This window comes from Syzygium oleosum, unplaced genomic scaffold (genome assembly GCF_021117445.2).
Source record: "Syzygium oleosum isolate NSW1041296 unplaced genomic scaffold, Sole_v2.1 Sole_v2.40, whole genome shotgun sequence".
NCBI lineage: Eukaryota > Viridiplantae > Streptophyta > Magnoliopsida > Myrtales > Myrtaceae > Syzygium > Syzygium oleosum.
In genome coordinates this window covers 1,860,815-1,932,124 of record NW_026607524.1, presented here as the reverse complement: position 1 = coordinate 1,932,124, position 71,310 = coordinate 1,860,815, and the positions used below count along the sequence as shown (strand labels likewise).

At 41.0% G+C, this 71,310-nt stretch overlaps 7 protein-coding genes and 1 pseudogene across 7 annotated transcripts; all 8 read right to left on the bottom strand.

Annotated features, from left to right (window-relative positions):
• Positions 1–36: 36 nt before the first annotated feature.
• Positions 37–1,830, bottom strand: LOC115692167 (berberine bridge enzyme-like 15). The gene has a single exon (XM_030618931.2). It carries the CDS (start codon positions 1,776–1,778, stop codon positions 171–173), a length of 1,608 nt encoding a protein of 535 aa, XP_030474791.1. The 5' UTR covers positions 1,779–1,830; the 3' UTR covers positions 37–170.
• Positions 1,831–16,996: 15,166 nt separating this feature from the next.
• On the bottom strand, positions 16,997–18,801 carry LOC115692142 (berberine bridge enzyme-like 13). Its single transcript, XM_030618905.2, has one exon. It carries the CDS (start codon positions 18,772–18,774, stop codon positions 17,158–17,160), a length of 1,617 nt encoding a protein of 538 aa, XP_030474765.1. The 5' UTR covers positions 18,775–18,801; the 3' UTR covers positions 16,997–17,157.
• Positions 18,802–25,096: 6,295 nt separating this feature from the next.
• On the bottom strand, positions 25,097–32,756 carry LOC115665152 (uncharacterized). The gene is made up of 5 exons (XM_056305891.1): positions 32,752–32,756; positions 32,657–32,678; positions 31,871–32,252; positions 25,617–25,678; positions 25,097–25,270 (listed from the first exon to the last, which is right to left on the bottom strand). The coding sequence occupies exons 1-5, from the start codon at positions 32,754–32,756 to the stop codon at positions 25,097–25,099; spliced, it is 645 nt and encodes a 214-aa protein (XP_056161866.1).
• A 3,712-nt stretch (positions 32,757–36,468) lies between these two features.
• Positions 36,469–38,941, bottom strand: LOC115669207 (berberine bridge enzyme-like 13; annotated as a pseudogene).
• Positions 38,942–43,623: 4,682 nt separating this feature from the next.
• On the bottom strand, positions 43,624–45,580 carry LOC115667577 (berberine bridge enzyme-like 13). The gene has a single exon (XM_056305873.1). It carries the CDS (start codon positions 45,538–45,540, stop codon positions 43,927–43,929), a length of 1,614 nt encoding a protein of 537 aa, XP_056161848.1. The 5' UTR covers positions 45,541–45,580; the 3' UTR covers positions 43,624–43,926.
• Positions 45,581–48,811: 3,231 nt separating this feature from the next.
• Positions 48,812–50,786, bottom strand: LOC115692156 (berberine bridge enzyme-like 15). Its single transcript, XM_056305971.1, has one exon. It carries the CDS (start codon positions 50,716–50,718, stop codon positions 49,093–49,095), a length of 1,626 nt encoding a protein of 541 aa, XP_056161946.1. The 5' UTR covers positions 50,719–50,786; the 3' UTR covers positions 48,812–49,092.
• A 9,700-nt stretch (positions 50,787–60,486) lies between these two features.
• LOC115692160 (zinc finger CCCH domain-containing protein 48-like) lies at positions 60,487–64,265 on the bottom strand. The gene is made up of 8 exons (XM_056305945.1): positions 64,112–64,265; positions 62,965–63,406; positions 62,584–62,769; positions 62,366–62,467; positions 61,937–62,083; positions 61,557–61,736; positions 61,022–61,119; positions 60,487–60,918 (listed from the first exon to the last, which is right to left on the bottom strand). Exons 2-8 carry the CDS (start codon positions 63,403–63,405, stop codon positions 60,747–60,749), a joined length of 1,326 nt encoding a protein of 441 aa, XP_056161920.1. The 5' UTR covers position 63,406; positions 64,112–64,265; the 3' UTR covers positions 60,487–60,746.
• Positions 64,266–65,893: 1,628 nt separating this feature from the next.
• LOC115692159 (laccase-17-like) lies at positions 65,894–68,786 on the bottom strand. The gene is made up of 6 exons (XM_030618924.2): positions 68,520–68,786; positions 68,220–68,371; positions 67,837–68,081; positions 67,611–67,739; positions 66,524–67,495; positions 65,894–66,296 (listed from the first exon to the last, which is right to left on the bottom strand). The coding sequence occupies exons 1-6, from the start codon at positions 68,784–68,786 to the stop codon at positions 66,166–66,168; spliced, it is 1,896 nt and encodes a 631-aa protein (XP_030474784.2). The 3' UTR covers positions 65,894–66,165.
• Between the last annotated feature and the right edge of the window lie 2,524 nt (positions 68,787–71,310).

Sequence of the window (71,310 nt, the reverse complement as noted above, 5' to 3'; positions counted from 1 at the left end):
CTATTTCGCCATCACATCCCTAAAGCATTTAGAAGCACCATGCATGCGATGATAAGTTCTTTATAGGGATTAAAATTTGTCTTTTACATCTTAAGTAGAAAGATATGAGATAAAACCCTGAAGAGGCCCAAGCAAATCTTGCATTATTCAATCGATGCTTTCTAATTCCCTCACTTCACAGGAAGAGGAGGAATGCTCTGCTCATGCCTAAAGAAGTTATCAGGGTCTACCCTGGTCTTGACCTGAACCAACCTGTTAAAATTGCTCTTGTAATACTTCAAACCCCAAGAACTTGCCTCCATCAAGCTGTTGATACCTTTCTTGTTCATGCCCAAATCGAGGTCCCTATAATTTACATAGGCCTCTCTAGGATTTTTGGACACATAGGGACCCATGTAGTCATACAGCTTCTCGATCCAGCTCATGTGCCTGGCCATGTTCTTGGCCCCATCCTGCCAAGACACTGAATACTGGATCTTGAACAGCGTGCCGCGCCGGTGCGGGAATGGTGTCGCCGACTCAGGGACCCGGGCCATCTCCCCGCCGTATGGGTTCCATATCATCACTGGGTTCTCCTCATCGAAGTACATTTTCCAAAGGCCCAAGAGGCCCTTCTTGGGGATCGGGGTCCTCACGAAGTCGGACTTGGACTTGAAGTAGCCCTGAAACTGGAGCTTCCCCTGGAGGAGGACCTCTGGGGCAGTCGTGTTCGGATACAGCGCCATGTACAGGACCGACCCGATCCAGCTCGTCTTGGTGCAGTCGGCCCGCGTTACGCCCAGCTCAGGAAAGCGCTTGCTCATGATTCCAAGGAGGGTGTCCAAGTCTCCTAGGAAAAGGGCGTTGTAGGAGGTAGTCACTGTCCGGTTCGCCGTCAGGTTGGCGCTCGAGGCCTGGATCATGACCTTGAGGAAGAGCCTGTCATCGAGCTTTGGTGCTATCTTTTGCCATTTGTACAGGAGCTTGGTTGCGCCTTGTTCGAGGGTCTTGGTGACTGTGAACACAGTCACAGTCTCAGGCACATCGACCAATTTCAGCTTCCAAGCCAGGATTATGCCGAAACTGCCTCCGCCGCCTCCCCTGAGTGCCCAGAAAAGATCCTCCCCCATCGCCTTCCGGTCAAGAATCTTCCCCTTGGCGTCGACCATCCGGACGTCGAGCACGTTGTCGGCCCCAAGCCCAAACTTCCTCATCATTGACCCGTAGGCCCCGCCGGTGATGTGACCCCCTATGCCCAGGCTAGTGCACAGGCCCATCGGGAACCCGTGGACCCTGCTCTTCTCGGCAATCCGGTAATAGACCTCCCCGACCGTGGCCCCTGCCTGGGCCCACGCCGTGCCCCGGGGGATGTCCACCTGGATGGCGCGGAGGTGGGCCAGGTCGAGCACGAGGAAGGGGGACTCCATCTGGGACACATAGGAGACAGCCTCGTAGTCGTGGCCCCCGCTCCGGACGCGGAGGGCGAGCCCGAACTGCCTAGAGCAGAGGACAGCGGCCTGGACATGGGCCTCACACAGCGGGGTGAAGATGATCACGGGCTTCGGCACGGTCGGGAGCAAGTACCGGAGGTTGTTCGCTGTGGAATTGAGGACGGACGTGAAGGAAGAGACGTTATTCGGGGTGTAATACGAGGAAAGAGGAACAGAATTCCTGGAATTTGTCGAAAGGCAACGAAAGAAGGTCTGTTGAATCGCGTAAGTCGCAGATGCCCATGAAGATGACAAGACCAAGAAAAAGAAGAGAATCTGTGAAAGCAGCAGAGAGCTACGAAACGCCATTTTTTCAGGTCGGTTTTTGCTGTGCTCTCATTCAATGAATTCAATTGAACAAGCGTTTGGTGGGTCGTGCATATATAGTGGATTTTCAAGGCCTGGACAACGTGGCGATGATCCAATGCAAACATCACTTTGGGTCATCAAGGTGTTCCATCAATTTAGTGTGGGGTCTCCAAATTTCTTTTGCGTATTATATTCTCCACTTGTTTCTCAATCCCCTATTGAAACACGTGACGGAAATTTCTCTCCCCAAGATCACGTCACGCCTAAAGGTTCATCGCATTCTGGGACAATATTTGCAACTACACTCGAGTCACTCAAACACTCTAAGTGTTTCTCAAGCTTCAATTACACCCAATAGCTCACGCAGCGTTTAGCCCTACAATTCCTTACGAAATAATCTCTCAATCTCGCAAAGAAATTATACACAAATCTTAATACAAGATTTAATCGCTACGGACACTTGAACCCTTGGCGTAATTTCATGAACAAAATCACAAAGCCACAACCAAGCACGCGCTTGCGGAGCGGCGCTCCAATTCTTTCTTCTGTAACTTCTCGGAGCAACCCACCACTTTATATATAATAGCTGCCGACTTTAACGTGAAAAGAGAAAGTTAATTTCATAGTGTTCTTATTTCCTCTTTTTCTATCCGACACAATTGGCAACGCGGTCAAAGATGGACTTTCCTTTTCTTTTTCTTTTTTTAATTATTTCCTTTTCTGACACAAAGTCAGACTTCTCCAGCGTGAACTCCGACGTAGAAAAAGGAAACCACTTGGCCGAGGAGTCTCACTAACAATTCGGTCAACAAGTCATGGGTCCGATTTCTTTCACGAGACATATTTTCAACATCGATGTCGATGCATATTTTCAACATCGACGTCGATGCTACTGTGGTGGAGGTGGACATGACAGCAGTAGCACGAGCTTAGTTGGAGTGGACGGTGCGAAGAAGAAGAGGTAAGAAACAAGAAAGAAAAGAAAAGGGAATAAACGCCAGAGATTGATCTCTGCCCTTCAAAGTTTTCAGGATTGATGTGTCAATTATCATCTCCAATCTGAAGATAAAGTATTATAGAGTCAAACGATTTTTTTTCCCTTTTTGAAATCTATATATGAATTGCTTCACTGAACAATTTGGAGGGGTGCGAACCTAACATGGCAAAATAATGCAACTGACATCCCTCCAACTACACATCTTTCCAATTTGTATATGAATTGCTTCACGAAACAGTTTGAAGGAGTGGGACCTAACATGCCATAACAATGCAACTGACGTAACTCTCCAACTACAGGGTACATATTTAAAACATGAAGTTGAAGTCAAGTTCGAAATAAGCTCCTTCAATGATATCGACCCTTGGAATCTTTAAAGAAACAGACAAATGAAATCGAAAAGATGAATTTGAGGACAGAAGGATATGCCCTTTCGTAATTGCCGATTAGTTAAAGAATGTCCGATGCAGCGTTTGCATCTCATACGATTCGAGCTGCAGTTGCAGGTTGACAAGTTATTTCATTGGATTAGCTCCAAGACTATTGTGCCTTGAAGTAGCGGAGCATCATTACGCTTTTACCTTTATCGGAACACGTGAACCATATAAGCAATGTATCAGGATAAGAACACCACAAGTGTCATAACTTTCGTATGTCGCTCATTTGAGTGTCACAACTTCTTTTTCGACCACTTGAATTATACAACTTCTAAAAAATGTTCACTCGAGTGCCAAAAAATTTTAAAAAGTTCACGCAAGTGTTGGAAATCTGACGTGACATAACATTTGTGATGAATGTTTTCAAATAGTTATGGCACTCAAGTGATCAGTAAAGAAGTTATGGCATTGAAGTGGGCGTTATACAAAAGTTATGTCACTCAAATGATCGAAAAAAGAGTTATGACACTCAAGTGAGTTCCGAAAAAAGTTATGGCACTTGTGGTGCCCTTTTTTTGCAATGTACTTGTCATGAGAATTTCAATAGTTATCTTTGTTCACATGAAAACGGATAAAAAAAAGATGCACAATCACTTATAAATGAAAAAGAAAAAAAAAAGGGCTTACAATCAACTATGCAATGCTAACTACCAAATTACTTACTAAAGTCCTTCATTAGGGATAAATGTAGTGGAAGTTCAAAAACTTGTCATGAAAGTGTAATGAAGTTCTAAATTTTTTAAAAAATGCAACAAATTCGTAAAACTTGTCACGAAAGTATAATGAAGTCCTAAAACTTTCAAAAAATGCAATCAAGTTCTAAAACTTGTCAAGAAAATGCAATTGAGTCATAAAACTTTTAAAAAGTGTAATCAACAGAAGGATTTGATTAGATCAATTTGACAAGATTTAAGAATTAATTGCACTTTTTGAAAATTTTAGGACTCAATTGCGCATTCGTGAATATTTAGGACTTAATTGCACTTTTTGAAAGTTTTAGGACTCAATTGCACTTTTGTAACAAGTTTTAGGACTTTCAATGCACTTATCCCAAATATTTATTTTAAAAATAAGAGTCGCGACCTACCTTTCGGGTGAATCACTTAGGATTTGGCTAATTAATTACTAAGTTTACACCTAGGTTGGGCTCTCCCAAGCCCATATCAATATGCAACTTAAATTCAATCTTTGAAACGTAAATCAATTTTATTTTGGAATCATTGCTAATCAGTTTTTCATGGGTCGACTAGAAACTCAAGTAAAGTGTAGGAGTGTACTCTACTTTTATGAACTAGAGATTAAATGGATTAGGAGACTTGATTATGCTAGATTATTCTTACGCCTTGTCAGTACCTTTTCTCTTTTATTTTCAAAAATAATTTTTTTGCAAGCAACTTGAATTGATTTTAAACTTTACAATTAACATGTGAGTGATGATCATGCGGGTGCACAATTAATAAAAATAACAACCAATAATCAAAGTATTAAATAAATTGCAAGAAAACAAGAATTAAACTTAGGTTTTAAATATACTAAATCTAGCATAACCATGATTTTCTAAAGAGCCATGCTATTCTAATTAACTATATTTTTGGGTTTTTCTTTTATTCAGGAAAACTAACCATATGAAATTTTAATCTAGGTTAAACATCAATGATGATATGTGACATGACCTAATTCTAATGACAGGCAAAATTAACATGAAACTATTCTAATATGACATATATTAGATTAAACAACCCCAAATATGCAATCACTAAGTGACATTGAATTGATGACATGGCATATGATGTGGCATACATGGCATTCATGGTGACATGGCAACTATTGATGACGTGGCATATGACATGGCATGTGACATGACAAGCATTAATGACGTGGTAAAGATGGCACGGCATGTGACATGGCATGAACGACATAGTAAAGATGACACGGAATTTATGCATCTAATCCTATATGACATGCACATGTTATTTTTGGATTTTTTTATTAAAATTCGTAATTAATATTTAATGAAAATAAATTATCTATAGTGACATATTATCCAATTCAAACTAGGGAATAAACTAGGTTAAGTTGTATTTTTAATTGGAAACCTATCTTAACTAGATAAGTATTATCCTAGCATGCAATCTATCTAAAAAAAGCTATCATGAAAATCTTATTTAAACTCTATACTAATATATGATATATATATATATATATATATCCTAATCTTATCTAATATTTTTTTTTATTTTTAGATTATGATACAAATCAAATAAAGATAACTATTCATAGTAAGAGATAATCCCCAAATCGCAAGAGATAAACATTAATTAGTCAAATATCATCTAATCGACTCAAATTTGGTGATAAATAAAACAGACACCCTTATCCTAAGGCTTAAGAATTAAGTTGCCGATTTTCGGTGCGGTCGATAATCCTATTTCATTACTGTAGATCGAATTACCGACCATGTGCACGTTGTCAAATTAGGAAATAATCCTGATTGGGTATGCCTATCACTCAAATAATTGACATTAGATCACAATCTATTCATTTTAAGCAATAGAATATCAAATCCAAATTTGGATAAGATTCTGCATCTAATCCTATATGACATGCACATGTTATTTTTGGATTTTTTTATTAAAATTCGTAATTAATATTTAATGAAAATAAATTATCTATAGTGACATATTATCCAATTCAAACTAGGGAATAAACTAGGTTAAGTCGTATTTTTAATTGGAAACCTATCTTAACTAGATAAGTATTATCCTAGCATGCAATCTATCTAAAAAAAGCTATCATGAAAATCTTATTTAAACTCTATACTGATATATGATATATATATCCTAATCTTATCTAATATATATTTTTTTAGAATATGATACAAATCAAATAAAGATAACTATTCATAGTAAGAGATAATCCCCAAATCGCAAGAGATAAACATTAAATATTCAAATATCATCTAATCGACTCAAATTTGGTGATAAATAAAACAGACATCCTTATCCTAAGGCTTAAGAATTAAGTTGCCGATTTTCGGTGCGGTCGATAATCCTATTTCATTACTGTAGATCGAATTACCGACCATGTGCACGTTGTCAAATTAGGAAATAATCCTGATTGGGCATGCCTATCACTCAAATAATTGACATTAGATCACAATCTATTCATTTTAAGCAATAGAATATCAAATCCAAATTTGGATAAGATTCTTACGTAATACGAAGATGTGAATCTAGTTCGAGAGAACCAATGGTGGATTCACGGTGATGGTGACCGGTGGTGGCAGCTCACGGTGGGGTGGCTCAGCTCGACGAATTCACGACGATGTGGCTGGCGATGCAAGGGATCCCGGCTCAAAAGTGCAAGCTTGTGGTGAGGACCAACACAGCAGAAGTTCGTCGTGGGTCGCTAGTGCACAAATCAGCCTACAAAACAGAGAAGATCGACTGTACAATCTAAATAGCGAGTGATTGAGGCTGAGGTTGAGGTTGACAGTGAGGATAGCTGCCGGTGGTCCGGCTCGATGCACAGGTCATGGCAAGGGTGCTGCAGTGTTGATCGTGATCACGGCCAGAGCTCGCCTGATCATCGCTGTCACGGATCGCGCATGGATGGTGAGGTAGGACTTCATCGGGATAGAGAGTAGCAGGGTCGGCAAGGGCTGAGCAACAGAGGAAGTCATTGCGGTCAAGCTTGTGGATGGCTGAACAAGGCTTGACTTCTCAGACTAGTGGTAGATCAGCCGGGACAGCAACAGCTCGTCCTAACGGGCAAGGGAGGAACTATAAAGAGTTGTGGTCGAGCTCTTCATATGGCTGAGCAAGCCTGGTTTTCTCGATGCTACAAGATGAACGACAATGCAGGAACCGCAGCACAGAGATAGTAACCACGGCAGCTCGCGGTAGGGGGCCGTAGGTTGGGACTCGGCTGTAGGGTTGGAGGCAAGGTCGTGGCCGTGAGCGGTCTCTATTGCGACTATTACCTCCCTCTCTTTTTTCTAGTATTTTCTCCATGTGTGCCTTAGACTAGAAATTTGCTAACCTTGAAATTAGACCTAGACATGTTTATAAAGCAAAAACATTAGGTCTAAACTTGATTTTACGGGTTTGATTTAAGCCTTATTCAAGCAATGGACTCTAATAACCTAAAACCTTTCTTTGATTAAACTCTAATGAGCTATATTTCATTCAAGTAAGCTCAATGAGCCCCCTACCCCTATCGGAATTTCGGCCAGTGCAAGTCTTGTGGTTTTGGCCGAATTTTCTTGTCCCATGTGAGCTTATTTAACAATAGGTTTAACTCTTTTAGAGCTCATTTTAATTAAATTTAAAGTTTTTTAATTCTAATAGCTAAACCTAGATCAATTAAAGCTCAAGAGCTTCTTTTGCCTTGCAATTTTCGGCCAGTGCTGCTTGCTCAGGGCTTGGCCAAATTTCACCTTCGTGGGCTCAATCCAAATAATTTTAAGGTAGACAAGACAGCTGATAATTTACTTCGATTAGAACTCTACATACTCAAACCTTGTCGGAATTTAATTGACAACAAAACTTGAAAGGGTTAATACCACGAAAAACCCCAAATTGATATATCTATGACAAATTTACCCCAAACTATTTTTTTGACCACAAAAAACCTCAAACTGGTATATCTGTGACAATTTTACTCCGAATTATTTTTTTAACCACTAAAATCACCACACTGGTACACCTGTGACAATTTTACCCTCGAATTAATTTTTTGACCACTAAAAATCCCAAATTGATATACCAGTGACAAATTTATCCTCCGTTAGTTTCCGTTAAATTTTACTGTCAAATTGCTAAGTTTAATGACACGTGATAATTGACAGGTGTACCGGTTTAGGGTTTTACCCCTCTATTTGTCACAAGTTTACCAATTTGTGATTTTTTGTGATATTAATCCAATTTAATGGACACTAACAGAGGGTAAGTTTGTCACAAATGTGCCAGTTTGGGATTTTTAGTGGTTAAAAAATTAGTTTGGGGGTAAAATTATCACAGGTGTACCAGTGTGGGGTCTTTGGTAGTCAAAAAAATAATTTGGGGTAAAATTATCACAGGTGTATCAATTTGGGTTTTTTGTGGTAAAAAAAAATAATTCAGGATAAAATTATCACATATGTACCAGTTTGGGGTTTTTCGTGATATTAACCAAACTTGAAAATACAAAAACTTCATTGAAACTGAATGAATGTACACAAATGGTGCTATTTTTGGAGGAGCGACAGGGGAGGGCCAGCCTCCTTCTCTCTCCTCCATCGTTTAATTTTTTATTTTATTTTGTGGATGCGGTGTGCCACATCAGTTTCGCATTGCAATTCTCCTCATATTAGTAGGGTCATTGTCACAATCCTCCCGAGGTTAACCCAAAGGGAGTTTAACGAATTGCTAAGCAGGCGCAAATGATCCCTCTTGCAACATGGTGCTTGCACTTAAAATGGACTCACCCAAATCCCACCAATTGTTGTCCAAAAAAAAAAGATCCTACCAATTGCAACTTGATTTTCTCACTTTATTATTTACTTGATATTAAACTTAGCAGTTGCCACTAACCTATTATGGGTCAATTACGGACCTAGCAAGGCACAGTAGCCTGCCTTACTTCTGCGAACTAGAGATTCACAGATACGGGGGCTTAGTTACACTAGATTTGTCTAGTGTAACTAAGCCAATACCTTTTTTCTCTATTGTAAAATGTTATTGATGCGATGTTCCCAATTTTATCCGTAACATGCATCAAACTATAAATGCTTAAATACTCAAGCAACAAATCACTCAATAATGATAAACATATAAATCAAAGCAAATGTAAAAATAACCTGAGTTATATCATGTTAAATTAATAAAAAGTCTTGTTATCACGGGGAGAGAATTTCTGTGAGCGGGGAATGGAAAGTCAATGCAAGTTTTCTAAAATATACTAATGTGTAAAGGGAAAGTAAGTATGCAAATATGATATGCTATGCAAAATAATGTACTAAATAAAGTATTTTCCTAAAATGAACCAATAAACATGGATATTGGATTTAACATAATACAATTTAAAATGCAATGAAATCCTAAGATATTAAATCCATTTATGTAATATGAACATGTGGAATTGAGGCCAAATTTCCTTAGACGCACCCCTAGATATATCTTTGTGATTTTTTAATGAAGATACAATCTAAAATTTCTAGCATGCAAGATGTGATTTTTCATCTTTTCCATTTCAGTCATATGACTTAGGCAAATAAACATGCAAATATGGAAATGGATTAATAATGCACCCTAAATGGCCTAGATGTGCATGGAAACACTTTCTAATATTGTCCTGATGCATAATGAATCAACAGAAGAGTAGCACAGGAGATAAATGGTCTGTCGGGTAAGAGGAGTTAGAAACAGAGAGGGCCTTCGCGCTAAATGCAGTGTGCTGGATTCGTGTAGACTAGGAGCAACACCGGCCAGCGGCCTCCGCGGAAGCAGTGAAACAGATAGTCAGCGACGAGTTCGTCCAAGGAAAACAGCAAGCGAGGATCAAACACAAGGACAACAAGATGGTGGTGTTTTTTGGACTGGCCTGGGCAGCGATTAAAGCTCAGTGATGTCAACTTGATTCAACTCGACTTTGCTACGGTGCAACTCCAGGCCAACGGTTGAGAAGTTTAGGCTGTGTTTGGTAACTGGTCAAATAGTAACTGATTCTATTCTTTTATTTCCAGAATCAGTTTTAGAATAGAAATCTGTTTGGTAAATTTTTTGTTCCCAGGCACAAATTTGCACAAATTTGTTCCCAGAATCAGTTTTAAAACAGAATCAAGAAGAAAAAAAAAAGATGCTTTTTGATTTTGGGAACAAGAATCAGAAATGAAAAATAAATTTTTTTTTTCTTCTTCATCATCTTCCTGGCTTGTGGCCGGTCGCCGGCCGATCGGCGACCGACCACAGGCCAGGGCCAGCGAGGGCGACCTTCACCATCGCCCTTGCCAGATCCGACGAGGGCGGCTCGCGGCTTGGGCGAGGGCCACCCTCGTCGGATCTAGCAAGGGTGACAGGGCAGTCCGCGACTTGGGCGAGGACGACCCTCGCTCGGCGGCCCTCGCCCAAGCCGCTAGTCGCCCTCCCCGGATTTGGTGAGGGCGGCGACGAGGATCGCGACACCCTCGTCGATTCTGGCCTGTGGCCGGTTGCCGTCGCCGGCGTCGGCGACCTGGCCATGGCCAAGGAAGGAGAAGAAGAAAATAAATAAATAAATAAAAGGAAAGAAATATTAAAAAAATTCAAAATATTATTAATACAAAGAAATTTTGTGCAGTTACCAAACGCATTTCTATTTTTTTTTATTCCAAGAATAGAAATTTTGGGTAGTTACCAAATGCCTTCAAATGCTTAAAAATTATTCCCGGACAGGGAATAAAAAAGAATGATTTTTTAACAAAAATTGTTTCCGGGAACAGAATGGTTACCAAATGTACCCTTAGCGACGGGTTTAATCTGGACAAGAAATATTAACCAACGGAAACATGAATACAGAAAATCAAATACAAAGTAAATTTGCGCATGATCAAACAGAAAAGGGCGATGCTTGACTTAGCCTATCATTGGAGTCCAAATCCTCTAAACATGATGAGCGCCAGACATCGATGCCATGGCAACGGCTAGTGGGTTTGAACCAAAATGAACTGCAGGATTCCACAGAAACAGGGTAGTGACTGTAGCGCGATCAGTGTGTTTCTTTGGCAGCGCGATAAGTTGGTATTGTGGTAGATGCACTGGGCAGCGAACGCCAGGAGGGATGAGTAACCGCACAGCATAGACAGCGGCGGTGACGACGATGGGACCTCAGTGTGGTGGTAGCTTTCCTGGCTGTAGGAGAATTGATGGAAATGCAGAGATGAGGATTGATGCTTGAAGTGATCGGATAGTGCAAGGGGGATGATGGATGAAGAAGATGACGATGCAGTCTGGGTTGGTGGAGGTTGAGGATGGCATGGACGTGGATGAAGAGGAGTTCAAGTGAAGAAACAGAGAAAAGTGATCAAGAATAGGATCCGCAATGCCACGAGACGGGCATAAAACTAGAACAGGAAGAATAATTTAAAAAGGAAAATCTGGACTCGCAATCAACTATGAAACTCTAAAACTCGATTGGAACAGAAACAACCTGATGGTGATGAGGTGAAGAGAAACGGCAAACTGAAGTGACAGATGCTGATCTAGAGACGGCACGGCTCCGAACTTGGCTCAGCAACGAGGGCAACAAGACAGGGGCACGATCCTATGTCGAGCAGCAACACTATCGAGCAATGAGGATCGAGGTCAGTGTCAAGCATGGCATCTGTCCGTGGGTGTGGTTGTGTGAGAAGTTTGAGCCAATTCTGAGAAGCAGTATCCTCCATCATCCATACTCGAGTGCAATAGCTAAATGAATGAAAAACAAATCAACGATATTCTTGAACCTAATAGATAAAGACGGCAATCCCCGCGCCCTTGTTCTAAGAAGTCAAAAATCAGACACAAAGCCAACAGAACAAGAGCAGCCAAATATTCAGACTTCACCAAAAACAAAAGGGATTCCCTAAATCGACCACCATAACATTTCATAAGCAATAAGGTTTTGCGAAAACCTGCGAGCTTGTCATGAAAGTTGCGGTCTGTTGGCATTCTTTCTGGTGGTGTTGGGGCAAATTTGATACAAGCTCCTCTGAACACCAGAGCCTCGAGAGGTGCATGGCCACCGCCTTGCCCAGGTCTCAGAATCAAGTTTGTGGATTGCTGCAAGGCATGCTTTGTGGCCGTACCAAATGCACCAAAATCTTGGGCGCAACCGCCGGGCACCTGAGCAGAATCGGCCGCCACCAACTCGTCAAAAAATCGTAACTCACAGTTCGGCCTAGACATGGGATCACTCCATGCTTCACGAAAGGAGCACAACTAATCGTGTATTAATCACTCAAGAATGTCCAAATAATGCGGATCATTGTTTTCAGCACCATAGTCGCCTCTGCACTGGATTTGGATACAGTGTCCTGCATTTTGCTCTTCCATGAAGAAAGACGTTTTGGAGGAAACGTTGCAGCAAGAATCCCTTCTCTCACGCGAGACCTCCAGCGCTTCCACCTCCTTGGTTTCTCACTCTGTTTTTCTTACGTCTCAGTTTTTTTTCTTTTTTCTGTTCCTCCCTTCTCCTGAATGTCCGTGTGCTTCCTCAAATTGCTGAGAACGTGTGCCACAATTGGAAACGGTGGCGATAATTTGCCAAAATATGTTCCCCTTTCATGCAAAAGATATGAAACAGTGGGGATTCTTTGGAGCCAAAGTTGAGGTATTTGGTAACACCATGTGAAAGGCCTTTGAGTCAGATTAGCATTTGTAAAGTCTGTTAGCCAAATAAAACTCCAACCCAACAATTGCATTCTAAAATTTTTGTATGCTGCAGGTGGATTTAATGAAATTTGTCTTTCAATCTTGCCCTCATTAATATTTTCATATTCCATCGTTACCCTTGCTGACGACACAATGGCTGGGATTCGTTGAAGAGCAGGAAGGGGATGCTGGTGTGGGGTAGGCCTATCTCTTAGCCCATATATAATGGTTGAGTTGTTATATAGGTTAATTACATTCAGTAAATGGGTCATAAATGGAGAGAAGAATACTAGCAGTGTTATAACTTCCGTACGGCGCTCACTTAAGTGCCACAAATTTGAAAAATTGATCACTTGAGTGCCATCGGCGATTTGCCTCGTCAGAAAATCAGATGTGGCTTCGTCGGAGCTGACGTGGACAATTTTTTAATCTTATTTTTTAATTAGTTTTTATTTATTTATTTTTTTTTTCCTTTTTATTTGCAATTTTTTTTTCAATGTGACCCTCGCCGGCTGCGAAGGCCTTGCCCAGATTGGGCAAGGGCCACCTTTCCCTTAGCCACGAAAGCCCTGGACGAGGCCATCGCGGCCTTGCCAACGGCGGGCGAGGCCATCGTGGCCTCACCGGCTGCGAGCGAGGCAGCCTTGCCAGATCTGGCGAGAGCCTTCGCAGCCATAGGCGTTGCCTTGCCCGTTGCCGATGAGGCTACGATGGCCTCGCCAAGGGCCTTCGCGGCCGCGAGCAAGGCAACTTTGCCAGATCTGGTGAGAGCCTTCTCCGCCTCACTCTTGTCCTCGCCAAGGGCTTTCGCGGTCGCGGGCAAGGCAACCTCGCCAAATCTAGTGAGAGCCTTCGCCGTCTTGCTCGCGGCCAATGAGGCCGCAATGGCCTCGTCAAGGGCCTTCGTGGCCATACCGGCCAATGACGAGACGGCCCTCGCCCAGTTTGGCCGAGGGTGAGGCCTCCGGGAAGGGTCACTGGCGACCCTCGCCAGCCTTGAAAAAAAAAAGAAAAAAGAAAAATAAAAAATTCAAAAAATAAAAAAACATCAAAAACATTAAAAAAATCCACGTAGGATGGAAAATTAATTAAAAAATCCACGTAGGATGATTTTCCAGAAATGACACTCAAATGATCGATTTTACTCCGATGTGACACTTAAGTAAGCGAAAAAAAGTTATAGTACTCAAGTAAGCGCAAATGTCATACGAAAGCTATGGCACTTGCGCTGTTCTTATTCTGTCATAAATGTGTTTAAATATAATATGAGTGTTAAATGGTAGGGATAAGCGGTTCCATGTTCTTTACAAGTTCTACCTGGAACCTACCCTCGGGTATAGATTCCTCATTTTTTGAAATCTGGAACCTACCCATTGGGACTTGGAACCTAGAACCTACCATGTCACAGATTCCAGGGTCTAACAGGTTCTTTTTTTTCATTTTTAGTTAAACAAAATGAAAATGAACGCAACAATATCAAACAAGCTTATCATTCACAAAAAAAAATAATACAAAAGACTAGTTTTCGTGGCATTATGGTTTGAATAAATACAATTAAAATGAGAAATCATTGCGTGAATCGATATTAGAGATGAGTGATTCCATGTTCCGTATAGGTTCCACGTAGAATCTACCCATGAGAATAGGTTCCTCATTTTTTAGAATCTAGAATTGACCCGGAACAACCTACCCTATCACAAGTTCCGGGTCAGTTCCAAGGTCTATGTAGATTTTACCTGTATTATTAATTGAACAATTGCAATGAATCATCACCTTTAATGACCACCACTTGCTATTATGATCCACTAACTACAACTTATATTTAGTCACACGAAAAATACGAAACATTAACAAGTTATAAAATGAAAGCTCAGACTAATGGTTTCAAATTATACACCCATCATTTAAAGTCATAAAATACCACAGGATCACGCAAAGACATAGACCATGAAAAAATACACAAAACTTGTTGAGGTTTTAGGTTCCAAATTTCAAGTTTCAGGTTCCACCTACCTAGAACCTAAAATTTACCCGTTGAAATATGTTCCTCGATTTTTGGAACTTGGAATCTACCCTGCATCAGGTTCCAAGTTCCAAGTGGAACTTGGAACCATGCTCACTCCTATTAAATGGGTCATAAATGAGTTTACAACTAATTTAGACCCAACCCACCTTTTATGACTCTTATTTCTTTCTCTCTTGCCCCCACTCAATTACTCGCTCACTTACTCCACACTTTCATCTCGATTTGGATATGAGTTTTCCTAAATTAGATTAAATATGAAAGTGCTTTAGTAATATGGGTCAAGTCGGGTATGAGTCACTAGATTTGCATTGTATGATAATGGGTCAAAACTGATAAATGAGTTTATTTGGGTCAGCGCATTTTCAATCCATTCCGACCCACCCGTTTGATGGGTTGTGGGGTCACCTGTGGTCGCACAACATTGGTGTTGCCTTGCTTGGGGTCGAGCGACCTCAGCAGCTCTTTGCCTAGGGTCACGCCGATGCTCAAATTTGCAAATCTAGGATTTGCCGAGGAGTTGAGGATAGTGGTTGGGACTCGCGGAAATGCTGGAGGGATGCCAGCGATGGGCTTGCGCAACCTCGACGACCCGTCACCTAGGGGGCACGACGTTTGTGGCCCAACACATGACGGTCACCTTTGTTCCATATCTAACTCGCCTAAATCACATGACCTGGACATCGCCTCACCTGGGGTTGCTCGACCTCGGCGGTCCAAAGTGCGACACTCACCTCTGTTTTCGCACTTGGCTTGCCTCTATTCCCCAGTACCTATCCTTGGAAATTCCTGGATTGAAAAATCCCAGCTTGAAGTTTCCATTGCTCGAGACCAGTGTTTCACCATTGCTGATTGGTTGAGATGCGTACATCTTGTGGACTGTAATTAAGACACTCGAGAACCATTTCAAGCTTTCGGTAACAAGTAGAAGATAAAGGAAGTCCATGCACTATCGTATTGCTCTGTGTGCTCCATGTAATGGAAAGAAACGAATATTTGTCATGGCAATATACTCGGTCAAAGAAGCAAATAGTGTTTACCGAACCCCTTCACCTTTTCTGAAAACCCTTTAATGTAAAGTTTTTTGCATTTATGCAAAGGTTGTGGGGAACACTATATATAGGAGGAAATAGTCCTTTGGAAATTCATAATATGAGTAGCGGAGCACGTATGTAATCTTCGAGGAGTTAACTGAGTGGTCAAACATTTGATTCGAATGCGAAAAATCGTTATTCTATATCATGTTAGGGTTTGTGAATGGAGCTGTAACAGACATGAATAGGGCAATTTGTGTGGTTTAGAAACATCAGTTTAGTAAAAGATTCTGATAAAATTGGCCAGATCAGGATGAACTCAATTGGCAAAACATATAAAGGTTTATGATTCAATTGATACAATTGAAATGTTTAAAATTGAATTGTCACAATTACAACAGATTTAGGACTTTCTTTTGGTAATTTCCCCTCCCCCCATGAAATAATGCCCTTCATGTCATTATATACAAATTGAATTTCCCACTTGCATCCTTGGAAAAAGATTGCTGTACGTTTTGAGCTTTTCTAGGCAGATATGCCGTAGAACATTGCTGATGAATGCGAGCTAATTAACTCTGGATGGACCCAATCTCTATGCTCAAAGGTCAAGAAAATCAGAACTTATAGTTGTTGATCTTCTATAGCAGTTGATTGAGGACGTGAATTAACCAGCACATGCACTGTTGACTATTCAGCAGCTACAATTTTCTTGACGGTTCAAAAGTTGATTCACGAAATTTTCCCCTAACTTTAGATCGTGGGACACGTGGAAACATCTAACAAGGTGTTGACGTCGCTTTATAAACAGATTTGCGTAATCAAACTTGGGGAACATATTATAATGTTGGTCCATAATGGACAGCGACCCTTCTTCCTATCACACCCCTAAAGCATTTGGAAGCACCATTCGTGCCATGATTTCATTCGGGGATTATAGAAGTTGTCCTGTGCAGCTTAAGCAGGAAGATATGAGATCAACATATGATAACAAAAAAGAAAAAAGAAAAAAAGATAAGAGCACTGGAAATCTAAAACTTATCACAAAAATACAATTGATTCCTAAAATTTTCAAAAAATACAATTAAATCCTTAAACTTATCACGAAAGTGCAACCGAGTTTTAAAACTTTCAAAAAATGCAATTAACAGAAAGTCAAGTTTTAAAACATTTTGAAAGTTTTAGAACTCGATTGCATTTTTTGAAAATTTTAAGACTCGATTACACTTTCGTTACAAGTTTTAAGATTTAATTGTACTTTTTTATAGTTTTAAGACTTAATTGCACTTTCGTAACGCGTTTTAGGATTTCCATTCCACTTATTCAAAAAAAAAAAAAAGCATTGAGAGAGAGAGAGAGATGCAAACTGTTGTTTGTCTGAGTAAGCTCACGGTGCACACAGCCTCGCAGTTAGTCAAATGAGGGTGGAAACCAAGCGCAAGAAAACAAAAGGAGAAACCTAACGCCACCCATCAAACTATTGAGTGGTCCAAGCAAATCTTGCACTAACCAATCAATACTCTCTAACTCCCTCTCCTCACAGGAAGAGCAGGAATGCTCTGCTCATGCCTAAAGAAGTTATCAGGGTCAACCCTGGTCTTGACCTGAACCAACCTGTAGAAATTGCTCTTGAAATACCTCAAGCCCCATGAACTTGCCTGCATCAAGCTGTTGACACCTTTCCTGTTCATGCCCAAATCAAGGTCCCTGTAATTCACATAGGCCTCTCTAGGATTCTTGGACACATAAGGTCCCATGTAGTTGTACAGCTTCCTTACCCAGCTCATGTGCCGGGCCATGTTTTTGGTCCCATCCTGCCAGGTCGCCACATACTGGATCTTGAACAGTGTCCCATGCCGGTGTGGGAACGGTGTCGCCGACTCGGGGATCCGGGCCATCGCCCCGCCGTATGGGTTCCATATCATGAACGGAACCTCATCCTCGAAGTATATCTTCCACAGGCCCAAGAGGCCCTTCTCAGGGATCGGGGTCCTCACAAAGTCGGACTTGGCCTTGAAGTAGTTCCGGAACAGGGGCTTCCCCTGGAGGAGGACCTCCGGGGCAGTCGTGTTCGGGTACCCCGCGATGTACAGGACCGACCCAATCCAGGTCGTCTTGATACAGTCAGCCCGTGTCAGGCCCAGCTCCGGGAAGACCTTGCCCATGATTCCAAGGAGGGTGTCTGGGTCTCCTAAGAACAGGGCGTTGTAGGACGTCATCACTGTCCGGTTCTTCGTCAGTTCAGCGCTCGAGGCCTGGATGATGACTCTGATGTAGAGCCTGTCGTCGATCGTGGGGGCTATCTTTTGCCATTTGTACAGGAGCTTTGTGGCGCCCTGTTCAAGGGTCTTGGTGACTGTGAACACAGTCACAGTCTCAGGCACATTGACCAATTTCAGCTTCCAAGCCAGGATTATGCCGAAACTGCCTCCGCCGCCTCCCCTGAGTGCCCAGAAAAGATCCTCCCCCATCGCCTTCCGGTCAAGAATCTTCCCTTTGGCATTGACCATCCGGACGTCGAGCACGTTGTCGGCCCCAAGCCCAAACTTCCTCATCATTGACCCGTAGGCCCCGCCGGTGATGTGACCCCCGATGCCCAGGCTCGTGCACAGGCCCATCGGGAACCCGTGGACCCTGCTCTTCTCGGCGATCCGGTAATAGACCTCCCCGGTCGTGGCCCCTGCCTGGGCCCACGCCGTGCCCAGGGGGATGTCCACCTGGATGGCGCGGAGGTGGGCCAGGTCGAGCACGAGGAAGGGGGACTCCATCTGGGAGACGTAGGAGACGGCCTCGTAGTCGTGGCCCCCGCTCCGGACGCGGAGGGCGAGCCCGAACTGCCTAGAGCAGAGGACAGCGGCCTGGACATGGGCCTCACACAGCGGGGTGAAGATGATCACGGGCTTCGGCACGGTCGGGAGCAAGTACCGGAGGTTGTTCGCTGTGGAATTGAGGACGGACGTGAAGGAAGAGACGTTATTCGGGGTGTAATACGAGGAAAGAGGAACAGAATTCCTGGAATTTTTCGAAAGGCAACGAAAGAAGGTCTGTTGAATCGCGTAAGTCGCAGATGCCCATGAAGATGACAAGACCAAGAAAAAGAAGAGAATCTGTGAAAGCAGCAGAGCGCTACGAAACGCCATTTTTTCAGGTCGGTTTTTGCTGTGCTCTCATTCAATGAATTCAATTGAACAAGCGTTTGGTGGGTCGTGCATATATAGTGGATTTTCAAGGCCTGGACAACGTGGAGATGATCTAATGCGAACATCACTTCTTTGGGTCTTCAAGGTCTTCCATTAATCTAATGTGGGGCCGTTAGATGTAATTATTGCAAAACTTCTGGTAAAGGTGCATTATTTGATTGAAGTCCGAGTATTCATATAACGATTGACAATAACATACCATGTAAGATTTTGCCACGTGACCTAATAAAACATAATAAATTCATTTTCCTTTGCCCTTATCTGCGGGTAGCAAGCATACATACTGTTACCTGAATTGATCGGCTCAGGGTGGGTTGTTTCCGAGGCAGCAATCTGAAATCTACCTTCTGCTTCCGACAAATTGAAATTAGGAACCAAACCGATTATGCTTGAAACTAGCCTGAAGCGGAACCCACCGGCTCCAGATCGGTCCCAGTTCTATCATAGGAGCAAAATTATCACCTGAATTAAATGTTTTCCTAGTAGGCACGGTAGTTCATCTAGCTAAAGTAATGTCAGTATAGGAGAAAAATTGAATTAGGAAAACCTTTATTGATGAATTAATTATATTCTTCAAGATTGTCTAAATTAAAAATTTCTCCTGACGAAATCTGTAGTTATTGGTACTCATTTTTTAATTACCATGAACAGAACGTGTCCATAAAAAAGCCTTTACGACTTGTACTTTTCTTTAAATTAGTTGCCTAAGTTCGTGTAAATATACATTACGACTTGTGATCATCCTTTACGACATGCTTTCCCTTAAACTATCCTTAAGTTTCTCTTTTAATTGCTAAATTTCCAAATTTCTGAGGATATCCCAATAATGATAGATTGAAGACAGTTTCTAAGAAAATGAGTTTCTCTTTGAGAAACGTAAAGTAGATATCATTTTTAACATATTCCCAAAAGAGGTTTTATATCTTGTTCATTGCCATCTCCGTTTGGCAGCAACAACAACACTCCGACCATTGTTGCCGCCACAAACAACACCGTTGGCAACACTGCTACCGCCTTCCCCGCCACCCGTCGACCATTCTACCACACTAGCTTCAAACTCAACTGCTGAGAGAGCCTCTCAATTATGCGTCCTACCGTTTACTATTTGTAATGTTTGAATTGAGCATATGCAAGTAGGTCTTAATTTACTTCGGCAGTTAGGTGGGTTTTGGCTTAAAGTTTGATCGATTAGTCAAGTCACGTGCATCAAACATATCCATACTATCAGTGTTGACAAGTTTCAGAAGTTAGTAAGCTTCTCAAACCATTCCTTTTGTCAGCAATAATGAATGGAAACGCATCTCTTCACAAGATCACACCACACCTAATAAAGTTCATTCACAATTGGCATTAGGAATAACAGTGGGGCCGGGCGGGCCTGGGAATGGGAATTAGCATTTTCCCAGCCTCACACACCAAATCATGGTCGTTGAGCGTCCATATATGGCCGTCTGTCATGGAAGACCTTCAATCCCGGAGGTCATCGCCCTCCGGCCTCTGATCTGGGGTTCATTGCGAGCGCAAGAGAGGGAGAGGAGCTGTGATGGGTAGGCGACGATGCAGTCACGGCCGAGGCGGACATGATGGAGATACTAGGTTAGTTGTAGTGGATGCGAAGAAGAAGAGGAAAGAATAGGAAAGATAGAAAAAAAAGATGAACACCAAAAAGTGATCTCTGCCTTTCCAGGATTGGTGTGTCAATTATGTAAGGCTGATATACACCCCTGAATATGGAGGACCACCTCCCATCTAAAAATGAAGTATGATAGAGTCAATGGATTCTCCCATTTGAAATCTACATATGAATTGCTTCACTAGACAGTTTAAAGGAACGGAAACAACACAACTGACATAAGCTCTGTTTGTTTCGCGAAAAATGAAAGATTTGGAAGACATTTTCCTAAAAATGACCGATTTTATTGCTTACAAAAATGAATGAATGAAGAGTATTTTTTATCGTTTACGAAAATATTTATATAGAATGTTGTTAGTTACGAATACATTTTTATTGATCAATTATTTCGAGCAATACGAGCAATCATATTTAGGAAAAAGTCTTCCAAATCATTCATATTCCGCCAAACAAATGAAGCCATAGCGTAAAATCACTTACAAATAAAAAATGAAAAAGAGAAAAGGTGTGTAATACTATACAATACTAACTACTAAATTACCTACTAGTAAAGTCCTTGATTTAAAGTATTTTTAAAAGATCAGCAGAGAAAAGAAAGTGAAAAAAGTCTACCTTTACAGCTCCATTTCGAAGTTCAGATACTTTGGATTCATTGATCACTCAAAATGCCCGTGAACTTTCCCAAGTTGGACTATCGATCTAGTTAATCCTGAAATATAATATTTCGAGGAGTTACTAGCGTTAAAGACAGAATAGTTCAACTACTAACTTGACTAAAATGCTGTCAGTTGTCGAACATAACTTCAATAATCGTTTATCGATTAAATGCTGAATTACGACCGACGATAGTTTCTCTTCATGGTCGGTTGATTTCTGAAGAGTTGTGGTGAGTTTAACTTTAGTGGGTCACGTCTATTTATTTGAACTTCTTCAGATTTTCATGATTGTGAATGCAAGAGCCAGTTCATTGTCAACATCTCTTGTTCTTTTCGGTACTCAGAAAACAATTCATTCTCCTCCTTTGCACCGTTTTTTTGGGAGAAGCCATCCAGAGAAGTTCTAGGATTTATTGCCTGAACAGCTTCTCCCGGTTTATTAATCTTGGAAGTCCATCCCATATAATAGAAGACATCATTCATAGCACTTTTTTTAAAATATATTATAAACACATTATTGACACGTTTCTCAACGACTTAAATTTTTAAAATAGTTTGTAGTAAGATATATGATTAGTTTAGCTTGTGTTCAAATCTTTCCCGGTTCTTTATTTGCCTCTCTTTAATATATTTCTATGCTTTAATCTTAAGTCAAAGTCCGGTCTATGCGTGAGAGGAGTGTCAGATTATGTAGATATTAAATCACATATTTATCTAATAGTTTAAACTTTTAAGTAAGGTGGGTTCAATTCAATATGTTGAACAATTCAAACTTTGGCTTTCCCTTGGTCATCTCTAGAGATGAGATATCGGGCTTCTGCTATATGGATCCAACAAGAAAATGTTAGGTCTAATCCCGCATTGCTTAAATATGTGGCTGTAATTTGCGTTATATACATGTAGTCTCTTTCTATCAAATAGCTTAAATTTTTGGGGAAAATGGTTTGTCTTACAATATATGAAAGAACATGTCAATGTTTTAAATCTTGATGCCCTTTCCTCTTGCTTATTCCTCTTATCTTGCCTGATTTCCTATTTTGCACGTTATCCTGTTAAAGTGGTTTCATCCACATCTTATTTTGCGCATGTAAGGATTGGCTAACAGATGATGGAGAGTATTAAATCATATACTATAAATACATTGTTGGCACATTTCATAACAACTTAAATTTTTAAAGCGGTTGACAATAGTCCCACATAATTTTACGAGGGTAATTTCGATTCACAAACAGAATTTACCAATCGTGTGTTCCTATTTTTCCTTCATCCGAAATTTCTAACAATAGTCCTAAAAGTAAAGGCCACTTCGGGACTAGATCTCGATCCATAAACTACGGAGGCAGGCCAATACCCCCAAATTCGATTTCAGTTGTGAACACTGTTTACCCTTCGCTCAATCTTTACCCCATTTGGGGAGGCAATGGAAGTGAACGCATGGGGCCTGTGTATAGGTTAATCTTAGCACAGATCGTGGAGGACAGACGCTCTACGCCATGCAAAAAGAATTAGGGTTTGTGAAAGATCAGTGTCTTCTCATGTTGCAAGCAAGTCGACCAAATCATATTGCTTGCTCTTGCAATGCAAGATACGAGAAAGGAAGGTGCACTCTCTCGTCTTATATTGTTCAATTAAAAAAAAACCAGAGTCGTATCATGATGGCAACGTCTCGTCCGCTCCTTACTCTGACTATGAATATTATAATATGCATATACTTATCTGTAAAGTTGAGTTGAGAGTCTCACACTTGACAGGCGAAACTTGTGAGACAATCAAGACTTATCCCAAGCAGAAGGTTATCATTTGGGTACTTCTTTTGGAGGCTTTATTTAATTTGAGAACAGGACTCAATTGCCGTGACTAGCATTAATATTAGGGATAATGACATAAACAGTCTCTGAACATTGGCACAATGTACATCCTTGAACTTTTAATTTGTTCAAAGTCATCCCTAAACTTTTGATTTACGTTCAATTCAATTCATTAACTATATAAAAATATTCAATGTAGTTTCTGAACTTGAATTAATAGAAAGGACTATATTGAATATTTTCTTATAGTTCAAGAACTGAATTGAACATGTACCAAAAGTTCAGGGATGACATTGAACAAATTAAAAATCCAAGGACCACATTGCACATTGGATTAAAATTTAGGGACTACATTGAACAAATTAAAAGTTCAAGGACCAAATTGCATATTTGGCCAAAGTTCAAGGACTATTTGTGTCATTTTCCCTTAATATTATGAGAAACGCGGCAGCTCTATAAACAAAACAACTAAGGTAAGAAATAAATTGTAGTAATAAAATTTGAACGCGATGGACTTACATGATTTGGTGGTGTGCTTACTCCACAGGGAGAGATCAACGAGATGGTTCGTCTATAATAAGTGTTTTGCCGAAAATTTACTGATGAAAAACCTTTTAAAATGTGGATTGATAAGTGATCGACGAAGGTTGCGAAGTTCCTTTGTTGATTTTGAACAAGAAAGTAAATGATAATGAATTTAAAGGTACTGAGACCGGAGACAATTGTGTACAGCCATTTAAATTGCGGGAAGGTAAAGATAAAGATAAATTTGTAGAAGAACATTAAGTTTTGACGATTATTGACTCCACTACTCGACGGTTATCAACTCAACTACTTGACGGCTATCTCGATTATTATCAACTCCACTACACGATGGTGATTGACTCAATTACTCGATGGTTATTGACTCCATTACTTGACGGTTATAAACTCCACTACCTTGATAGTAATCTCTTTGACAGTTACATCCGAGATTGTTGACTCCAGTACTTGACAGTTATGTTGCCTCCACTTCCTTGACGTTTAACTCTTTGTCGATTGCATCCAAGAATGTCAACTGAACACCTAGACATATTTTGGTGTCAACATATGCCCTCTTTTGAAAAAATTGAATGATTATTCGATCATTTGATTCTTTTGAATTAGATAATCAAGGGACATCATATGACTCATATCCTTCCATTGAGGCCACGTTTCGTACGATGTCTTCATGTGGCCCTTTATCTCTGTCTTTAAGCAATTTCTCATACTTAGACATTCTCGTTGTCAATTAAAATAAATCAGTAAAGTATAGGCCTTCAAGTATTTCACTTAAATTAAGTTTCAACCCATTAAAGGCCACATTTGTAAAACCCTTTTTAAAGAGTAAAGTGAGGCATATATTCTTAGTCTTCTTAAACTGAGTAATAAACTGATCAACTGGCTCATTGCTAAGTTGGTAAGGCCTAGCCAGGTTGGCCATTAATATCTCAGCTATTGTTCTATAAAATTGAGAATGGAACTGTATTTCTATCTCTACTTAGTTATACATCGATTTAGGTGGTAAATTAGTATACCAAGTTAAAGTAGTTTTCGACAAAGACAAAGGAAATAACATGTCTTAAAAATTCATCTGTTCTTGCTTCTTCAAATAGGATTATAAATCGACCAATATTCGATTGTTCATCTTCGCTAGTGAAGATGACAAAGTTGGGAATTGTAAAACTTCTAGAAAACGGCTGATTATCAACCCATTCAGATAATGTTATAAACAAGCTTAATAATTCACCTTTTTAAACCCAATTCTTGTCGAACTTCTTTGGCAAATTGTGCCGGGTTAAATTGAAGATTTGGTTGGCCATCTTGCCCATAATCGGTGATGCTGGCCTCGTTGGATTATCTATGTCGACATTGATTGGTAAGTTAAGCCTAACAAGGATGTTGGCATTTCGTGTTGCCATAACATTTTTTTGCTTGACAATTTCAATTCTAGCATTTGATTGGTTTGTCAACCAACATGGTGTGCCGATTTGTTGTTACTGACTGAATTATTCCATTATTAAAATCAAAAGAACTATGAACATTTCTTGATAACACTAGTGGTAGTTAATTGGACGATTATGACCTCAACAAAGCATCATTCACAGCATTGATGGCTATTGGCTTGATCACATTCAACATGTGTCTCACGATGTGTAATTAGCTATATCATTTTGTTGTTCTTCAAGCAATCTTCTCTTGGTCAACATTATAATAGGATTTGGTGGAAGTTCCTCCAATAGTTTTTCGCTGAGGTGCCTTGCAAGGTCAACATCTCCCTGTTGGTTACCCTCTACCACTCTTTTGGTGACAGAGGGGACCTAGAATGCACAACAACCTCATTACTAGTTTGTGGTAATGGGTTGTTGTTGCCAACAACATTGTCAGGCTCTTGTTGATTTATGGTTCTTGCCATCACAGTCTTATCGAATCAACAAAATGTGTCCCATAAGGCACGCCAAAAAGATGTTTTGCCAAAAAGTTACCAGCGAAAAACCTTTCAAAATGTGGCTCGATAATCCATCAACAAAGATTGCAAAGGGTTGTCTATTAATTTCAGACATGAAACAAATGACAAGAAATTTAAAGGTACTAAAATCGGAGACAATCATCTCCAACCATTTAAGTTGCAAGAAAGTAAAGATAAAAATAAATTTGCAGAAGTACATCGAGTTCTATGATTGATTGGGAGGAGGGTTTACAAAAAGTATACTTGGCAGATTTATAACCTACAATTGACGGTTACACAAAAAGCGAAAAACATAATTTTCGACTCCACTACTCGATGATTATTGACTCCACTACTTTGATGGTTACCTCTTTTACGGTTGTATCTGAGATTGTTGACTCCATTGCATGACTATTATGTCACCTCCACTTTTTTGACGGTTACCTCTTTGTCGATTGCATTTGGGAATGTCAACTTAACACTTGGACGTTTTTTGGTGTCAAAATCAATAAAGATGATATTACAATCGCTCAATCACAATCACTTACAAGTGTTTTCTTAACTTAGATTAAATCCAAACTCACAAGAATCAATGACAAGAAAGGAAATTTTTTACAATCGACTCTCTTGGATGATGGCTCTCAATGCTTTCTATGGCTCCCACAAGTTTCATACATACTAGGAGCACTGAGTATGCACAAGAGACCAAACTCAACAGTAGAATATTTAAATATAAAAAACTATTGAGTCATTCTCTGACGACAACATGGACTTCGACTTAAATAAGGAAAAGGATAGGAAAATAATTTCTCTTTTTGCATCAGCCACGATCCTGTTGGCAAAAGTCCAATTTGACTTTCCTAATATGGCCCGAGTTTCATTAAAATTCGATTGTGGGTCAGGATCAATTGGGATTAACTTTGAACAATAATCAACAATCAACGTATTGCATTAGAGTGTGAGGGAAGGAAAAGTGCCGCGCAACCCGATGTCATACAACATACTTGAAAGCACCTCTTGTATCCAACCTACTCGTGTGGAAATGTAAGAACGATAAAGGGTAGGGTTTACGATAATCCTCCTCCCACACCATGTGGGAGGAGGATTTTAGAATTATTCGTCTCAAAATCTATTCGGCCCTAAATTTAACTCATTACCAACATCGATTTACTCTAACATTATGTTGTGTTTTGCAGAAAATAAACCATTTAAAAAATAGTTTCCTAAAAATGATTATTTGTATTGCTTACAATAATAAATTAACAAAAAATATTTTCATTACCAATGTTTAGACAAATGAAACCAACATAAGGGTCAACCCTATAAGTAGCTAAGTTTCATGCTTTTTTGTGTAATTTAACTTTCAATTAATGAAATTTCGATTAGTGATGGGGCAAAAAGTTTAATTACGCATCTTTTGTTTCTTCTTTTTTATTTGTTTTAAAAACTGTGGCTGGTGAGTCGACTTACCGGCAAGCCATTTGCTTTATTGGCGTGTACATGCAGTTAGGTGGATATACAATTGATTGGCTGCATTCTATACATTAGTGTATGCGTGTTCTTTATTTATAACTTGATCTACCATGTGAAAGATTAGCGTGATAGGTGGCGATTTTTAATCGTCGGTCCAGTCAACACGCATGAACAAAATCAAGCTCTGTAATTGCACGAAAACCAATATTATTTTAACTGGTCACAAAGAAGAGAGGACGAACAAGTCAACTTCAAAATGTTGCAGGTGCATGTGAGACTTAATTCCATTTATCAACACGTGCTTTCAGCTTCTTAAGTAAGGAACCTTTTGAATAGACGCAATAAGAACTAAAATATGCAATTGACTGTTGCTTTAGCCACCTCATTTTTCTTCAAAAGTATTTTTCTCAATGCACAAAATTTGAAAGTACCGACTTAAAAGTTATGAGCGAATCCCTAAGATTTAATTATTACAATAACTTTTTTTTTATTTCCGGATCCTTATCACTTCTGTAGATTAAAACTTAATACGGTGCAGTTATTACGACTATCAAAATCTTTTCATGCCCTTTCACGAAATGTCATTTGCAAAACTTTCTCATTGACTCTGTTAGAATATTTAAATATCAAACCGTGTCCTTCATGTAAAAGTTTAAGTTTTCAGAACAGTTTTTAGTGGTCTCGCAAAATCTCACATGATATCAAAGCAGGAGATCATGAGTTCAAATTTTCTAGGCCCCAATTGACCTTTCCAATTACATATTTCCACGCTTTAAAATTAGGCCAAAGCCTAACCTACGCACGAGAAGGTGTATTAAAATATTAAATCACGCATTCATCTTAAGCTTTTAACACAATTTTTAATGGTCATATAGATTCTCACACACTAAATGTAGTTTGGTGACTAATATGTTATTTGTCACAAAACCCTCTCTCTCTCTCTCTCTCTCTCTCTCTCTCTCTCTCTCTCTCTCTCTCTCTCTCTCTCTCTCTCTCTCTCTCTCTCTCTCTCTCTCTCTCTCTCTCTCTCTCTCTCAAATTCTTGCATGTTATAGTTCTCTTATTTGATGTATACCCGCGTCTATCGTCTCCTTTGAATAGTTTATCTTTAAAAAACTCTTTTTGTACTTGAAAAGTTGTACAGGGGGTATTAATAAACAGCACGACTTAGAAATACAATATAAAAATGTCTTTTATAACATGATGAACTCCCCTAGGTCGACATTTCATTATAGTAGGGTGATCAAAATGTTCAAATAAAAACATTAGTAAGTTGTATCTTCACGTGGGAAAAACTGTCGACGGATATTATGATATTTTTACATGGGATTAAGTAGGCACTAAAAACCCCCTCACGACATTGAACACAGATCCTATTCCTATGGTGCTCCTGCTGAAGAAGTCATTGGACTCCATTTGTTTTGCCAAAATCGAATAATTTGAAAATTACTTTTCTAAAAATGATCACTTGTATCGCTTACAAAAATATATAAATTGAAAATATTATTATCATTCATGAAAATGATTAGACATAAATTGTTGTCGATAATGAAAATACTTGTCATGGACTAATTATTTCAAGCGATAATGATGATCATTTTTACAAAAAATATTTTTCAGATTACTCATTTTTTCGCGAAACCAACATAACCTTAGTTTTGCAATATACGTTTGAAAACATAAAATACGACTCAGATCCCTAAGAGGGTTGAACACCATCAAGCAAGGAAAGAGAAGCAACCAATCTGCAATTCCAAGAAAGCCAGTGGTGGTGGTGGTGGTGGTGGTGGTGGTGGTGGAGTCATATCGCATTCCCTTGATAGTCAACTAGGTTACAGTTTCCTAGCTTGGTGGAATTATTCCTCACCAAGAAAATATGGCCTTTGGCTAATTCTATCCATTGGTCACGACCATCTTTGCACAAGATAGCCATGTCTAAAGACACCTTCGTGAACGATGGGCTAAATATTGGCTCAAAATCCCACGTCCCTAAGGGTCAATTGAGAGTGCCCTATAAGTAAGAAGGAGAGACAAAGTTGTAATAAAGTATACTATTGTTTGTACCGGTCCACCACGCTAGGTTTTTATATTCAGATTGCATATATTTGAGTCGATAATTAAATAATAGAACATTGACTAAGAAAAGCACGGCATGCGAAGTTTATCCCGCGCCAAAGCTCCATTTGTTTCGTAGAAAACGAATGATTCATAAAATATTTTTCTAAAAAAAATCGCTTATTATCACTAACAAAATAAATCAAGGAGAAATGTTTTTATCGTCCACGAAAATGTTTAGACATAAATTGTCGTTGACGAGGAAAATATTTTTCAATTGCTAATTATCTGAAGCGATACAGACGATCATTTTTATGAAAATATTTTTTAAATTATTTTTTTTCTCGAAATAAATAGATCTTAAAGAAAAATCAGAAAATGAAAGAGGACGAAAACTACGTCCGACAGAATGGGGAGATAATGGGGGTGGGTGAGACTTTCGGGCGTAACTTTTGGACTCTTGGCTCGGGCGGAAACTGTCATGCACAGGGGAAATCCGCCGCTTAATGCGCACTAGCCGACAGCTTTTTGACTGTCCGAGCATTCCCACGCATGACATTCAACGAAGATAGGGCAAATTTTCTTGATCTTGACTAGGGGGTGCATCTCGTCCTTTGGCGAACACCGAAATGTAATCTTTATTGGGTGCGAAGTACGTCAGGTAATTTGAATTGCATGATCCGCGAGTCCGAATTCTCGAAGAAGGGTTCGACCGAAAGCTCGAGTTCAGCAATTTGAACTCTGGGTTTGAATTTGGATTGATAAGGGCGTGACCAAATTCGAAGGAAGCCAGTTGAAAGAGGTGCTGTCCATTACTGACTTATGTTTAGAGTGATGTTGACTTCTAATTCTATTGGAAGAATAAGGTTTCTCAGCTTTGTATTTTGGTACTCAAACGTGTACCTAGAGTGCATTTAAAATCTAATGTTCTTCTTTCGATCATTTGAATCACAAAAGCTTGCACAGAAAAATCATATGAGTTTCATTAGTTTTGGTTTTTCTCGAACTAAGTTTCATTGGTATTACGCATTATTTTTCATATCCTACTATAGCCTATGCTTGCCACGGCTAAGCAAGGGTCGATCGGCCCTCGCGGCTGCCATGTGAGGTTAGCCGAAGCTCACTCAATGGTGGTGAGTAGTGGCGCTTTCCTCAAGCGAGGTGAATGCCCCGGATGAGTGCAAGCAATTCCTCGATTGCTTAGACCCTAGCGAGGATCGTCTACCCTTGCTGACGAAGGAGGGGCGGCGGCGGCGCCCCTTGTCCCCCTCATTGCGCTCTATCTCTTGCTCTTTTTATTCATAGTTCTATAAGATGAGGCGCCCGTTTGTTGCCACAATAGTGCCACATGTCTCAGACAGGAAGCACCTAACCGTAGTAATTGCCATGTCGGATGGAAAATTTAATAAAAATGCCACCTGGGATTATTCATCTGTAAGAAAAACCTTTAACGTAAGTTACGCAACTTTAGGAATTCAAATGAACGACAGAAAAGTTCTAAAACTGAATGCACATAAAAGTCACAGAATATAGGGCTTTCCACCACGGAATTGTCCCATGTGATTTTGACTCGGAACCTACTGGGATTCAAATAGTCAATCAACTTTCAATCAATTCAACTCCATTCAATGGTTTCTTTAGTTAGATTGATGTAACAACTTGAAAATAATAATAGTCTATTGAATTCACTTGGTTCAACTTGAGGTCTTTCTTTCCCTTCCATTTCGGGCTTGACGATTAAGCTTGAGCTATAGCTTAAATTTTTCCTAATATCAGTTCATTCTTGGTTCAGTCATCTCCAAAAACATGTCCATGTTCTTTTGTAGACATCATTTTTCACCTAACTTCAATAAAAGTTGCTCATCATTGTTGCTTCCCATCTATTACCATGCTTCCCAGGAGGAGGGGCAGGGGGAGAGTCCTAAACCTATTGTATATTTATTAATTTAATCCTAAACCTTTTCACATTTTGTCAATTGAGTCCATCCGGCTAATTTTGGTTAGAAATCGCTGACATTGATGTCTGTTGTGCTACGTACGGCACTAACATGGACATTTTTTTAATAATATTTATTTATTTATTTTTCTTTTCTTTTCTTTCTTTTTTTTCTTCCCTTCTTCCTCCTCTAATCGGTTGCCGGGCGATGGAGATGGCTGACGACTAGGCAGATGCGAGGGCCGAAAAGGTTGACCTCACCATTGTTGGGCGAGGTCAGCCTCACCATGGTTGGGCGAGGCTCGCCCATGCCAGTGGCCGGCGTGGGCAAGCTTCGCCAAAGGCTGGCGACCACATCGGCTCTCGCTCTGCGACCAGCGAGTGGAGCGAAAAGGAAAGAAGAAAAAGAAAGAGAAAGAAAAGAAAGAAAAGGAGAATAAAATTAAAAAATTGAAAATATTATTAAAAATTATGTACATCAGCGTCGGGCGTGTCACACAGGACGGCTTGTCACGCCCCGAACCCCATCGAGCGCACGACACCCTTCTTGGTCGATTAATGCGACATCCCAGGGTATCGCCGACCTCACTTATAATTATCAGAGATTTTAAACAATCAGCGGAAACCACAAATACCCGGACAATTTAAAACTGGGGAGAACAGGGAGAATGCACGCATTCATTTCTCATTATATCAACTTATACAATATTCACAATTTACAAAATCACCACATATACAAACACACCAAACTACGAACCACCAATATACATATGCACACCGTACTACAACCACCGATATCAAAAAGGACCAATGACCTGGATGTCCTATCCTCAAAAATGGTACACCTCCAAAAAGTCTAATTCCAACCCCAACGCTAGCCCCTACGCCCTTTGCTAGGCGTCCACTCTGAGTCTGACTCCTCGCCATCTGAATCTGAGTCTCCTTGGACAGTCTGCTCCTCCGAAGACTCCGGCTCGGCCTCAATCTCGATTGGGTGGTTTATGTCACCCGACTTAGCTGGAACCTCGTCCTGCTCCTCCTTGACCGGCTCCTCAAAGAAATCATCCTCAGGTACGAACTCGGGGTCCATCCACTGTTCATACGGGAGTATATACTCCGGTTCCTCTTCAGGCTCTGCGGACTCAGCAGGCTCATCCTCAGGCTCATCCTCAGGCTCAGCCTCGAGTTCTTCCTCATCTGGTTCTTCTTCAAGGATCGCTTCAAGATTCACGTCCATTGGATCATCTCCCGCTAGAGACTCTTCCGGCTCCGGTTCGTGCTCAGCCCCTGAAGATCCTGGTGCTGCAGGCGCTGGCTGCAGTCCAGACTGCGCCAGACTAGTCTCTACACTAGTCAATTCGCCATCCGGAGGAGGTATAGCAGACGGGTCCTAGTCCCCAACTCCATCAAAGGGGACGTCAAAACCGCGAACGGGTCCAAACTCGTCTATCCCGTCCCTAAAGAACCAGGCGGTATATGTATGGGCCTCCCATAGGGGTAATCCTACATCTACAAACACTATGGTTGTATGCTTAATCTAGGTCATCTGGTCATCTATAGGAAACTCTACTACATTATGCTCGGTGTGCATCGGAACTCCAAAACGCTTAGGTGGCGGCGGTGGAGGATTCATTGATCAGGCCGGGGTTCTAAAAAATATTGGTTGAAACAACCATGAGATTACATCTCAGTAAGTACACCCCTAAACCCCACCTGGGCTATCACGTACCTCCAGACAATCACAACACACAATCACATTCAACCATAGCATCGCAAGCACACAATTCTGCTTACCTGGGCCTTTCCAGCGTGCAACCTGCACGTTAGGCATAACAGCACGATTTCACTCACATGCATATTATAATTATATTTCGTGCATTTGTTCCAACCTCATCACATCTTTTCCACAACTCTCGCCAGTGACCCGCGTTACAGTACACGCCTCAGGTTCACTGCGACCAACTCATCACAACACTCCAGGGCCCGCGTTACCGTACACGCCTCAGGCCATGTCTCTTGCCCGCGTTGAAGTACACGCCTCAGGCTCAACACCTACCACCTACGGCACAACCCGCGTTGAAGTACACGCCTCAGGTTGGCAGTCTTCCGGTAATACCGGGCATCGTCCCGCGTTAAAGTACGCGCCTCAGGACGGCACAATTCCCCGCGTAATGGTACCGCTTCGGGGATTTCCACAATCACACATGCCACCCCACACACAATCTCTTACTCATTCACATGCTCAACACTCACTTACCAATTAATTGGCCAATTACAAGTGGCCCGTGCACGCATCAATTCACACACAATTTCATGCTCAATAAGCATCCAATATGGCCAATTGACAATTAATTCAATTTAGCCCGAGCGTGCACATAGTCAAGCATATTTCCAATCAATCAATTGTACACAAATGCACCCAATTTCATCACCACAATTCAGCTACATCACAAACACACAATCGACATACAATTTCTCATTTTTCCACCTCCAAACTTCGGCGAATTAATTCCAGCCCTTCACGACATTTTCTCACACTTAGTCGCCGAATCCAAATATCCAATTTATGTACCAAACACAACACCACAGCACTCAATTCAGCCATCCACAGCCCGCTTTTGACCTCAAAATTTCCATCAAAATTTTCTGAATTCATCTCTAAGGCCCGCTATTCAATTCCGCTCCTAAAATCATACAAATTCGCGCCTAATTAAACCCGATCACACCTCAAATTGTCCGTTGATACCCGACGTCCTAAATAAGGTTTAGGGCGCGACTTACCGAAACTCTAGACTAACGCGGCTAGAGCGGAAAGCGGCGGCGATCGGCGGGGACGTTGGCGATCGGCGGTGCGGCTTGGCGGCGTGCGGCGGCGGCGGCTTCCTTGCCGCGGCTCACAGCCACACGAGCGAAAGGGAGAGAGAGAAAAGGGACGGCGGCGTGAGGGGCTAGTGGCTCGGCGGTGGCGCGGCGCGGCACGGCAGGCGGTAGACGGCGATCGGCTGCTCGGCGAGGGGAGGAGACGGTCGGCGATGAGGGGAGGGGAGGGAACCGAAGGAGAGAGAGGGAGAATGAGGAGAGAGAGAATGGTCTTGGTCTTTTAATGGTCAAACCAATAATTTAGAGGCCAAAATGACGATCATGGCCCTCTCTCACAATCCAAATCGATAGCTCGGATTCGATCTTGTCTTGAAACCGACGGCCGAGATCGAATCTTTCCCAAAAATATCCAAGGGCAATTTGGGAATTTCATAAAATTTCAAGGGCAAAATTGTCCAACTCAAAAGTTAGGGCAAAATTACCAAAATGCCATTCCCTCTTAAAACTTGCCCTTAACAAACCTTTAGGGGTAAAACGGTCACTTTTCTCATTTCTCGCCAAAATTGAATTTTTCTGAAGGATTCGGGCAAATCCAAAACTGTACGTTCCAACCACAACGTCGTACTAATGTCCCGTTGTGACTTCCTAATTTTCCGGTATCCAGTTTGGGCTCAATTAAATAATTAAATTTTATTAAACGTAACTCAAGCGTTTCTCAAACTAACGGGCAGCTTTTTAAAGAGATTCGCATATTCGACCCGTGACTGATAATAAATTGAGTCACGTACAAGTCCATTCGGTTCATGACGATTTCGGTTGTCATTTAAATCGCGAGGATCGACCGCTAGATCCGAGGGGCACGATCGTTTAGTATAGGTTCAGGATCATCAGTCAATTCATTTCGTGGTCCCGCGGAATCACCCGCAATCCACTACTATGACAGTGGCAAACTGACCTCTGGCTATCCTTGGATCGGCCAACAGTGGCTCAAAATGTCACCTCGGCGATTTTATGGTTGAAAATTAATTCACGATCGAATTTTCTCTTAGTCGCACGAATTTAATTCCTAATTAGCCTTTCCCTAATGGTTAGTATCCCAGAAATGATCAGTTCGGGGCGAGAACTAACTACGAGTACGTTCATAAAACCCAGCATTTCATAAATCCCAAATGGACAAATCTTCAGGATGTCACACGGCTAGTGTCCACCTAGCGATTTCCGGCTAAAATTGGCCGGATTTATTCAATTGGCAAAACATGAAAATGTTTAGGACTCAACCGGTAAAACGTTAAAATGTTTAAGACTTAATTGACAAAGGTACGTTAGGTTTAGGATTTTTTGGACGATTTTTCCTTTTCTGAGGAACAACGAGCTCACTGAAAAGCACATAAATAACAACAGAAGATCCTAAATTGAGAGACGGTCGTGAATAAAACGTCTTGTGAAGCATCATGGTATAATAAACTCATCGACAATGACCTTCACCTTGGAATGGCATAAGGCTTTAAAGATTCGCTCCTACTAAGTATCGACAACCACCACAAAACCCTCACCAGTCACCACCGTTGCAAGCTCATTATTGGCCCCGGTTTTTACGGGAAGAGGTGTTGGTTGATGATGGAGATGGTCGCAAGAGCGATGAGACAGCGCAGTGACATGCTCCCTCGAAACAAGATTAAAATTATTATCTTTCTCTCTTTCTTAAACAAAATTTTGAAGAATATTAGGAAGGACAATTAGAGCATATACCTGTAATTTGAAAAAAAAAAAAAAGAAAGAGAGAGAAGAGTTTACACGAGCGGTCTTATCCACCATTAATTTGACAGTTTTAATTACCCACCCTCTCATTAACCATCGAATCCATGACAGATAAAACTGCTCATAGAAAAACCTTTTTATACCGACAGTGTGTGCCGGGATTATTGTATTCGGAAATTCAGAATCCTGGAAGTTTTCATCATGAACCCAATATCCTCTTGTCTCGATATCGATGACTTACCTTTAATTCCATGTAGCAAGACTAGCCAAAATACCGCACAAATAGCAGCATAAGAAAGAACTATGCATTATAGATTGCACCTTTAATTCAATGAAAATGGTTTAGTAGAAACCCTTCTTTGTAATAATAATTTTATCGAAAGAAACGATACATTACTTTCACTTCACGTATGCAGCCACTTCCTTGGTCAGTAGTACCATGATTTAAACGTGAAATACATGCAAGTGTGGCTGCACCTGTGTACAACTTGTGGTCATCTAAGAACAAGGACTTGTCTTAAAGAAAAATTAGGAGTAAAGACATGAATTAATGAGGGGCACTTGGGCAATTTTTGGCTGCTGGATTATATTTTGTTCAATGAGAATGTCGTGACATAAAATTGATAAATTTCGTAGTTTGACACAGTTTGACTCAACAAGCTTCGGACCAAAGTCCAGAAGGCCCAAGTAAGAATTCTTTTGGGGCCTTCACAAATGGACCCCAGTCCCATTCAATGGGAATAAATCCCTCCCACATAAGGCCACAATTCCAGAAGATGTAATAGGCTATTTCAGAATCGACTTACGGGTGTGTTTTCGAGATAAATTTCATAATAAAGGAAATGTTTTTAGGAAAAAAATTTATTCAATTAAGCTCAACAAGCCCCCAACCCCTCATAATGGATTTACGTTTGGATATTTATGTCACGGTGCGAAATGGATCACGTCAAACATTCGATCGTGCATGAGCTAGGCTACGATGAAAGAAATCTCATTTTAAAAAATTTGGAATCTAGAAATATAATCTGGCCCCTACAATAGGATGTGAATTGTGATTTACCTCTTAAAAAGATTCTAATCCCATGGCCATTACACTAGAATACGGGCTTCTACATATCAAAGACAACGCTTACATATTTCTGGTAAGAAATTATTTGACCAAGCACCACTCCATGACAAAGCCAACACAATAACCTTTTACACACATTAATACCCATTTTGATAGGTGGATTTTTAGGCACTTTAAAAATCCTACCATCAAAATGTCACAAAAGACCAATCAAACCGGCACAATGCTTGTGAGTGCCAGCCCCATTTTCTCTTTCATCAGTCTGTTATTCACTTCCCCCTCAGAGAAAGTGGCAATCGTGGGTGAAGAGACGTATCGAGAATCGAAACAAAACGATCACACAGAAAACAGAGAAAATAGACGATGCATGAATTTACCCAGGTTCACCCTCGATTAGGGCTACGTCCTGCAAAGAGATTTCACTATGTTTTTAGGTTTACAGCCACTCAACTCGTTACAATGATCAGAAAAACGAGCAAAATATATATATGTCCCAAACGGGTCCAAAACCTAAACCTATATGAAATCTCTTAATCTCGCACTATACGGGCCAACCCAAACCCGTTGAGGTTTCGGGGGCGCTGCCCCCGAGCCCCCGCCCGCTCACCGGCGAGCGGGGCAGCCGTCCGCTGACTGGGCAGCGGGGCACCCGTGTCGGGGGCGCTGCCCCCGAACCCCCGCATTCCGCACGCATGGGTCACATGTCGTCGGACAACACTTCAGTTTCCCTAAGCTCACGTGGGCGTACCCGGTGTGAGAAACAAGGGTCCCTGAAGTATTCGCCAACTCCAACAGTGGGATGCTCTGCTCATGCCTGAAGAAGTTGTCCGGGTCAACCTTGGTCTTCACTTGGACCAGCCTATCAAAGTTGCCCTTGAAGTACTGGAGACCCCAGGCACTTGCCTGTGTGAAGCTTGTCCCATTCTTGTTCATGCCCAGGTCAAGATCCCTATAGTTCACATAGGCCTCTCTAGGAAACTTGGACACATAAGGGGCCATGTAGTTGTAGAGCCTTCCGATCCAATCCATGTGCTTGGTGGCGTCCTCACTGGCGTTATCCCAGAGACTCAGGTACTGGATCATGAAGATCGTGCCCTTGCGGTGCGGGAACGGTGTGGAGGACTCCGAGATCTTGCTCATCATCCCGCCATACGGTATCCATATCACCAGCGGGCTGTCCTCCTCCACCAGTTTCTTCCACAGCCCCTCCAGGGCGGTCTCTGGGATCAGGTCCCGGATGAAGTCCGACTTACCCTTGAAGAAGTTCTTGAATCTGGACTTACCCTCGAGGAGGACCTCAGGCAGGGTCCCGTTAGGGTACCCGGCCATGTACAGGACTGATTGAATCCAGCTCATTTCGATGCAATCACTCCTCGTGAGGCCCAATTCGGGGAAGCTCTTCTTCATCATCCTGAGGAGTCGGTTGGCGGTCCCTAGGAAGAGGGCATTGTACGATGTGCTCACAGTTCGCTCAGCTTTGCCTCCACCGGTGCTCGCCACTTGGATCAGCACCCTAATGAATAGGTTGTGGTCAAGCTTGTCCACGACCTGTTGCCACCGGTACAAGAGCTTCGTCGCACCTTGTTCCAAAGTCCTAGTTACCGTGAAGACAGTCACCGTTGAGGGGACTGGTACCAACTTTATCTTCCAGTTGAGGATTATCCCGAAGCTCGCTCCTCACCCTCCTCTTATGGCCCAGAATAGATCCTCGCCCATCCCTGCCCGATCCTGGATTTGGCCATCCGCATCAACGATCAGAGCATCGAGCACATATCCACCCCGAGGCCATACTTTCTCATCATAGAACCGTATTCCCTGCCAGTGATGTGTCCCTCGACACCAAGGCTTGTGCATAGACCCACCGGGAAGCCATGGATTGGACTCTTCTTGGCAATTCGGTAGTAAACTTCCCCTATCGTGGCCCCAGGCTCGACCCATGCGTTGTTGTCCGTCAAATTGATATCCACAACGCGGAGCTTGCTCAAATCCATGATGAAGAATGGGGTTTCGATCTCGGACACATAGGACAGGTCCTCATAATCGTGCCCCCCACTCCGGACCCTCAGGTGGTTCCCCAGCTTCTTCGAGCAGTAAATGCCGTCCTGGACCGACATTGGGATCACCGGGAAGAAGATGAACTCGAGTTTTGGCACGGAAGGCACGAGGTAACGGAGATTCTGTGGGGACGACTGAAGCACCGTGTCAAAATATGGGTTCTCCTGGTTGTAGATTGGGGGGAACGGCATGAGCATCTCAATGATGGTGAAGATGCATATGTAGAAATCGTCATAAATGGAGCTTGAAACTGAGGTTAGGCATGAATGTGATATGAGAAGCAAGATGATCCGTGAGAGTGTGGAATGAATTGAAGAGGACATTTTCCCTAGGAGGGTATGTGTTGTTCAATGCAATGTGCTCAACAAATAGAGCATCTCTAATGGCTTCATAGATGTGTTTGAGGAATGGAGCAATTTTTATGCGGCGTGCTCGTGCTCGTAACGTGGGGTTGAGTTAGTGCAAACGTCAGGATAAGGTTCACTCGTGCGCACTGAATTTGGGTCCTACGAGGTTCTAGAAACAGAGGTTTTTTTTTAAGTGGAAGGACATTTTTCTTTGATCTTCATGAATGAATCTTAGTTATTTGATGAATGGGCTTTTATTTGTAATATTGCGAGTGTAAACAAAAATTATTTAACAAAGGGGATTAAGGCATGGAACTTATAAATAGGATTACATAACTTAAAAAAGCAATTGAGTAAAATGTACAATTGAATCTAGTAGTCCTCGTATGTGATGGGACAAGCAATTGAGTAAAACTTTTAATATTTCAAAGAATTGACTTTTCTCATGTTGATTATTACCTCGACAATGAAAACATTCCTCGTGATATATATCTAACAATTACTTCTAGACACTCGTTGTGATATCACTAATTATATATGATATGGCAAAAAGTCGAGTAGAGTTAGGACTATTCAATTAAATACTGTGTGAGCGCTCTATTGAGAAGTTCACACATTGACTAGCCACTGCCATCGTCGGAACCGCCTAACAGACCACCATCATCGTTGATGACTTGCCACCACCGTCGCGATTGCCATTTAGTCGCCAACCTTGTCATCAATGTCTCCATCTTCTCTTGGCCACCACAATATAGAGAGAGAGAGAGAGAGAGAGAGAGAGAGAGAGAGAGAGAGAGAGAGAGAGAGAGAGAGAGAGAGAGAGAGAGAGAGAGAGTCTCGTCACCTTCCGATTATGGTGTTTGCTCTGTCTCCTTTGCATGAATAGCCGCTTTTTTTTTTATCGCATTTGTTGAGTCGGAAGCGACGAACAGTAACGTTTGTGGCCTTTGAATGTCAAAGACAACAAAATAATGTTGTCCTTCTCAAAGGTGACAAAACTCATTCTCTATGGCCATAGAGTAGCCAAAGGCAACAAAAAAATTGTCGCATTTGTTCGTACCCCACAAAACTTTCACCTTCCTTTACTTCCACCTTCTCTCTGAGTCCTCTCGAGTTCGTGTTATATCCTGGCTGATGCAGCCAATGAAGGTTCCGGCTACATCTTCCCCTGTCATCTTGCTTCTCTGGCAAAAAAAAATTTTATAACCAATCTTTGGCAGAGCTGTTGAAGCTCCTTGGAAAAGTTCGAACCCGATGCCGCTCTTCATCCGGATATTTGACCATTTGCAAATTATAATCCAAAAACCCTAGTTCGTGCTTTGATACCAATTGTCGTTAAATAGCATGGAAACTAACGGATCTTGCAATCAATTACCAAAAGCGAGTTGACAAAATTATCAAAGAAATAAACGAGAAACAACAAAAAATACCGACAATTTACGTAGTTCGTTCCGAGTGTTGATACCCCTACTACACGGTGAGAGTCAGTCATAAACAAAGCACCATCAAACAAAGAGCTATAAGGTCACAATTAATTGCTCAATGGCTCATCAGTTTACCAAAACTTTATATATATATATATATTAATGGGAAAAAGTCATAAAAAAATCTCAAATTATACTTATTGTAACACATTTACCCAAAAAAAATTTTGTGACACTATAAACTCCAAACTTATACTCGACTGACACGATTACCCTTTGTTAGGGTTTCTATCAAAAATAGCTGTTAAAAATCCGATGTCTCCACATCAGTAAAAGATTAAAAGAAAATTTAAAACTAAAAAAAGAAAAAAATTCGAATTTACTATTCATCATCTTCAACCTCGAGATCACTCGGCCAAAGCTCCTCTGGGACTCATCCATCGCTGCCCAATGCTGTCTGGTGGCGTCCGACAGCGTTCGTCGGCCCTTGCTTGACCACCTGTTAGATCTGGCCACGGCAGCCACAAGCGTCGGGGTCTGATCTGGCTTCAAAGCTCACAGCCACCATGGCCACTAAAGCTCGAAGTTTGGCCTAAGGGTTTGCGAATTTCGTCGGCTTCGCGAGGGAACGAGTAAGACCTATACTTCCGCTTCCCGAGGGGCGGGACTGTGGGGGCGGCAGAGGTGGAGGTGGTGGTGGTGACGCTCTCACATGAGGAGCACATGATGAGGGTGGTGGAGGGGAGCTGCATGTAGAAGGGCTAGGAGGTCTTGAGTGCCCGTAGCTCCTGGAGCCTCCGGCTCTCCTCTGTCAGCGTCTCGCAACACCACTTCAGGTACTTGCAGTCGATCTCCGTCTACTTCAACTTCGTCCTCGCTCTTCTGTTCCGGAACCACACTTCCATTTGGCGAGGACGCAGATTCAACTGTTTTGCCAAAGCTAGCTTCTGTTTCTGCAAAAGCCAAAAAAACAAACAAATAAACAAACAAACCCATCAATAAGATCAACAATGGTACCTCATTTCTTCTGTCATTGGTTCTTGTTTGAAATCGTGATCCATTTTCTCTAAACAATCTAGAAATTACTGGATGAATCTTGCAATAGTTGAAGACAGCTGAAGGATCGTAGAAGGCCAGCTTGGCAAAGAAGAACATGCTGGAAACTATTTAAGAATTGGTGATTTCCCAAGTTTGGAAGAAAAGAAGAAAAAGATCGCTAGAATGCTATAATAATGTGATCTTCTAGGCGTGATAGATCTTAAGTAATAAATCTTGATGATTATACTCGGAGATAGCAAGGTCGAAGACTAAGCTGATTTAAAATTAGATATTGTGCAATGGAAAAAAAAAAGAAGTTCAGAATGCTGATGATGAAAAGTCATTTGAGACCGAAGATGTAGTACCATTGAAGAGAAAGGTATTACGATGAAACTCAAGATGATGCTTTAGAAAGGAAAAGGGTCGGACTTTCAAGTATTAGATAACAAAATTTTAAGATTTCACGGATACTTTTGTGTACATGATAATGTCGATTGGAGAAAGGAAATGTCGATAAAAGCTTATTGCAATCACTATAGTATTTTTGTTGAGCAAATGTGGTCAGGATCCTCCATATATATACTGGATTTCAAGATGATTGTGGTAGAAGAAAGAGTAATCAAGGTGGAAAGGTCAGTACGAATTTTGGATAGAAAGGAACAAATCCTTAGAGACAAGATCATTTCCTTAGTTAAAATCTTATGGCAACATCATGATATGGAAGAAGGAACGTGGGAAAGTGAAGATGATATGAGGTGCAAGTATCTACAGTTATTCGAAGGATGAAATAACTCTAAATTGCAAGGACAAATTTTTTTTAATGAGAGAAGAGTTGTGACATCCTGAATTTTTCATGTTTGATAATAATATTTAGGTCGATTTCTACCATGTAATCGCCCATAGTTCGAGGCGTTAGAGTTCAATTGGTAAGTGTCGACATGTACTTTAGTGGTTTAGGACGATGGTATTTAACTCATCCTGAAATTTCTATATTTGATAATAATATTTAGGTCAATTTTCTACCATTTAATCGCCCATAGTTCGGGGCGTTAGAGTTCAATTGGTAAATGTCAACGTGTACTTTAGTGGTTTAGGACGATGGTATTTAACTCACCGCCATATTATTTGTAGAAAAAGGGGCCAGTACATTTTGAAATTCATTTTGATGATATTCAAATTCTAAATTTATTGAATTAAGATTTCCTAATTTTGATATCTTTCATTAATGATTTTAGTGGACTCAAAATATTTAAGACTCACCAATGTTCAGAATCAAATGTTTAGAATGAATATCGGTTTCCTAAATCTCTATTTCTCTTCAATTGGCACACCATTTAGTAATGGAGAAATTACAAATCAATATGAAAATTACTAGTCATATTTTCTAATTCAGTAAGGATTTCGTAAGTTACGAACTAATTGGGATAGATTTAAATTATTTTTTCAGTTAAGAAATTACTAAAAAGTCTAGAAATTACTAAACGTTATAAGAGGAAACTCACTTTCGTAATCATGAAAGCAACTTTCTTATATATCGAAATAACTTAATGTGTTTAGTAACTTTTAATATAGGAAAGTAACCAATCTATGTGGCTAGTGACTTTTGGTTTCCCAATAATATCTTCATGTGATTGATTATTCTATTTTAGACCAGAATAATATTTAATATACTTAGTAAATTTCAACATAGAAAAGTAAAGTACATAATTTGGAGAGAAATTTTTCATTTACATGTAACAATCATTTGTAATTAGTAATTGCATACACCATGAAGCAATTTTCAATATGTTTAGTAAGTTATTCCATGGATTATATTTTGTTCAATGAGAATGTCGTGACATAAAATTGATAAATTTCGTGTTCGACACACTTTGACTCAACAAGCTTCGGACCAAAGTCCAAAAGGCCCAAGTAAGAATTCTTTTGGAGCCTTCACAAATGGACCGAGTCCCATTCAATGGAGAATAAATCCCTCCCACATAAGGCCACAACTCCAGAAGGTGTAATAGGCTATTTCAGAATCGACTTATGGGTGTGTTTTCGAGATAAATTTCATAATAAAGGAAATGTTTTTAGGAAAAAAATTTATTCAATTAAGCTCAACAAGCCCCCAACCCCTCATAATGGATTTACGTTTGGATATTTATGTCATAGTGCGAAATGGATCATGTTAAACATTCCATCGTGCATGAGCTAGGCTACTATGAATGAAATCTCATTTTTCAAAATTTGGAATCTAGAAATATAATCTGGCCTCTACAATAGGATGTGAATTGTGATTTACCTCTTAAAAAGATTCCAATCCCATGGCCATTACAGTAGAATACGGGCTTCTACATATAAAAGACAACACTTACATATTTCTGGAAAGAAATGATTTGTCCGAGCACCACTCCATGACAAAGCCAACACACTAACCTTTTACACACATTAATACCCATTTTGATAGGTGGATTTTTAGGCACCTAAAAAATCCCACCATCAGAATGTCACAAAAGACAATCAAATCGGCACAATGTGCCAACCCCATTTTCTCTTTCATCAGTCTGTTATTCACTTCCCCCTCAGAGAAAGTGGCAATGGTGGGATGCTCTGTTCATGCCTGAAGAAGTTGTCCGGGTCGACCTTGGTCTTCACATGGACCAACCTAGCAAAGTTGCCCTTGAAGTATTGGAGACCCCAGGCACATGCCTGTATGAAGCTTGTCCCATTCTTGTTCATGCCCAGGTCAAGGTCCCTATAGTTCACATACGCCTCTCTAGGAAGCTTGGACACATAAGGGGCCATGTAGTTGTAGAGCCTCCCGATCCAATCCATGTGCTTGGTGGCATCCTCACTGGCGTTATCCCAGAGACTCAGGTACTGGATCATGAAGATCGTGCCCTTGCGGTGCGGGAATGGTGCTGAGGACTCTGAGATCTTGCTCATCATCCCGCCGTATGGTGTCCATATCACCAGCGGGCTGTCCTCCTCCACCAGTTTCTTCCACAGCCCCTCCAGGGCGCTCTCCGGGATCGGGTCCCGGACGAAGTCTGACTTAGCCTTGAAGAAGTTCTTGAATCTGGACTTACCCTCGAGGAGGACCTCAGGCAGGGTCCCGTTAGGGTACCCGGCCATGTACAGGACTGATTGGATCCAGCTCATTTCGATGCAGTCGTTCCTTGTGAGGCCCAATTCGGGGAAGCTCTTCTGCATCACCCTGAGGAGTCGGTTGGCGGTCCCTAGGAAGAGGGCGTTGTACGATGTGCTCACAGTTCGCTCAGCTTTGCCTCCACTGGCGCTTGCCACTTGGATCAGCACCCTAATGAATAGGTTGCGGTCAAGCTTGTCCACGACCTGTTGCCACCGGTGCAAGAGCTTCGTCGCACCTTGTTCCAAAGTCCTAGTTACCGTGAAGACAGTCACCGTTGAGGGGACTGGTACCAACTTTATCTGCCACTCGAGGATTATCCCGAAGCTTGCTCCTCCCCCTCCTCTAATGGCCCAGAATAGATCCTCGCCCATCCCTGCCCGATCATGGATTCGGCCATCCGCATCAACAATCAGAGCATCGAGCACATTATCCACCCCGAGGCCATACTTTCTCATCATAGAACCGTATGCCCCACCAGTGATGTGTCCCCCAACACCAAGGCTTGTGCATAGACCTGCCGGGAAGCCGTGGACTGGACTCTTCTCTGCAATTCGGTAGTAAACTTCCCCTATCGTGGTCCCCGCCATGACCCATGCAGTGTTATCTGTCAAATTGACATTCACGTAGCGTAGCTTGCTCAAATCCATAATGATGAACGGGGTTTCGATCTCGGACACGTAGGACAGGCCCTCATAATCGTGCCCCCCACTCCGGACCCTCAGGTGGATCCCGAGCTTCTTCGAGCAGTCAACGCCATACTGGACCTGCGTTTCGATCAACGGGAAGAAGACGAACTCGGGTTTTGGCACGGAAGGAACGAGGTAACGGAGATTCTGCGCCGACGACTGAAGCACCGTGTCGAAATATGGGTTCTCCTGGTTGTAGATCGGGGGGAACGGCTCGAGCATCTCAATTTTGAGGGTGATGCACATGGTGAAATCGCTATAAATGGAGCTTGAAACTGAGGTTAGGCATGAATGTGATATGAGAAGCAAGATGATCCGTGAGAGTGTGGAATGAATTGAAGAGGACATTTTCCCTAGGAGGGTATGTGTTGTTCAATGCAATGTGCTCAACAAATAGAGCATCTCTAATGGCTTCATAGATGTGTTTGAGGAATGGAGCAATTTTTATGCGGCGTGCTCGTGCTCGTAACGTGGGGTTGAGTTAGTGCAAACGTCAGGATAAGGTTCACTCGTGCGCACTGAATTTGGGTCCCACGAGGTTCTAGAAACAGAGGTTTTTGTTTAAGTGGAAGGACATTTTTCTTTGATCTTCATGAATGCATCTTAGTTATTTGATGAATGGGCTTTTATTTGTAATCTTGCGAGTGTAAACAAAAATTATTTTACAAAGGGGATAAAGGCATGACACTTATAAATAGGATTACAAAACTTAAAAAAGCAATTGAGTAAAATTTACAATTGGATGTAGTAGTCCTCCTATGTGAGGGGACAAGCAATTGAGTAAATTTTAAAATTTTCAAAGAATTAACTTTTCTCATGTTGAATATTACCTCCATAATGAAAACATTCCTCATGATATATAACAAGTACTTCTAAACACTCGTGATATCACTAATTATATATGATAAAGCAAAAAGTCGAGTAGGGTTAGGACTACCCAATTTAATACTGTGTGAACGCTCTATTGAGAAGTTCACACATTGACTATTGTGCCAACATCTGAAGATTGTTCAAATTCTTCCGCCAAATCCCAACTCTCTCCGTCTTTTTCATTTCCTCCCTCCCTTCATGGCTAGCCAATGTTGCCATTGTTGGAACAGCCTAACGGAGCACCATCATCGCCGATGACTTGCCACCGCCGTTGTGATTGCCATTTAGTTGCCAACCTTGTCATCAATGTCTTCATCTTCTCTTGGCCACCATAATAGAGAGAGAGAGAGAGAGAGAGAGAGAGAGAGAGAGAGAGAGAGAGAGAGAGAGAGAGAGAGAGAGAGAGAGAGAGAGAGAGAGAGAGAGAGAGAGAGAGAGAGAGAGAGAGAGAGAGAGTTGTCACCTTCCGTTTATGGTGTTTGCTCTATCTCCTTTGCACGAAGAGCCGCTTTTAGCCACCATAATAGAGAGAGAGAGAGAGAGAGAGAGAGAGAGAGAGAGAGAGAGAGAGAGAGAGAGAGAGAGAGAGTTGTCACCTTCCGTTTATGGTGTTTGCTCTATCTCCTTTGCACGAAGAGCCGCTTTTAGCCACCATAATAGAGAGAGAGAGAGAGAGAGAGAGAGAGAGAGAGAGAGAGAGAGAGAGAGAGAGAGAGAGTTGTCACCTTCCGTTTATGGTGTTTGCTCTATCTCCTTTGCACGAAGAGGCGCTTTTATTTATCGCACTCGTCAACTCGGAAGCGACCAACTATAATGTTTGTGGCCTTTGAATATCAAAGACGGCAAAATAAAGTTGCCGTTCTCAAAAGTGACGAAACTCATTCTTTATAGCTATAGACTAGCCAAAGGCGACAAACATTTGTCGCATCTGTTAGAGTCTATGACGACCAAAATTGGTCGCCCTAGTTAAGTTTTAGGCTAAATGGGCACCAAAGGCAACAAGAAATTTGTCGCGTTAAATTTCCGGGTTTAGCATGCCAACGAATATTTTCATCTTCGTCGCCCTGGACATGGTTTTTTGTTTCTAATTGGAATTTGATTTTATAAATATTACTATTTTAGTATGTGAAGATTAGATTATAAGGATGAGTGGTGGGGGTGCAGCATGTGGTAAAAAAGGGTCGATTCCTAGACCTTCATCCGTTTTGAGGGAGTGTCGACTTTGTCGTCTTCATCAAACTTGGAAGCCTTTCCTTCTTCTGCATGATTTCTTTCATGTTCATGTCTCGTGAGGCTTCCCTTTACCAAATTCGGATAATTTCACAAGATATGCACGAGTATGAACCTGGCGTCGGAGGATTTGAGCAGGGCGAAAATCTCTTGATAGTTATCGGACAAGCAAAAACCCTAAATCAACTCCAACAATCCTAGTTCGTGGTCTAATACCAATTGTTGTGAAATAGCATGGAAGCTAATGGATCTTGCAATTAACTACCATATACGAGATTGACAAAATACTAAAGACTTACGTAGTTTGTTTCGAGTGTTGGTACCTGCTACATGGTGAGAGCCGGTCATAAACAATGCACCATCAAACAAAGAGCTATAAAGTCACGATTAATTGCTCAATCGCTGATCTATTTCCTAAAACCTAATATATAAATGGGAAAAAGTTATAAAAAATCTCAAATTATGTCTATTATGATATATTTACCCCAAACTTTTTTGTAACGCCAAAAACTCCAAACTTATATCCGAGCAATATATTTACGATTCGTTAGGCTTTTGTCAAAAATCACCGTTAAAAATTTGACGTGGTGCCGATGTGGTGCTACACGAGCGCCACATTATTAAAAGATTAAAAAGAATATTAATACCTAATAAAGAAAAAAATCGATTTTACTATTCATCATCTTCAACCTCGCTATCACTCTACCAATGCTCCTCCCGCGCTAGCTGTCGGTGCCAATTGCCGCCCGAACCTCCTAGCCCGAACCTCTCGACGGCGTCCAGCATAGTTCGTCGGCCCTTGCTTAACCACCCGCTAGATCTGGCCAGGCGGCCACCAACTTTGAGGTATGATCTAATTTCAAAGCTTGCGGCCATGGTGGCCGCTCAAGCTCAAAGCTTGGCCTAAGGGTTTGTGAATTTGGTTGGCTTCGCGAGGGAACGGGTTAGCCCTACGCTCAGTTGGGGCTGGTGAGTTGACCGACGCACGCCAACTATGTCATCGACTTATCTCCGGGCTTCCATACAAACTTGGAATTGGCAAGAAATTGAGCAATATAACAACAATTCGTAATCGTGGTTCCTAGTGACCTAAGCCGAAAAACATACGGCTTTACAAAGTTCACTTACACGTCGTGGAATCCAAAATCATTTACTTTAGCTTTTGATCTTAAATCAATATTGACTATATTGTGTTTGCCAAGAAATGACCATTTTAGCTTTTGATCATTAATCAATATTTACTCTCCTTTCTATGGTTCCAAACTTATGCTTCCGTTCTCTACCAAATGCCCCATGGTTTTTCTTGTTGATCTAGTTGTCGGCCACGCTACTCTTCCACTTGAAAGAACGAATACGAGGAAAGAGAGGGAATGGAGACAATTTGGCCCGCTACTCTTCTACTTAGAAGAAACTTTGTCGTAATAGATTCAGATTTTGCATATTTTGATGTCACGGTGCAAAATGGATGATGGACAACATTCGAATCGAACCCATTTCTAGTGGAACATGGACTTCTACATTCGAATCGAACCCGTATTTTGATTGTAATTTACCTTAAAAGATTCTAATCCATCGCCAATCCAGTAGAACATGGACTTCTACATATCAAGAGAACGTTTACATATTTCTAGTACAATTACATCCATCAAGAGATCACACGCCAACCCACAAACCTTTTACACCCCATTATAATTTAGTGTTCAGGCACCTGAAAATTCCCCTACCAGAGTGCCACACGAAAACCAATCGAACCCACCACACACAACGCTTTCAAGGGCCAACCCCATCTTCTCTCTCTCCTCAGTCTGTTGTCCACTTCCCCCTCAGAGAAAGTGGCAATGGTGGGATGCTCTGCTCATGCCTGAAGAAGTTGTCCGGGTCGACCTTGGTCTTCACTTGGACCAACCTGTCGAAGTTGTCCTTGAAGTACTTGGCGCCCCAGACACTGGCCTGTATGAAGCTTGTCCCGTTCTTGTTCATGCCCAGGTCAAGGTCCCTATAGTTCACATAGGCCTCTCTAGGAAACATGGAAACGTAAGGGGCCATGTAGTTGTAGAGCCTCCGGATCCAATCCATGTGCTTGGTGGCATCCTCGCTAGCATTATTCCAGAGACTCAGGTACTGGCTCATGAAGATCGTGCCCTTGCGGTGCGGGAACGGCGCTGAGGACTCCGAGATCTTGCTCATCATCCCGCCGTACGGTGTCCATATCACCAGCGGGCTGTCCTCCTGCATCAGCCTATTCCACAGCCCCTCCAGATCAGTCTCCGAGATCGTGTCTCGGACGAAGTCCGACTTTGCCTTGAAGAAGTTCTTGAATGTGGACTTCCCCTGGAGGAGGACCTCGGGTGGCGTCCCACTTGGGTACCCAGCGATGTACAGGACTGATTTGATCCAGCTCATTTCGGTGCAATCGCTCCTCTTGAGTCCCAATTCGGGAAAACTCTTCTTCACCACCCCAAGGAGTCGGTCAGAAGTCCCTAGGAAGAGGGCGTTGTACGACGTGCTCACAGTACGCCCGGCTTTGCCTCCGCTGGCGCTTGGCGCTTGGATGATCACCCTGATGAATAGGTCCTCATCAAGCTTGTCCACCACTTGTTGCCACCGGTGCAGGAGCTTCGTCGCATTTTGTTCCAAAGTCCTAGTCACTGTGAAGACGGTCACCGTCGAGGGGACTGGTACCAACTTTATCTTCCACTCGAGGATTATCCCGAAACTAGCTCCTCCCCCTCCTCTGATGGCCCAGAATAGATCCTCTCCCATCGCTGCCCGATCCAGGATTCGGCCATTCACATCGACGATCCGAGCATCCAGCACATTATCCACCCCGAGGCCATACTTTCTCATCATAGAACCATATGCCCCGCCAGTGATGTGTCCCCCGACACCAAGGCTTGTGCATAGACCTGCAGGGAAGCCGTGGATTCGGCTCTTCTCAGAAATTCGGTAGTAAACTTCCCCTATCGTGGCCCCCGCCTGGGCCCATGCGGAGTTATCCGCCAAATCAACACTCACGGAGCGGAGCCTGCTCAAGTCCACGATGATAAACGGGGTTTCGATCTCAGACACGTAGGACAAGCCCTCGTAATCGTGCCCCCCGCTCCGGACCCTCAGGTGGATCCCGAGCTCCTTCGAGCAGATGACGGCGGCCTGGACATGGCCTTCGATCAGCGGGGTGAAGATGAACTCGGGCTTCGGCACGGAAGGCACGAGGTAACGGAGATTCTGCGCGGACGACTGGAGCACCGCGCTGAAATTGGAGCTCTTCTGATTGTAGAACGTGGAGAGCGGCACGAGGAGCTCGGAGTTGAAGTCGAGGCACTGGACGAAATCATCTTGAATGGAGCTCGAAACCAAGCTTAGGCACGAAGGTGAAATGAGAAGCAATAGGATCAATGAGAGCGTGGGATGAATTGAAGGGGACATTTTTCCTGGGAGGGTATGTGTTGTTCGGTGAAATGGTGCTCACTGCTCAGCAGATGTTGCGTCACTAATGGCTTTATATATGTGTATAAGGATTTCAGACATTTTTATGTGGCGTGCGTATCATCGTAACGTGGGAATGAGTTAATGCAAACGTCACGCTAAGGTTCAGTCGTGTACACTCGAATTTTGGTCTTACGTTGTTCTCGAAACAGAGGTTTTTCCTTTATGGTAGCACCGTGGCTCCAACATACAAGGAATTGGCCGGTGCCAACATTGTTCCATTACTGAATGTAAACAAAATATCATTCCACGAGCATGATTAAGGCACGACACCTATAAGTCGGGTAACTTAGGGATAAAGACATCGCAAGGGGTATAACTTTTGCACACCCAATTGGTAATATATTTATGATTACTACTACTTATATTATAGAACATAAAATCTTTTTTATAATAAGAGAGTAATCTTAAACTTTTTATCAAGCGAGTAATATGATAAATACATTGAATATTTGGCATTGGCAGAAGACGTGAATTGAATCGAAAAAGAAGTAAGTCGTAGGAAAAAGACGTAGTATTAGTGCCATTTGTCCTATATGCGCAAATAAAAATCGAGCAGATTTTTTTACTCGGAGTAGAGTATAAACCTAAAAGAATTGAAAAAAGGCCCATTCTGGAACAAGAAAATGACATCATGACTTGGATTAGATCTCGATGAAACAATACATCAATGAGAAGTTTATTTGATAAGTTTAATGGATTTTTTTTTGGAGGGAAATGGGACAAAACCAAAACTCGCTTAGTTGAGTGAAATAACTTTTTTTTTGTCTATTTAGTTGCCATAACTTCTAAAAAAAATTCTACGTAAATACCATAACTTTCGATTCATCACTTGAGTGCCATAACTTTCTAATAGTGTTCACCCAAGTGCTGGAAATCCGACGGAGCAAGGGACTGGTGGTGAACATTTTTTAGAATTTATAGTGCTCAAGTAATCGATCGAAAAATTATATGGCATTTAAGTGATTGAAAAAAAAGTTATGACACTTAAGTGAGCTCCATATCTAAATTATAGAACTTAAGTGATCGAAAAAAAAAATTATGGCACTTGTGATGTCATTTTCCTGGGTAACTTAACTTAAAAATATTATTATGTGGCGTCAATTTAATCATCTTTATAAACGAATTTAGTAGTCCTCCTTTGTAAGAGGACAAGCAATTTTGTCGAAAATTTTTAATTTTTCACAGCATTAACTTTTCTCTCAGAAAGGAGACATTATTATGTTTGGTAGTAGACATGCTAAATTGAATCTGGATAAGCTGAAAACTGTAAAACCTACGAGGGTCGGGACGAGTTCCACCAGGTCAACTGAATAATTCCCTGTCAAAATGAGTTGTTCAGCTTTTCACTTTCGAATTTTTTATGTATATTTTGTGCTTTTCTAGTTCCGATGCTTTTGACTTTAATCATCTGCAAGACTTTCATGGTGAGCATAAAGTACCGTTAATTGCGACAAGATTACTACAAAGATAAATCAATTTCAGCATAGGAGCAAAAGGAAGAAGAATAAAGGCATTAGCAAGCAATAAGCAATAATGGGTCATTATGTTCCCTGCTAAAAGATGGCACCAATATGCTTTGCATAAAAAGGTGTGTCCTTTTCAAAAATCAAAACGTGAGACTCTTCAGTACTTAAAGCTCCGTTTGTTTCGCAAAAAAGTTTGATTCGTAAAATATTTTCATAAAAATCGAAGATAATTTAAGTTTAAATATTTTTGTGAACGATGAAAATATTTTTCGAGATATTCATTTTTATAAACAATACAAACTATCATTTTTAGAGAAATATTTTCCAAATTGATTCATTCTCGCGAAATATACAGAGTCTAAATTTGCCCTAATCCAATTATTCATCTTTCGCGTTATGGATAACGGCATTGCTTTTGCTTCGAGGCTTTGGAAAGATTGGTCCAAAAGCAATTTCACCCAGAAATGCTATCGATGGAAAAGTTTCTAATCACAAAAAGATTTGCCCATATGATGACAATGCACTGCATCAGTGATACGTCAACTAGGGTTTGGAGCGACGACGTCTAAGATCGGCAACTAGGGTTTCTTTTCCAATCATGTGTTGCTTCTCCTGCTTAGCGTAAAAGTCTCATTAATAGACAAAATAGGAAACGCCCCTTCACGGGCAAGTCCAGGAAATGGTACCTTAGGGGTCAAATCGTTTGGAGAAGCAGCTTGATTAAGAATTTTAGGATCAATTGTTGGTGTCTTTTGTCGAAAAACAATAAATCAAAAGCTATGAATATTGAGATAAGTGTATCAGAAGTTCTAAAATTTATTATTAAAGTGCAATTAATTCTTGAAACTTTCAAAAAGTGCAATTAAATCTTACAACTTGTCACGACGGTGCAATCGAGTCCTGAAATTTTCAAAAAGTATAATCAAGTCCTAAAATTTATCAAATTAGTCAAATCAAGTCTTTCCGTTGTCCTGGAATCTGAAGGAGATATTCCTTCAGATTCTTCAATTTCTGGACCTCAAGTCCGGACTATCTACCTATGATTTCCTCCTGCTGGCAAAAAGAAGAAGTTAGAGGATCATGCATGTTTGCAGTAGTGACAAAGCTCAAAAAGCTGAAACAACAACTCAAGAGCCTGAATAGATCTCAGTTTGGTGACTTACAAGCTAAGGTAAACCAGGCTAAGGAAAGCTTGTATCAGATTCAACAAAAGCTGGTGATTGACCCATTCTATGCCATCTCTCGGGCGGAAGAAAAAGCACATTTGGAGGAATTTCTGGCTTTAAGTAAACATGAAGAAATTTTGCTCAAACAGAAATCCAGAAATCTTTGGCTAAAGGAGGGCGACAATAATAGCAAGGTTTTCTTTGCTTCCATGATGCGAAGAAGTGCTCATAACAGGATAAATCATCTCATACTTGAGGATGGATTCATTATCTCTGAAGATGGGGCTCTTAAGAACACAATCTTATCATACTATCAAGCCCTTCTTGGTAGTTCCAGGGGACCTTGTATCCCTTATGAGAGGTATGTCCCTTTTTTTCATGAAGATATCAATGCTTTAGTTACTTTCACACCACCCCAGAGAAATGATATTCTTCGAGTCCTAAAGGGTTTCAATGATTTCAAAGCACCGGGCCCAGATGGTTTTAACAGTCGTTTCTTCAAAAGTGCTTGGCCTATCATTGGACACGACATCGAGGAAGCTATACTGGATTTTTTCTCGTCCAAAAGATTATTGAAATCTATAAATTCCACTCTGATCTCTCTTGTCCCGAAGGTTCCAAATCCCTCATCCCTCAAGGAGTTCAGACCCATATCATGCTGTAATACCTTGTACAAGATCATATCCAAACTCCTTGCAGAACAAATAAGCGGAATGCTCCCCTTGATTGTTGATCTAAACCAAACGGCTTTCATCACCGGATGACAAATCTCAGAAAATATCCTGTTATGCCAAGATTTACTTCACAACTATCATAAGGGAGATAAAGGTAAACGTGTCGCCATAAAAATAGATCTCATGAAGGCTTCTGATATGGTCAGATGGGATGCAGTCATCGGGGTCCTAAAAGCTCTAAATACACCCTAGGATCTGGTTGAATTGATAAGTGAGTGCATTACTACCCCGAGGTTTTCAGTGAATTTTAATGGCGAACAGGTAGGGTATTTCAATAGCACTAATGGGCTGAGACAAGGTGATCCTCTTTCTCCATATTTATTTGCTCTAGTTATGGAAATTTTCAATAGAATTGTAAGAGCAAAAGTTGCTGGTTCTTCCTTCAAATACCATTGGCGCTGCAAAACGCAAAGGATTACACACCTTTGCTTCGCTGATGACTTGTTCTTATTTGCCCATGGAGATGTAGACTCTGTTCTATGCCTGGTAGAAGCTCTCGAAGAATTCGCCACTCTCACTGGATTGTGGTTTAACCCTGACAAATGCCAAATATTTTTCTCTGGGTTAAATGAGGGAAAGCTTCTTATATTGGACCATACGCCTTTTCCCGCAGGTACTCTCCCTATCAAGTACTTGGGTGTTCCTCTTATTACTAAAAGACTCGCACACTCAGATTGCAAAAGCCTTACTCATAAGATATTCAAGAAAATTGAGAGTTGGGGAATGAAGCATATGAGTTATGCGGGTCGGTTACAACTAACCAAATCGGTCCTTATATCTATCTGCACGTACTGGATGCAAATGTTTCTTCTTCCGAAGCAAACTATCTATGAGATTGAGAAGAAGATTCGCCACTTCCTATGGGTTGGGTCTTCAACAAACCGTGGATCGCACAAAGTTGCATGGCGTGTAGTATGCTCACCCAAAAAGGAAGGAGGGCTAGGATTGCCTGATTTGAACCTATGGAACAAAGCGTTATTAGGGCGCACAATGTGGAATCTTATCAATCATCCATCTTCTTCACTTTGGAGCTCCTGGGTCCACAGTACAAAATGCAGAGAAACCCCATTTTTGCAAATGGACATGAAGGGTAGTATGGCCTGGAGTTGGCGATGTCTCCTCAAACTACGTCATGTCCTAACCCCAGCCATGTCTAATCCAAGATATTGCTGTCATGATGTCTTGGATGAACTTAGACACGAGAGTCCGGCTGTGGAGTGGTATAACTTAATATGGAGTAGCGGCGTTAGCAAACACAATTTTATTGGTTGGCTAGTATGTAGGGATAGGCTTCCGACAGCAGAGATCATATCACGGTGGATGACCTCAGTCGATGTTCAATGTATCTTCTGTAGGGCAAGTATAGAGAACACGACTCATCTTTTCTTCCAATGCGAATGGACAGGTAGCATCTAGCGCAATATTCTTGCGCAACATGGGATCGGGCGTAATGTATGGGGATGGAATGAGGAGCTTCAATGGATGGTTAGAGCAACAAGAGGCAAAGATTTGGCAGCGAAACTCCTCAAAGTATCTTTCCTAGCGACTGTATATTGTACTTGGATGGAGCGCAACCATAGGCGGTTTCAAAACAATCCAACTGACATTCAGATTATTTTGGCAAAGGTGCGGAAAAATGTAAGAGGTAGAGCTTCGCTATACCAAAAAATCAAACCTTCGCAAGCTAACTTTGTTTTAGCTACTTTATGGAGACTTCCTACCTCCATATTCTCGAATTATTAGTACTAGTTGTAATGCCGGGGTATGCCCCTAAGCTGCTGTACATCATCTGTTATATACTACTTACATTTTACACCAAAAAAAAAGTATTTCCGTTAATTACACTTCTTGAAAGTTATATGACTCGATTACATTTTCGTGATAAGTTTTAGGACTTGGTTACATTTTTTCAAAGTTATAGGACTCGATTGCATTTTCGTGACAAGATTTAGGACTTGATTGCACTTTTCAAAAATTTTAGGACTCAATTACATTTTCGTGACAAATTTTAGGACTTTCAGTACACTTATCTCGTGATTCTTTTTCGTAGAAGTGTTCTTTTCGTGGATTTTCTTTTAGCTAAGAATTACGGTGTGCCCAAGATCCACGAGAAGTAAATTTAGATCCCTCGGCACTATACCTATCTATCTATCCATGCAACGATAGTAAAAGTTTTCTTCAACTGTTCAACTCCATGACATCAGTGGATTTAGGAGTGTCTCTCGTCATAGTATGATCCAATACAAGATGATGTAACAATTGTATTTACATTCGAGGTCCCTTTTAAAATGAGAAGTCACGTAAACGCAAGATAGGTGTAGCTCTTCGAATCAGCATACTTTGTACATGCTTCCACATTTTTCAGGTAATTAGCGTCATATTTGTTGAATTAAGTTTATTAGAAAATTACCATCCGAAAGGTGAAAAAATAAATGTTGGTTAAAGACAATATTTTGCACCAAACGTTGCTCATAGCTAGACCTGTCAAACGGTCAGGTCAAGTCGGGTTTGGGTTAGAATTAGGTTTGAAAATGGTCAAACCTAAATAGACACATTTAACCAGTTTTGACTCATTTTTATGTAATGAAAATTTAATGACCCATACCTGACCCAATCCATATCCGACCCGATCTATATTACTAAAACAATTCCATATTTAACTCAATCTAGGAAAACTCATACCAAAACTAATACCACGAAAAATCATAAACTAGTACACATGTGATAAACGGAGGTAAAACCCCAAACTCGTACACACGTTAACTGCCACGTGTCATCCAACTTAGCAATTTGATAGTAAAATTTAACGGAAACTAACGGAGGGTAAATTTGTCACAAGTGTATTAATTTAGGATTTTTCGTGATATCAATCTTTCGTTAAAAAGAAAGCCTGATTCGAGGACTTTCTTTCTTTGTCGGCCGCATATTCAAGCTTCTCAAGTCTTCCACTCACAAATAAATCATACGCTCATAATTTATGTCAATTCCCAACTTAAGAGGGCATTCTATAAGTTCCATGTATGTGTTTCAATTTTCTTCAAATGAAATTTTCGCAATATCTTCTTAAAACAGTATACATCCATTTTTAACCCAACAGTTGCTCAAGTTGCGATGGTCTAGGTCCAAAAAAGTTGTGCGATTATTTTAGGGCCGTCCTCCGGAGCACAAACTTGAATAATCTCCGATTATTACCCGATGCATGTGGGACAAGCCCAATGTACGTGGGGCACGTGGGGGCAAGGCAAATGCCACATCCGACGGCGATTAGTCGGATGCTCAAAGCGCCTAACACCTCGTCGATAAAAAGATAAAAGAAAAAGAAAAAGAAAGTAAACATCCCCTTTATTTTAGGATTAATATCACGAAAAATCTCAAATTTATACATTTGTGATAAATTTATCCCAAATTAATTTTTTGACCAGAAGAAACTCAAAACTAGTGCACTTGTGACAATTTTACCCTAAACTAATTTGTTGACCACCTAAAAGCCTAAATTGGTACATTTATGATAAATTTATCATTCATTAAATTTGATTAATATCACGAAAAATCACAAACTGATACACCTATTACAAACAGAGGGTAAAACCCTAAATTGGTACACCCATCAACTGTCACATGTCATCCAATTCAGACAGTTAAAATTTAACAGAAACTAACGGACAGTAAAATTGTCATAAGTGTATCACTTTGAAATTTTTGGTGGTCAAAAAATTAATTTAGGGTAAATTTATCATAAATATATCATTTTTGAGTTTTTTTTGTATTAACCTTTTATTTTGTGTTGGGTGAATGTCATTTTCGAATCAACACGAGAGTCCACCAGGCCCACCAGACAAGGAGGTGTATCCCATATCTTTTCCGGAGACACTGGCATTTTGGACTTTTTTTTTTGTTCAGAATAACGACATTCATTCATATCTCAAGTCTTAGCTTGCGAGTACACCGGCAAAGCATCAACACAAAGTAGACCCCAAAGATCGGGAGGGGCGTAGAGGGTCCAATTCTGTGGCAAGAAATTTTTTCTTTGAGCCTTAAGGCGCGCATGGAATCCATTCTGGAGCAAAATTTCTGCTCCAGAATGCATTCCGGAACAGAAATGCATTTGTTAAAAAATTTCTGGAATGCATTCCGGAGGAATTTTTGCATTCTGGAGCAAAAACGCGTTTGGTAAAAATACATTCTTTTTTGGTTCCGAATGAGTTTTTGCTTCAGAATGTGTTTTGGGCCAAAAAAAAGAAGCTAGTTTTTGTAGCTTCTTGATTCGAATGCATTTTCCCTATTTTCTCACAAATTTTTTTTTTTCAGAAAATGCATAAAAATTGAAAAATTCTAGAAAAATTCATAAAAATTTCCAGAAAATAAAAAAAGTCAGATTTCGGGAAAATATGAAATTTGGTGAATTTTTTTTAAAAAAATAAAAAAAAAATCAAAAATTTCAAAACTTCACAGAATAGCTTAAAACACATGTGGCCACCCACTTTGAGTGAAATTTAAATTTTTTGAGGTGCCCAAAAAAAATCAAAAAATTTCAAAACTTCACAAAATGGCTTAAAATACCTGTGGCCACCTACTTTGAGTGAAATTTTAATTTTTTTAGGTGACCCAAAAAAAATAAAAATAATAAAAAAATAAAAATTTTCAAAACTTCACAAAATGGCTTAAAATACCTGTGGCCACCCACTTTGAGTGAAATTTAATTTTTTTGAGGTGCCCAAAAAATTAAAAAATAAATAAAAAATTTCAAAACTTCATAGAATGGCTTAGAATATCTGTAGCCACCCACTTTGAGTAAAATTTAAATTTTTTGAGGTGCCCAAAAAAATAAAAAATAAAAAAATTCAAAACTTCACAAAAGGGCTTAGAATATCTGTGGCCATCCACTTTGAGTGAAATTTAAATTTTTTTAGGTGCCAAAAAAAAATTTTAAAAAAAATCAAAAATTTCAAAATTTTACAGAATGGCTTATAATACATGTGACCACCCACTTTGAGTAAAATTTTAATTTTTTTAGGTGCAAAAAAAATCAACAAATCAAAACAGATTTCTGTTCCAGAAATCAATTTCTGGAGCAGAATTAGTCATGTTTTACCAAACAGATTTCTCCTTCAGAAATCAATTTCTGGCAAGAATTCCAGAAATCAATTTCTGGCAAGAATTTGATTTCTGGAGCAGAATGGTTACCATTCGCACCCTTAGCTACCCAGTTTGCCATTTTGTTGGACTCTCTATTACAATGGGCCAACTTAATATCAGAAAAGTTTTTCAACAGACACACCATAACATTTTGAACATTTTGGAGATGCTGGCATTTGAACAGTCTCGATGAATGCGTGCTCATGCGTAGGAGCTACCAACTTGTTGAATTGATCAATATATTGGAATTGCCTGATGTAGGAGGCACGATCGTATGATGATACATCTGGAAAGAATCTGCATCCCATTGCCGGATCCGTCGTTCGTGGCCGCTTTGGCGTGGCCACCCAAATTTATCATGGACGCTCCGTCATCGAATTATGAAAACAGTTCTCTCGGCCGGTATCCGACGGGAAAACGCTCACCCCCGATGGTAAACCACAAGTTTTGCGATCTCGGATCCTACCGAGAAACCGTCGATTTTGTCAATTTGTCGCAAGAAGTGGTAACTGCATCAAAGTCAATACGATTACGTAGCTTCTTAGTTAACATGATTGGTGTTGAATAATTTTGCCAAATGTTGTTATCAGAAGAGGAAAACGGACATGTCGATCAAGAATATAAGAAATGCGGGGATGTCGAGGGAAACACAGCCTTCAACAGGCAATCGAATCCCTTTTCCAATCTTAGGAGTTCATTTGCCAATCCTAAATTTATGTCAAAATTCAAAGTTGGTTTTTATGAAGAATAGTATACACTCAATACCGAGCATCCATATCGGACGAACCAATTGTATCGCTTTTGTTTACATTATAGACGGTCGCCTGTTTGATTAACTAGTGACTGTGTGCTGAGAATATCTCTCGAGTTTGTGTTCCGGTTTTACGAGAGGTTGCGAATACCCTCTTACTGGACAAATTTGACAAGTCAGATTCAAAATTTTGTTTTTTGAAAATTTTGTATCAAAATCCATAATAGATTTGGAGAGTAACATCAATTTAACGAGAAGGGTTGGGGACTGTCCATCCCAAACCCGTCTCACTTTCATCCCTAAGCTTCAGCAATTATAGTAAGTCTGCTGGTGATGTTTCAATATCCTCATTTAAATTCCAGCAATCTGAATAGGATGATAAAGCATAAATTCATCTAACCCATTTCATCGGAAAGAAGGATTTCCTTCGTAACTAGATGGATTTGCCCAAGTTGAATAGCAAAAGACATATCAATTACTAATGACGAATCACGTATACAAGTCCAACCGTTGCTGCTATCAAAAAATTTACATCTATACAAAAACGACAGAGCCCAAAAACTAGGATTGCAGCGCAGACGGTATAGTATTTACAGCCAATCCCGTTTCTTGCTTTGAATCGCATCGCAGTTGCGTCGGGGCATAGATGACATTGTCTTCCTTGTGAAATTTGAACTCCAGTGTCAATAGCTTGATTGATTCTCTCTTCTACTTAGCATGACTCCATCGAATGAGGAAGCTGCTCTTCTTGGCTCTTTGGAGAATCCAACCAGTTCCATACGGTCAGCATCCCTGCGGCATCCCCCGTGAAGAAAAGGCCTCCAGGAGCTGTCTGAAGCGTCCTAACTTCTCGTCTCGAGAATATCTTGCCCCTTTCAGTGAACCTGGAGTACGATGCACGAAATCAGCCAAGCAGAAGAAGAGAACAGTCTTCTCTTCACTGAGACAAGGATGTCAAACCAATTAGAGAAATTATTTTGGACTTACGATGGGAGCTCGTACAAGCGAACAGTGTTGTCAATGCATGCACAGAGAAGGACTGGCTTACCACCTGCATCAAGCATCCCTGACAGTGCAAGAATACCCTGCGCCGAACAAAATGATACTTGCAACATCAAGATATGATATTAAGTCACTTCCACGGTAAGAAACTGACAAAGCACCGACAGGTGGAAGATGAAAATTCGTGTCTTCTCCACATAGAGCAAGCACATGGTAGGTACTTTTTTTTTTGGTCAAAACATGGTAGGTACTTGACATTATGGCTATATTACAAAGATTCATTCCACATTATTCATATAGTTATCTTTAGCTGAGGAAATATAACCGAAAAGCAATAAGGCGCATCTTTGCAAACTAAGATAGTGAAATAGGTCCTTGTACTTTACACATATGAAGTCAATAAAGAAAACACCATGTCACCCTTATTGTCTACATTTTTTCCTATAGTACCATCATCAACCACTAACATACCATAATCCACACAAGTGAAAAAAAAAAAAAAAATTAGCGAGCAACATACATGGTCCTCATGATGTGTATACACAACTTCCAAGCTGCAATCTTCAGTGGCACCCCAGATCTTAACTGTCTGATCCAATGAACATGACAGCAAGTACTGGTCCCAGCAAAGAAGTGACATCACCACATCAGTGTGTCCAACAAGTTCCTGAACACACTCCAGAGTGTGCAAGTCCCACACCTGCGGGGGAGAAAAATGAAAGATGTGAGGGGTAAGGACAACAGTACAATGGAGCGGGGCAGAAAAATACGGAGAGGACATAGCAAATCAATAAAAGTGATGCAGAAGAAAACATAAACTACAAGGGCCCAGTCATGCCTTCCCAGGACACACAACTAGATATAATCAGGGGGAGGGACATCTACGATAAACCAACTTACCCTTATGGTCTGGTCAATGGAACCCGAATACAACCGGTCACGCCCAACAGTTAATGATACCACACCCCAAGTGTGACCTCTGAGAGGTGCAGCCATCTGAAAAGTATCAGCCTCACTACCTTCTTTCCACACCAAGATAGTGCCATCCTAGAAGCAAAATTTGTTTAGTATAATCATCGAAAGACCAATATAATACAGCACAAGTATCAACAGAATGAGGCAGTCGGTGATCATATGAATGTTGACTTAGGTTGGCCAAACTTAAAGAAGAAAAGAAGAATTTCAGGTCTAAACCAAACATCCACCCTCACACACTCAACATCAACTTTCATATCACTTAGAACAAGGTTCTAAAGAAACAGACTAGACAAAATTCCAGCAGATAAGTCACCCAAAATTGACATTAAATTCTTTCCAATAATAAATTACCTGGGCTCCAGCAAAAAGCATGTTATTAGCAACTTCCATAGCATGGACCTGTCCAACTGGTCCACTGATATCATAGCTAGCACCATTCTGGATATTCCATGCCTACAAGAGATACAAGAGAAAGCAATGAATTAAAGCTCAGCAGCTCACTATTTCAAGAATTACCAAAAAAAAATAATAATAATGAAGGACAAAGGATACACCAGCACACTGCTCACCTTAACAGTATTAGGCATGCCAACAAACACCCAAGGACCTTCACAAGTAAAACACCCAACTTCTCCCCCAAGGTTGATCACTTGAACACATTGACCAGTGTGACAGTCCCAGATTCGTGCTGTTCCATCTTTGCTTCCAGAGTAGAGCTTATTAGATCCAGAAGGAAGTGATATTCCAGAAACACCCTGTCATAAAAAGCATCAGGTGAGTCCAGACCTACTTCTATGCCAAATAGGCAGTGATATCTCAACATCTTAATTAGTACAGGACAGAAACAAATTGGAGTTTAATAAAACAAGCCATGCTACTAAGTTTTCTCCATCTATAGTCTTGCATGTAAAAGAGAACACAAAAGGCAAAAACTAAACTGTAATTAGTACCTTTTTATGCCCCTCGAGCTTAGCCAAGAGGGCAAAATCAATACCATGAAACCAGGAATGCAAGAAAGGACACGCATTGCCTTTCACACAGTTGTCCGACATCCAGTAGTTGCAAACTTTCTCTTGGGGCTTTTGAGGGTTCTTATCTTTTGACGAATCACCTCTCTCTCTAGAAGTTGAACTTGCCGAATTCACCGGACTAGATTCAGGGCCCTTCCCAGGGCAATCCTCACGCATATAACTCGACTGCTTTGCAGCACGATGGTAAACATTGCGTGGAAGAGATGCATCGTGCAAAAATCTGCAGGGATTCCGGTTGCACTTCCCTTTTAACCAGTAAGTGCAAACTTTGCGGCTTGTTGGTGCTGTTGGAAGCTGATTATAGTGAGCAGCTGATTTTTGTAGCCAACCCACATTACTCCTTGCTGTCTGAATACCCATGCTATTATACAGAAAGACAGGCAATCAATCACTGAACTATATAACCTATCCAAAGTTAACTCAAAGGATCAGAACTTGTTCTTCCAAGAAGATCCATCCCAGAAAAACCGAGGTCCACTCTAGTCAGCAATCCCAAGCATTTCAGTTCCTCTTAGCACCAACCAACAATACGGAGGGAATAAAGAAAAATCCACGACCTAAAAGAGAATGCATGACCATCTCGATCCTTCATGATTCGCATCTCTTTCGGTTCCAACCAAATCAAATTCACCCAGAAGCAGAACAACTTGAAACCTACATCACGAACTATACAGACTAAACGAATACAACAACGTCGCATTGTTCGAGCCCCTTCACGAAAAAGATTCCAGTCATCAAACCTAATTTTCCAAACTCGTCATCACCGTAACAACAGCCCCTCAAAATCAAGGCAACAAATCCCATATCCTTCCAGGCGGAAGAAAACCCCCCCGATTCCTTCGGGATCAAGAAACCTAACAAACCCCGCCGAACCACTACCGAACGCAGGCCCGGCGGCCCTCGTCGCCGTCACCGGCGGACACCCACCTTCGAGAAAACCCTCCGACGGCGCGCGGGAGATCGTCATCGTCGAAACAAGATAAAACCCTGCCGGAAACATCCTCGCTACACACTTGGGCTAGAAAACTGCAACGGAGAGAAGGCGCCGAGAAGAGAAGCGGCAAACCTGAGGAAAACCCGCAAAGCGGCGGAACCGGCGATCGCCCTCCAATCGAAGTCACGAAGATCGTCGGCGGCGGCGGCGATCGAGAAGAACGGAAGCGATGATCGATCGAGAGAGAGATGTGGAAGGAGACGAAGCTTTTGCTTTGTTTCTCGGATGGGAAGTGAAGTTTGCGTGGCCTTGTTCATCTTCTTCATATACAAGGGAAGCCAAAGCGCGTTCGCCTCACGCGGGGGCGGAGGAAGTTACCGTTGAGATTTTTCTTGATTTTTTTTTTTTTCATTTGTGATTTTTCTTTATTTTATTATAGGAAAAATGACACAAGTAGTTCCTGAACTTTGGCTCAATATGCAATTTAGTCCATTTTCATATAGTTCAGGGACTAAATTGAATATGTACCATTTGGCTAAAGTTCAGGGACTACATTGAACAAATTGAAAGTTTAGAGATTGAATTGTCCATTGAGCCAAATTTCAAGGACTGTTTGTACCATTATCCCTTTATTATACTTGGAAAAGGAGAGGAAATTAAAAAAGTAAAAGAACATTATATATATGATATAAAGGATAAATTTGCTCGAAGATTTTTAGTCTATTTAGGGAAAAATTGATGAATATTGGAAATGTTCGAATTTCGATTTCAAAGGTGTTAGAGATTAACTGAATATGGTTTTTTTTTGGAAAATTTTTAGTTGGGGCGGAGAAAATACGAGCGCAGAAAAAATGAGGGGAGAAAAAGAGGAGGCGAGGGGGATGTTATTTTCGTTATTCAGAAAGGGCGGAGTTTGCTTTTACTTGCAAACTTCTCGAAAATATTGTCGGGAAGGAAATACGAATGTTAAAAAACGAGGTGGAAAAGAGGAGGCGAGGGAAATTATTTTCAATATTGTTATTTAAAAAAATATGAATTACTTTTATTTGTATATTTCTCGTGAATATCGTGCTAATATAGAACGACGCTTTTTATCATGCCTGCGATAGTATTACGTGACTTAGGACAAACGCTCAATAAAAGCAAGTAAATAATGAAAAAAGTCCAAAGTTTACGATTAAAAATTCAGAAAGAACGAAAAGTATTGATTGCATTACGATGGGAAATATTCAAATACGAACAACATTTCGATAAGAGACCAAAATCAATACAACCATGTATGAGTTCATTTTTCATGACATTTTTTTGTACGTAATTGAGACGTGAATTGGGATTTTCTCGAAAATGGTGAAAAATCAAAAGTGTACGATGGGGGTAGTTAAGATACGAAATAATTTGGGCGAGGACGTCACGGCCCATGTTAGCGGCTGGGAGGGCTTCTATGCCCTCGCCAGCCACTGGCGAGGGCCGGCCACAGTAAAAGAAATAAAAGAAAAGAAAAGAAAAAATATAAAAAGTAATACAAAATTCGAAAAAATATTATTAAAAATTATTAATGTTAGCACCAGTCACGCCACGTAGGAAGGCTGGTGTCCACATAAAATGGTTTCGGCCAGAATTGGCAAGATAGACTCAACTGGCAAAACATTAAAAGGTTTGTGACTCAATTGACACAATTAAAAGGTTTATGATTGAATTGGCAAAAGTGCAATAGATTTAGAACTTTTTGGTAATTTTACCCCATTTAAGCTCTATCGTGCGCTGGCTTAATGTACTGATGGCCTTCCATGATTTAAAGGATACAGCGCGGTTTAGTGTTAATTCTGAAGATTTCATTCAAGTTTAGCTGTGATTTGCTGACCCTATGGGCCATTATATAATTAAATCATTGTAAATAAGAGAACAACAGGACTCTTTCATAATCTGAAGATCTTATTGAGCCTCTTTGCAATGCAACTTCAAAATGTGATGATTACAAAAAAATACTCCCCCAGCACTCATCTCTTTGCTCAGTCCATCCCACAACAAGAAACCCCAAAGTTATTGAGAATTTGGCCTATCCCAATTCCCTACCCCATCAAGAAGGCCAGATAAACATCACAATAGAATTACCAAAAGAAAGAAAGAAAGAAAGAAAAGCATCCAGTCAAAGAAAGTCAATCCAAAAGTGAGGATGAGATGTCAAATCAACACTTGGGAAGATCTGCAGGTGGAGGAAGCAACTTCTGATTGGGTAGCTTCCCATCTAAGACAAGCCATGCCATCTTCAAGCCCCAACTGGTGTGAACTTCCAAATGGCAGTGCATGAACCACACCCCTATATGATGATGGCTTTCATCAGCATCCATCATTAAAAATAGAAATTGCAAAGTTAAGAGACAATAACAATCCCCATATGATTCTACCATGTTCCTCAGAAGAAGAAGAAATGAAAGAGCAAATGCATACATCAGAGAACTCAGTGTTTCTTCACAGTTAACGATGGCACTGAAAATGTTGTGTAGTCATGATTATGTATGTTTTGTCTTAAGATGATTCTCTCACCTGGGTTATCAGCTAAAAACCTTATGGCAACCCAACCCCCAGAATTTACACCCACAGTGTTCCTCTCAACTGGGTCAGCAAGATTGAATTTTTCAGGATCCTTATTTGGGTCAAAATTGCCAAATCCTTGTCCCACAACAAAGAAGTTGAACCCATGCAAGTGAAGGGGATGGCTCTCAGCACCAAGAATGCTCGTGTCCTGCATTATAAGCTCAACACTGGTGTTAAAAGGCAAGACCACCAGTTTTGTTCCATTGCCCACATTTGTATTGTTGGGTGGGTTCCCAGTAAAGTTGAATATGGATTTCGGGTAGTTCGGGAAGTCCGGGCTGTAGACTCTGTTTGATCGACCAGTGAAGTGGGCTTGAAGGAGAGCAGTGGTCGGCATTGCAAAAGATACATTGTTAACGGCAGCAGCGAACATTGTCCCATTTGGCCCTTGGCAAGTTTGGTTGCTTTGACATGGAGTGGTTCCAAGACCGACCGTGAAGAAGAATCTCCGGTCAACCTTTTGAGGTACATTAGCGGGAAATTGTCCAGTTGCTAGACTCCGGAGCTTATTTGTAAAATTTGCGGCGAAGGCTGTGTCGTTCAAAGGTGGGAGAGTCGGCTTAAAGAGCGGAAGTTGCTTAATCGAAGAAGATTGATGAGGTCCGTTAAGTGGTGGTTCATATTCTAAAATGCCGGCGACGGTGGAGTTGTCGAATGTACCAAGACCGGTCACATAAGGCCTTGCAGTCATGAGGAAAGTGGCCTTTGGATAGTGGGGTTTTGTCTTAAGAAGGACATTTGTGGTCTGTCCAGGGGCTATTAGGAGTGTCTCGGTTTCGAAGGGTTTCAAATAAACAGCATCTGCTTCGACCACAGTGAGTGTGTGGTTTGCGATGCTAAGGAAGAGCTCATCGTTGAGTGCAGCATTGATTAAGCGAAGAAGGTAAGTCTTTCCTGGCTTCACTTTGAGCCGGTATGTATCTGCAAGAATTCATTTAGTGAAATATTTACTCCATTAGTTTCAATTGTATGTTTCCAGAATTTCTATGGAATAGAGATTTTCAGGAAATATAATCCACAATGCAAGATGTGATACCTTTGGCAGAGCAGTTATACAATGGTCCTGGAAGTCCATTGATGGTATAGGCATCGGAAACATTAGGTCCACCTCCGGTTTGCAGGGCCTGACTAATGATTGCCTCAGTATCTGAATTAAACCATTCACCTGAAATTTTGTACTCTGTAGTTAGATTCTCGTTACTCAGAAAAGTCAATGTGAAAGTAATGTTGAGCTTGGATCAGTCTCATCTCTAATGCATTACCAAAGATGATGGGGATTTCTTTGTGAGGCTTGGCAAACGGGTAAGAAGCATTATGCTTGGGAAGGATGATCAGAGGACCGTGGAGAGTTGAGCGTAGCCACGATATATGCGCATGCCACCAAAGAGTGCCTCTTTGGCCTACAATGGTGTAGTTGTACACATAACTCTGGCCAGTTTGTATCGGGCATTGAGTCACATATGCAGGACCATCTGCCCATCCTGACCGAAGTTGTCGAACTCCATGCCTGTTTTGTGTAACAAATTAATTAAAGGAAATTAATCCTCTCAGTTGAATAACAGCCTAGGACTAGACTATGAAAGTGCCTCTTCTGACTACTTCAATAATTACTTGTAGGCTATCAACTCAGTGCAATTTGTCATACCAGTGAATTGAGATGTTGTTTGGGACATGGTTAACTACTTCAATTAGAAGTCGGTCGCCTTCCCTGGCAATGACTCGAGGGCCAGGAAATTTCCCATTTACAGTGACCATACTTTTGGTGTGGCACAGACGCGTCACATTTTGGAACACGACCTGCCAAACACATTTTCACGTGGTTAGAAAGAAAAAACCACAATAGCAATTGTCATCGTGCAAGTCCATGTACAGATCATATACACAGTTCATGTGTAGAATACAATCTAATTTCAAAAATGGTTTCAGGGATGCAGCATGTGCATACATTGAACTTGTAATGCCTGGTCACGCCTTCACCAGCGACAAGAGCAGGCTCAGGAGAGAAGCATGAGGCAAAAAACGCGACAAGAAAGAAACCGGCAAGCGGACATGACTGGAGGAAAGAAGCACCCATTTTCTCTCTGCTCAACCTCACTTCTCTTTTAGCAGAACAGAGGAGACTGATGAGTGTAAAGGTTGAGAAAATTTGTCGATGTAGTTTCAACTGCTTGTGGATGCAGCATGACCAATCTCCTAGAGAATATATAAGCATGTGTTCCTATCTAATCTGGTAGTGAAAATGCATAGCTTAACACATGGTGAAGCTGGAACAGCTCCATACCATCGGTTGTTAGAACAACTTTAGAGTGATGTCAAAGACAATCCACTTTTGACCTCCTTCCCCTTCAAGTTAAACTTCCCTTGTTGGGCAAAGTAATGTTACTCTCGTCTCAAGCTCAATCACATTGTGACATTAATAAGAAATATTAGAAACAAGGTATAGCATTTACTTCTGGTAATTATACTAAAGCGCAAAGTCGATTGAAGATCACGAGGCATTTTGAAGAAGATCACTCTTTTTTACTTATTACATTCTAGTTCTACCTTTTTTTGTATTGAATTGTTTTAGATTTATCAGTTAAATAAAATGGATCATTTACTATGCACCCAATTGAATCACACTAGTAAATTTGAGGTTGCTGCTTTGGTATCTGTAGAAGGTTCTTATGGTTGTCATATCTCTTTCCAGTGTCCATGTTTTGCAGTAGAAGACTCTCATCCTCAAGATAATATCTTCAGTTGATCAGTCAGAAGTTAGTAGCCAGAAGTTTCTTTCTAGGTGAAAAATCTGAAGGTTGATTTTGAAAACGTTTTCTTAGTTACATATAGCATTATACAATGTTTACTAACTAGCTATTTCTTGAGAGCGAAGAAACTTGCTATATTGTACCACAAAAGAATCCCAAAGATAAAAAACCTAAGGGGGGATGATGGTGAAGATCAGCATCAACAAAGAATTCGACGTAACCGCACAAATTGAACGTCGAGAACGAATATAACCTACGCATGAGAGGCGGAAATTGACCATACATCAACATAGTTACGGTTAGATTTTCTTTTGACCACCGTCCCTATTTCTTAGGGCAATGTGGATAATCTGTTTTGTTTACTTAACGTAAATCAGTGGATCAAGATTGAAGATGCATGGCGGGTCATTGGATTGAGACATGTACTAACATTTTTAGCTGCTTTTTGGGCAGCTTTTGTTGGTCATAAAGAAATAATAGGAAAATTATCCAAAAAGTCTTAAACCTAATGTATTTTTGCCAGCTCAAACTTTAAAAGCCCTTTGGAGGCTCATGGGCGATGTCCTCGCGACTCTTGCTGGGGCGGCCCCCCAGACCTCCACCCGTTCACCAGGGAGCGAGACCGCCGTGCCTTCCTGTCGGATGGGAGTATGAACCCCACCCCAACATTAATTGGATGATCTTGGAACCCCGAACACCTCGTTAATAAAAACAAGAAGGAAACGAAAGTAAACATCCCCTTTATTTTATGTTTGGCCGAATGTCATTTTCCAAGCAACAAGAGTGATCTACCGTGTCCACCAGACAAGAAGCTGTATCCCATATGTTTTCCGGAGACGCTGGCATTTTGTACTCTTCACGCCATGACATTTTGGAGAAATCTGTCTGAGTGAATGTATGCATCTGTAGGAGTTACCAACTTGTTCGAATGATCGATTTATTGGATTTGCCTGGTGTAGGATCGTATCTTGCATCTGGAAACAATCCACTTCGCATTGGCGAAGAAGGTTCGTTTGTGGCCACTTTCATGTGGCCTCCGAAACTTATCATGGATGCTGCGTCGCTGAAATGTCGATACAGTTCTCTTGGCCCGGATCTGACGGGAAAACCCTCACCCCCGATAGCAAACTACCAGTTTTGCGATCTCGGATCCTATTATGAAACCGTCAATTAGTTGATTTGTCGTGAGAAGTGATAAACCGCATCAAGCAGTAAATATGATTACATAGTTTAAGAACTTATAATAAGTTTGCTGGTAATATTTCAATATTCTCATTTAAATTGTAGCAATCTGAATAGGACGAGAAAACATTAATTCATCTAACTCATTTCATCAACCACACTTAGTTACTTCCTGCTTTAGCTCCAAAGAAGACAATTCGATTAAGTATACCTAAATAAACCGTTCGTCACTTTTACTTTCACGTAAATATATTTTATATTTTATATTTGGGAAAGCAAATTCAATGGAGGCTTTTTATTTGTTCTTTTTAGTTTCACAAAGTACAAGAGGTAATCTTTAAAGTTGGCAGAAAATATGTGAATATTCAAGGGTTAATACCGCGAAAAACTCCAAACTGATACATCTATGACATATTTACCCTCCGTTAGTTTCCGTTAAATTTTACAGTCAAATTGCTGAGTTTGACGACACGTGGCAATTGACAGGTGTACCAATTTGGGATTTTACCCTTCCGTTTGTCACGGGTTTACCAATTTGTGGTTTTTCGTGAGATTAATCCAATTTAACAGAAGGTCACAGATGTACCAGTTTTGGATTTTTTGTGATAAAAAAATCAGTCCGACGCAGGCCCAGTTCGTCGAGTCTCATCCCGATTCAGCTGGTTGAGCACATGGAGCCCGCTTTAGCAGCCCGAATCCGGTTCCCGGCGGATCTGAATCACTTTTGCTTCCATTGCAGCTGTATAAATGGCGGCCTCCATTTGCTATTTTCCACAAGGTGAACTCTCCCAAATCTTTTTTAAAATT

Bases quoted from the DNA above. Each gene is read 5' to 3' on its own strand.
- LOC115692167 (XM_030618931.2), bottom strand. From the start codon at position 1,778: ATGGCGTTTCGTAGCTCTCTGCTGCTTTCACAGATTCTCTTCTTTTTC.
- LOC115692142 (XM_030618905.2), bottom strand. From the start codon at position 18,774: ATGGCGTTTCGTAGCGCTCTGCTGCTTTCACAGATTCTCTTCTTTTTC.
- LOC115665152 (XM_056305891.1), bottom strand. The intron at 25,679-31,870 runs GTGACATAAACC...CGTCAATTGTAG, and splicing joins CGAGGTTCCAGCTAAGTCGG to GTTATAAATCTGCCAAGTAT. The intron at 25,271-25,616 runs GTACTTCTGCAA...TGTGCATTCTAG, and splicing joins AATCAATCATAGAACTCGAT to GTCCCCTCTGTCACCAAAAG.
- LOC115667577 (XM_056305873.1), bottom strand. From the start codon at position 45,540: ATGTCCTCTTCAATTCATTCCACACTCTCACGGATCATCTTGCTTCTC.
- LOC115692156 (XM_056305971.1), bottom strand. From the start codon at position 50,718: ATGTCCCCTTCAATTCATCCCACGCTCTCATTGATCCTATTGCTTCTC.
- LOC115692160 (XM_056305945.1), bottom strand. From the start codon at position 63,405: ATGGGTATTCAGACAGCAAGGAGTAATGTGGGTTGGCTACAAAAATCA. The intron at 62,468-62,583 runs GTGAGCAGTGTG...TATCTCTTGTAG, and splicing joins GCATGCCTAATACTGTTAAG to GCATGGAATATCCAGAATGG. The intron at 61,120-61,556 runs GTATGTTGCTCG...TGTTCGGCGCAG, and splicing joins ATACACATCATGAGGACCAT to GGTATTCTTGCACTGTCAGG.
- LOC115692159 (XM_030618924.2), bottom strand. From the start codon at position 68,786: ATGCTTATATATTCTCTAGGAGATTGGTCATGCTGCATCCACAAGCAG. The intron at 67,496-67,610 runs GTATCACATCTT...GAATTCTTGCAG, and splicing joins GTATAACTGCTCTGCCAAAG to ATACATACCGGCTCAAAGTG. The intron at 66,297-66,523 runs GTGAGAGAATCA...ATCATCATATAG, and splicing joins GTTTTTAGCTGATAACCCAG to GGGTGTGGTTCATGCACTGC.